The 67,307-nt window shown below is 41.6% G+C and overlaps 3 protein-coding genes across 5 annotated transcripts; 1 reads left to right on the top strand and 2 right to left on the bottom strand.

The window, feature by feature from the left end:
- Positions 1–12,011: 12,011 nt before the first annotated feature.
- fech (ferrochelatase) lies at positions 12,012–24,114 on the bottom strand. 2 transcript variants are annotated; one of them, XM_048258663.1, is made up of 11 exons: positions 23,982–24,114; positions 22,727–22,835; positions 21,942–22,061; positions 21,346–21,494; positions 17,773–17,907; positions 17,447–17,553; positions 16,622–16,720; positions 16,344–16,451; positions 15,796–15,960; positions 14,078–14,137; positions 12,012–12,180 (listed from the first exon to the last, which is right to left on the bottom strand). In XM_048258663.1, exons 1-11 carry the CDS (start codon positions 24,022–24,024, stop codon positions 12,046–12,048), a joined length of 1,230 nt encoding a protein of 409 aa, XP_048114620.1. In that variant the 5' UTR covers positions 24,025–24,114; the 3' UTR covers positions 12,012–12,045. The 2 variants fall into 2 exon arrangements, with proteins under 2 accessions (XP_048114620.1, XP_048114621.1); XM_048258664.1 differs by having other exon boundaries at positions 23,988–24,114.
- A 456-nt stretch (positions 24,115–24,570) lies between these two features.
- Positions 24,571–35,519, bottom strand: nars1 (asparaginyl-tRNA synthetase 1). Its single transcript, XM_048258661.1, has 15 exons — positions 35,327–35,519; positions 33,977–34,059; positions 33,566–33,631; positions 33,373–33,465; positions 32,664–32,753; positions 32,405–32,483; positions 31,817–31,887; positions 31,428–31,514; positions 30,952–31,173; positions 30,461–30,660; positions 29,476–29,611; positions 28,964–29,077; positions 28,527–28,658; positions 28,016–28,147; positions 24,571–24,976 (listed from the first exon to the last, which is right to left on the bottom strand). Exons 1-15 carry the CDS (start codon positions 35,367–35,369, stop codon positions 24,845–24,847), a joined length of 1,680 nt encoding a protein of 559 aa, XP_048114618.1. The 5' UTR covers positions 35,370–35,519; the 3' UTR covers positions 24,571–24,844.
- Positions 35,520–39,043: 3,524 nt separating this feature from the next.
- txnl1 (thioredoxin-like 1) lies at positions 39,044–46,561 on the top strand. 2 transcript variants are annotated; one of them, XM_048259805.1, is made up of 8 exons: positions 39,044–39,291; positions 41,080–41,176; positions 41,584–41,757; positions 42,711–42,833; positions 43,190–43,259; positions 43,507–43,679; positions 45,041–45,145; positions 46,301–46,561. In XM_048259805.1, the coding sequence occupies exons 1-8, from the start codon at positions 39,194–39,196 to the stop codon at positions 46,328–46,330; spliced, it is 870 nt and encodes a 289-aa protein (XP_048115762.1). In that variant the 5' UTR covers positions 39,044–39,193; the 3' UTR covers positions 46,331–46,561. The 2 variants fall into 2 exon arrangements, with proteins under 2 accessions (XP_048115762.1, XP_048115763.1); XM_048259806.1 differs by lacking the exon at positions 39,044–39,291 and adding an exon at positions 39,465–39,574.
- The last annotated feature ends 20,746 nt before the right edge of the window (positions 46,562–67,307 follow it).

Raw genomic sequence — 67,307 nt, 5'->3', positions numbered from 1 at the left:
AAACTGTAATGCTGGTATGCATATACCTACTGACACAACTCGCAGACACAGACAGACTTGCGCACACAAAATTAGAACAGAATCTAGCGACTGCTATGACTGTTCTGTCCCACCAGACTTTAGTGGACGGCTTAGTTACATGAGCACAATCTTGAAGCACATTTCATTTGCAATAGACCTGGGGCTGCTCCATGCAGATCGTTCTTCACTCCTTAGATTACTCAGGACGCCAATTTTAAGAAGCAGTTGAAGAACACCCATCATAGCATCCTCCCCGCACATGCAGGAACATAGACACACACACACACACTTGCAGACAGGACAAACAACAACAAACAATTGAACTTATACTCCCACACACAAATGCAGCCACACAAACAAAACAACTCGAAACAATCACAAACCAAATCATGTCATGTTTTACACTTGAACATCACACATTAGTTTTCGTTTGACACCCCATGACCACCGCAAAACCAAATGAGAGCCTGCTGAGATCGAACTGGTATGGCGAATCAGGGCCTTTATCATTGAAAAAGAGGACAATCTCAAAGACGATGCCTGCCAGCTTCATCTCCAGCAGGCTCACAGGATGATGGGGGCGCTGGGCGCCCAGTGGGCCTCGTTAGCGCAGACCTTCCTGGAGCCTATGAAACTAAAACAGGGCTGCGCCGGACCAGGGCTCTGGGCGTCCAGTCACTCCCACAAGCAAACCCCCGGTCTCATCGCTTTCAGTGTTGTTCAACGCTGGATGAGTTCACTACCGACCAAACTAAACTAGACCCCTCTCACTAATCAAATGTAAATATAGGAACTCCTGCCTGTCTATGCCGTTTGGATTTTAACGAAATGCCATTCTTTCCTTCATCTTTCCACCACCACCACACATACACACACAGACCACAGAGTGAAATCTGCGAGCCAGTGGGTCGTCCCTTCCCCAGAAACACAGGTTTTCATGATGTAGAAGCAAGCCAAAGGCTGGACGGATGATTGAAATGGACACTTGAGACTTTTTCTATTTATTGACAAATCGAAACCAAAGAAACTTTTTCTGCACCTAACTGTTCTACAACTTAAAAGAAACTGTTATAAAGAGGAAGAAACCTTATAACAGCAAGGATACCAAGGAAGAGGAGGGAGGTGAGGTCGCTGGGGGAGCCGAGGGGTAGCTTCGTCTCTGCCCGACGCGACAGGGACTTTGAAAGGCGGAAGCAGATTTGGGACTAAAAGGGTTAAACACGTGTGGAAGCGCTGTCCTCAGCGGCAGCTGCTTCCTAAGGCAGAAATAATGTGTCTCTCAAAAGTTGAAGATTGTCTTTAACGTGTGCCTATGCAGTTTTTTCACGAAAAAATGGAAAAGAACAACGAAAACCTCATCAGCTACAATACCAAAGATCCACAACTTATTCCTACAGCAGTTTTTCCCCTCTCCTGTTACCCTTACCCTGTACTAAAGCCTGGAATACATTCAGAGAAGCATGCCACACACACACATGCGTATGCTGACCCTGGAAACGCACGTGTGTGGGTGGATGTGATGTATGTGATTAATTGCGGAGTGTGCCTGCTCACAGACATGGGGTCCAGGGATTTGGTTCATCTCGTACACGCCACACAGACTACCTCGGTTCTCCACGCGCTCAGCACCGCAAATCTGGGCCTGACAAACTTGTCAGATCAGCTTTTCATGCCGCGGGACACAGAGAGTGTGCTTCAGCAAAACCGCGTACCAAAGATAACTAAAGCACACTCCTGTGGAACCGGCAAACCCTCCCTGACTAGGAAACTGTACGTTAGCCCCCCACACGGTCATTCCTATAACAATGGTATGTGCTAAGAGATAGACTTATATCACATGTGTTCAGTATTTTTATACAGCATAGCTAGTTCAACATCACATTTACACACAGATAAGCAGACTCCCTGCTAATTCTGCACAGCAGTAGCAAACTACACTATTCAGGTTTCACATCAGAGGTAGAGGGCTTCTGAGTGTATTGAATGTTGAAACGAGGGTGATGAACAATACATTTTTGCCATTTATACTCTTAAAGTCTCTTAAACCAAAAAAAAACCTAATGTACCCTGAAGTACCCTCAAGTTACTATGAAACCAAAGACGCAAACAGGTGAAAAGCAAACCAAAGAAACCCCTCCCCTGTTTTATGGAAGAGCAATATGGAATGCCATCCAGCCCTCTCTCCCTCTGTCCCCCATTAAGTTCACCCTGTGCAGAGGACTGAATCCCCTCCCTCATGTCTGTGTGTGGTCACTCCAGTGGGTCGCAAGGGTCAGGTGTTCAAAGGCACATCCATGACGTGTTCAATTTCTCTCAAGAACAAAAAAAAGACAAAGTAGTCCCCCACTCCCCCCAGTCACAGTACTGAAACAAAGCCAAAAATGGACAAAAACCCACAAGTTCTTCAGTTGAAGAGAAAGAAAACTGCTCAACTATCGGTCGAATAGCTTTATCCTATAGTTTTCACTCTTGATAGCTTTTAGTCCAAAGATCCTCCTTCACTTCAGACCCCTGAGGCTCCTGGAGCCCTGAGGCTGAAGCAGGAGTCCCTCCCCCATTTGCTCACTGCAGTCTGGTCTTGAGGAACATGTGCCCACCATGGATATGAAATCAAACCAAAAAAAGAGGTTTTCATTGCTTGTCTTAGTACTTACTTTTTATTTTGCCAATGCCTTTGTACAATTGTCTTTCCTAGGTTTTGAATGCTATAATTTTATTTATGTAATTTATATTTGCTATGATTGAACATTAATTTAAATGACCAAAACTCCCCTGAAACCCTTTATCCCAATTAGCTTGCCAAAGTTTACATTTTTTGTCTTTCTTTAAGTGTTTGACACTGTCAGACTTATTTATTTATGACAAAATGTGCTAGTACACAAGCATAGCTTTTTTTAAACGTAATTATTTAATATTATTTAATTAGATGTAATTGTGAATGAATATTTATGGGTATTTAAGAATGTTAGTGCATCAAAGATGCAGTGCTTATGTCCCCTGCTGTTAATTTATTATTAGTTAGCTTTACTTTAAAAAGCAACAGAATGAGTATTTAATTTCCTTTAGACTTAATAAAAAGAGTGAATGTTCAAAATTTAGACGTGTCAGTAGAAAGCTGTAATTTACATGTCACCAAATTACTGAGAATTTAGTTATGATCTTCCTTTGATTTTGTTTCTGTTAATTTGCTTCCGAATGAAAACAATCTCTTGTTGAAACTCTCTAAGAACACACTGCATCTGTGCTCTAGAGGTAATTTAGCTGTTATATTGAGAGACCTTTTTTTTGCATACTGTTTGTTGGCAATTGACGGACAAGCAATGAATTTCAGACTGATGTTTGTGACACGGATCAGACAGGGCCACGCGTTGACTGAGATGGGTGCAAACACACCAAAGATAACTGCGATTGCTGAGAGGATGTTCATCGCTTCACTCGTAGAAGGATAACAGAGGGAATCCCTTAAACACTAGCTGCTTCCAAGACTGACTTGTGTGTGTGTAAAAAAAAAACCTTTCTACTTCTATAGTGAGAACCAAAGAGGCTACCTCACTGACTTTTCCATTTGTAATTTTAATCGTGTTGATGAAACCAAAGATACCAAAGATTTTTTTTTTCTCTAGTACGGTCTGCGCTTGACCCATGCTTTCATTTATGATAAATGTCACCCTCTCCTTTTCTCTTCTGCTCCATCTTTTTCTGTCTCTGTCCAGTTCTGTAACACATCATCCCTCTCTCTTCCCACAAAGATACATGTGGCCAGGGAAGTGACCGGGGATGTTGTGATGTAAGCTCAAAGCCATGTCGTCCAGAACGTCCCTCACCACCCAAATGGAGCTGAGCAAGCAAGAATCAAACTCCTGACCCATAAAACAAACACTTCTGCACTGATGTACAGTAGAAGACTGCATGTCTCTCTCCCCCTGCTTTCACACATTCATGGAGCTATTTTAGTTGGATCAGAGTGAGTGGCACGCTTACAATCAGTTGTCACTCGCTACTGTGCTTAGAATTCAATTGATTGTCAAAAATTTTTTTTTTATGTTGAAGTAAACAAATTGTAAACAACAAAAAAAAAGTGTTGATTTCAGGGTCCACACTAAAGAAGCCTTTGGAGGCATGATTCCCCTCTAGCTTAACTCAACAGATGAAAACTCATTTGTCTCTGCTTCAGTGCAAACCTGTGCAAACCAAACCAAAGAACCCCCCTCCCCTGTTTCACACCAAAGGCTGTGGTGAGGACCTCTCAGTTCTGGAGGACATGAGCTCCTGTTTGTGGTGATTTAGAACAACACAGCTCCTGTAATTCCACTAGCATTCCTCTAACGGCTACTTCTGCTCCAGAATAGTAATCATTCCCTCCTGTTGAAACAAGTAGTACGTACTTTGACTAGGGGCTCTCACTAGCTGCTGAAGTAGTATGTCATGTGTAACATACACCATCATGTGCTGCCATAAGTGTTTCATGTACAATTTGGCATATATTAATGTAAAGCATCAGTATGCACTCTGAGGCTTCTTATGGAACATACATAACTGGGAACTTGACACGTGGTGCATGAGCTGAGATGACCTATTAAACCAAATTCTGTGCATTTCCCTCCTCTGACCGCATTACTTTCTTTGACAAAAAAAGGAGCCCGCCTCACAAAAGATGTAGAGAGCGTTTTTCATAGCAAAGGATGAGATAACCACAGGACGAGTGCCTTGCTTGAACCAAAGTGAAGTCTAGACCTCTCTGTCATTTCTATTCCTGTGAATACCTCAGTGTTTGACAGGCCGGTGCACGCCTTTGCTAACGTGCTCTCGGTTTTGTGGTGCTTTGCAATGCAATCATGCAAAGAACAAAGAAACAAAAACAAAAGACTATACCAAAGGTTGTGACGTTAGTCTTGTTCCCCTTCTCTGTCTTTCTCCATCTCTCTCCTCTCAACGGTTGCAAAGCTTTAAATAAGTGGGAAAAAAAGATACATTTGTGGCATGACATTAGCGCAGACCGTGCTTTACCTTACCAGATGTTCTCAGATATACCTCATAGATAATAGTGTTTAGGGTAATGTTAATATAGCGTATGTAATAAATTATTCACTTGCTCTTCTTTTGGTAACTGTGACTTTATGAGACAAACAATGGAAACTGCTTTATACATTTTAAGTTGTGATTTTTTGTAATAGTTGAAGAGGTGCGCTTACAAAAAAAAAAAAAAAAAAAAGAAAAAAAATGCTTGTCTCCCCTTGCTAATGTGTCAAGTTTCTCATCTTTTGTGGTTTGAGGATTATGCTGTTTCCTCTTTTTCTTTTGTTTTCTGTCCTTACTTCATTTTATGGTTCTTTTTGTTTCAGTGGGACGGCTGACTATATGAAAACGCTTTGCTTGGTTGTTTTTTCTTCTGGTTTTGGTTTTTGGAATGGTTGCAGAGTAGGCCTCAAGTTCACTGCTTTCATATTGTGATGGAGGAAATCACAGTACTTATGTTACCACTTAGGCTTCATTCATTTTCCACACTTCCCCTCTTTCCTGTCTGTTTGGGGGGGAGGGGTGGGTGGGGGGCTCTCCTGTTCTGTATTTAAGGTGTAGCATTACACTTAGCAGATGCCCATCAGTGCTGTAGCCCCAGCTTTATGCATGACTATATTTACAGTTAGCAAACAGTTGAAATGCATTGTGACTATTATGTTTCATCACCTCAGAGGACTCCATTCCTGCATGTTAGCCTGGACTTTCTGTTTTTATACAAGTGCAGCTCAGTTGTGTATATATTGACCCAAGCTACCTTCTAAAATCAGACACAGCGAGAAAAAACACAATGAAGGATGAGGTGGTTCCGTGGACAGGCCACAATAAAGGGTCTTCGTTAGATTGTGTCAAATTATGCATCTGATGGATATGGAGAAGTCTGTAAAATATATGTTTTATGTTGCGCAAAAAACATTCATCCCAAGCCACAACATTCATTGAGTTCTTTTTTTATTAATTGGTTTGTTTCTTTTTTTATGAGAGTAGCTCATGTGTCCCCCCCCCCCCCCCCCCCCCCCCCCCCCCCCCCCAAATTATTCCATTAAGCCTCAAACCCCCTGATGTCACAGGCTGTGCTGTGTCTGACAATCTCTTCGCGCACCATCACCACCGCCTCACTTTGTGTCAGTGCTAAGCTCACATCCTGTAGCTCATCATCAAGTGCCGAGAAATACCAAAGTTGAAGTCTCTCTGAAGTACACCATGAGAGATCCGCAAATAAGAGGGGCCACAAAATACACTGCGTCTGCCCAAGGGGGATACACCTCACAGCAACTGTGCTGTAGTCCAAACCTTGGAGCACCTTACAGTAAAACCATAGATCCAGTGTCAGTGTCACTGGCTGAATAGATATGGATCACTCATTCACATCTAAAGAGCAAGCTAGCCATTGAGAACCATATGTTATGAAGCAGCTCAACAAGCTAACCAACTGACACAGAGGGAGTCATACCCATTCTAAAGATGTAATTATTGGTGGGGCAACTTCAAATGTTATGAAGTGAAAAGTGATTTCAGTTGATTTTTTGGTTGTTTGTGCAAAAGCAAAAAAAATTGTACCAATGGTTTTTTTTTAAATTAATTTTCTCATAAGAACCCATGATTTTATTTCTTATAGTGCTAAAGTTTCTTTTTTTTAAAAAACAGATGGTATTTTTGTTGCATTGACTGAAGTGTTGATGGGAATATTGGTGTTAAATTATAACATTATTCACTACCAATCCACCTATGCTCAAAGAGAGACAACTATTCAGAGTAAATGTTCTTCCACTTAATGTGTACCAAAATAAAGAAATCACCATGGTTGTATCCTTAACATTTTGTCCTCATGAATATAAAACTACTGTTTGGCTGAATTCCATACAAATTACAGAAAGTAATCAATACTGAATCAACAGGGCTACTCTGGTTTATCAATCTGAGGTTGATATTTACTAAAACATCCAGTGCAGACAAGATGGTAGTACCAGATTTATGAACTTTCATAAATCTGCTATAATCACGTCATATAAACGATATGTATTTTATCCAAGGTTAGTTTCCATCTGTGAATTTACTTTTTACTTACTTAACCCCGATGACAAGTATGATTATCCACTCTGTCCTGGGAACATTTAATTAATTAGATGAACTCAAAAGGCTGGTGCCTTGAAAAACAAATTGAAATGTTAAAATTTACAAAACTGCAACTTCTAAAAAATTTGGACAGATGGGGTTTGAAGGCACATTCAGTAAACGCAGTGCTTCATATTATGGACCATGTTGGTGTAAACCATTGGTATTCCGAGTTTTCCAAGAGAAAGAACATGACATGTCTAGTCATCTACTTACATGGTGGGATTTAAATCAAATAAAGGGTACACACATTGTTTATGCCCATACTATCTTTTAATGTACTCTGTGAACCATACTGGCATGTCCTAATGTACATGATTTACTCCTCTGGAGCCGTTTGAAGTTGGGTGATACAACTACTGGATTGTGTAACTGACATTCCCACAACCGGCTGTGTGACTGACCCCATCCGAATGCAAACATTTCCTGCCTGAGTATGTACACAACCAAGACAAATCTGACAGACAACATTTGATCTGTTTGCATGTCCTTAAGAGTGTTTCTACTTTCAGTTTGCAGTGCATATTGGGTTAGAATTCTACAAAAAAAGCTCTGTGTATGAACCCCTACATTCAAGGTAGGACACCTCTCATCTGTGCAATATTATTAGCTGTGTTTTAGAATAAAAAGGAAAAAAACAAAAAAAAAATCTTTGAAACGTTAACGGTAATGAAAAATACAACTATCAGTGTCAGTGTTCCATGTTGAAATGACTGCATACATTGGAGCTTTCAATATTGTTCGCGTTGTTGATGTATTGGGCACTTTAAAACTGTGGCAGGACATCCCCCGGTCCTCTCCCCTGAGGATTCTGTTGTGTGTGTGTGTGTGTGTGTGTGTGTGTGTGTACTGTTTATATTTGCTGTTCCTTCATCAAGCTCTCCCATTGCACACATTAGTGTTTTCTGTCTTGGCCATGTTTTGATTTTGATTCGACCCTATCTGTACCTTTATTCTTTTGATTCCCACTATCATCAAATGGTAGTGCTGTATATTCTGCTATTAATATCAAATAAACAGCTTTGATTCATCACTTTGCATCAAGGTCTGATTAATGTCTTTCCTTTCATGAAATGGAATTAGAAGAATGGAAGAGTGATATGGCCAGACACCCTGAAACCTGAGGAATAGCATTTCTGTTGAATGATCCAAAGTCTGGACATATCTTGTTTCATAACATACCTTGTTTAATAATGTGCGGTCCAAATTTGTTTACTAAAAGGAAAATTGCAATCGTGACGAGCAGAATTATGAAAGGCAAAAGCCAGAGGCCAATTGAGGTGTTCCCATGAACAATCAACACTGGTGACTTCAAATGCTCATGCCTAAGATGAGATGACTCCATGCTCATGCCTAAGAAACACAGCCTTGTAACAAAAAGGTTGACAACCCCAGATTGGGGGTTCCCTGACTGTGTGTGTGTGGCCTGGGGAGGAGTTCAGTGTCTTCTCACAACCCTCTTCCCAACACCCCCCCCTTCAGCAGGTCACTCCCCTCCCCCTCCGCCCCTCTCCAGCAGACAGGTGAAAGCAGCAACCTTTTCAGGCTCCTTAAGTGGCTTACTGTCGCCTGATTCCTGTCAAACTCCACTCCTGCTCTCCTCCCTCGGCAGAGCCATGAGCTCCTTCCCTGGGCCCCGTTGCCAAGGACACCGGCATGCATTAGTGGCCTTATCCGATGCCATTTGGCTTTCCATTACCTGATAGGAAGATGGCAGATCAGAGATAGGACGTGACATTCAGAAATATGTCTTTGTCACAAGTTGCACACTCACCTCAGTCAAACCCTGGCTGCCAATCAAAGCAGGGCTTTGGGGCTTCCTTTGACAGGACCAAACGCTTTAAGACTTTTTCCTGAAAGGGCACGCACACCTGAAAAAGCGCATCCAACCTCGAGTAGGTTAGGGTGTTAGGGTGAGCGAAGGCCATTTCTGAAAAAAAGTTTTCTGATAAAATGCAGCAAATTGAGGAAAAGCACAGGATTATACAGCATACTGGCTTAAGGACTGCAGCCACCTGCCCTTCTACTTTAATACAAACTCCAGTGCAGAAGACCCTGACTTCTGAATGTTTTAAAATTAAGTAGCCCTTGCAGTAGTGATTTGAAAGCTTCTCAAATAACATAACCCTTTCTTCATGCAATGTAATAAGTTGGAATGCCAACAGTAGAAAAGAACAATTTTTAAAATAAATTTATTTCTGTCAGCACTGACATGCATGTCAACTATGTACATCATTAACATTCAGTGTAAGCACACAAACCACAACCTTGCCTCATATTCAGTGTTGGATTCTTTTAATGCACTTCAAATCTACTGTAAACAAGACCAGTAGAGTCTTCATAAAGAAGCGTTAGCATTGGCAGACAAACAGTTGATATATTAAAAGGCATTGATTGAATGTTTCCGGCCCTAGAGCTGATAGCAAAAGTTGCCTTTGCATGGCTTAAACAGAAGCCCAGGTGGACTGCTGGACCCTGTTAAAACGCGTGTTACGGAAGCTTATGTATTCCCTTTTTGTCTTTATTTTGTTCCAGTGTTAGCACAGGTTGAACAGATTGCTATTCCAACAGTCAATATGAAAGTGAGGCGTGGGGTGGGGGGGGACACGTCACCGAATGAAGAGGAGTGCTACGGCTATGACTTGGCTGCCACTTCATTCTCCAATTCAGTCATTTCAAATGCATGCTCTTCCTGAATGTACCGTTCCGGGAGAGTTCATTTCAGTGTGTACACTACACTATAATACAACATCAATCAACCACACGAAGATGACAATCATCAGATTTACATAGTGCCCTGCTTACAAGCAGCTGCCGCAGGCTGAGAGGAAAACAAACAGATCGCCCCTCAATCATTTCAGCGCCACCAAAAATGCACAGCCTGGCTTTTCTGCTGCGGACTGCAGTGTTGCAGTTCCTGGTCTTCTTGCCCTTCATCTCTCACTCCCTCCCTCCCTCCATTTTCCTGTCTGCCCCAAACCTCTCTCTCTGGTCAAACCTAGCTTCCCCCCTCTGATGGAATGCTTTATCTTTCTTTCTCTGCTCTTTCTGTGGAGCTCTCTGTGGCCTCTGGTACCCCTCCCCCTTCCCCTATCCTTCCGTCTCCCCTCCCACTCGCCCAGCACGCCTTCTTTCTCTCTCACGGTGGAGAAATCAATCGCTCGGCTCTCAATTAGAGGTCACACTGCTCCGTGGAGCAAGCGTCCCCAGCTTTTCAATTACCAGGAGACCCTCACTAGACCCCAGAGCCAGATCCCTCTCTCCCTCTCTCTCTTTCCCTCACTCATTCATTCTTCCCAGCACAGCAAGCAACCAACGTACACCCACACACACGTCCATATACACACACACACACCAAGTACACATACGCACACGCACGCTCAGAGCTCAAAGGGGTTATTGGGTCCAGGACAACCAATTTCTCTCAGCTTAATCAACAGAGCCCTGGTGACCATGGGAAGCCGCCAAGGGGGTGGATGAGAAGAGAGGAGGAGAGGATGAGAAGAGAGGAGGGGTGGATGAGAAGAGAGGAGGGGGATGAGAAGAGAGGAGGGGAAGAAAAAAGAAAAGAAAGAGGGCGACGAAGGACGATGATGATGATGATGATGATGATGATGATGATGGACACTATGAGGAGGAGGAGGATGAAAATGTGATGGCCAAATTTGATGAGATGATGAGTGGGTTCGTTTTTTTCTCATTCCATTTTGGCGGAAGACTGGGTGATCTGAGTCCAGCAGAGGTATCTAGAGGCAAGAACTAATACAAAAGAAATCCCCTTTCCACACGATTTTACCCGGAACAAAATAAATAAAATCATAAAGACTAATACATTACATTTAAAAAATACATAATATGTTCTATTATGGCCACTATAAACAGCTTGTACATGAATAGAAGTAGACACTCAAGGAACCTATTATTACACAATGGATAAATAAAAGCATAGTCTCCTTCACCAGCCTGGCAGTACAGCAGGTGGTATGAATGAACACACCGAGCGCAGATATTGCTTTTGTCTGTTGTTTGTAGCTGCTAGCTTTGTGAGCTTTGTGGAAAGATCAGGCTGGATTCAGGGGGTCTGACTGGGGGAGCAGGAAGGCACGGTGTGCGGAGACGCAGGGCTCTTCTGGACCTCATGCTGCGCTGCATGAGGGGGACTACGAGGACACGGAGACATGGTGCGGTTCTGCAGCAGCTAGTTGAGCTGGTAACAAGAGAATGGGTCCAAGCAGAGTGTGTGTGTGTGTGTGTGTGTGTGTGTGTGTGTGTGTGTGTGTGTGTGTGTGTCTATAGGAAACGGATGCTTCACCAGAGCAGCAGAACAGCAGGTCAAGGTATTTTTAGCGGCTAACGAGACGAGAGGATCGAGAGGCGAGGCTCTCCTCCACTCGACCTCTCGTGTGAGGCTGAGAAGAGCTAGAAAGGAGAAGGAGGAGGAGGAGGAGGAGGTGTGGTGAGGGGTGGACGGCTGAGAGGCGATGGAAATTGAGGAGAGGAGGCGTCACATCCGGCCCATTCCAGCAGAGACAAGCAGCCAACAGGCGACTGTGCCCCGACTGCTCCTCAGCCAGAGCAAACGCTGGTGGCTCAGGTTGGGAGGGCATGTAGAGTCTCAGAGTTTTTACAGGGAATCCCTGTGGCTTCTCATCCTCCAGCAGCCTGGACACAAGGGGGAGTTTGGAGATTGTGTGGAATGTGAGCAAGGGGTGAAACACAGCAAAAAAAACAAAAAACAAAAAACGACATTTGTGTGCGATGCTGGGCTCTCTGTAGCCGAGATCTCCTCTGGCTTTTTGTTGCGTTTAGTAGTGGTACTGAGCTGCTCCTCTTCACGATTTGACAGCTCACGAGGAGGGAGGAGGGGGTTGGGTGTAGTGAGAAGGTCAGAGGTCAGTGCTTCTGATTGGCGAAGAAGGCCTTGGTTTTCCCACAGGTGGGGTTCACACACATAGGGCAGCGGAGAGTGAGTTGGCGGGAGCAGGGCTGGTCCGACTTCAGATGCGCCTGGACCAGGTCAGCGAGAGCCTGACAACAGGGATAGACAGAGAATGGGTCACCGGGAAACATGACACACTGAGACTTAACTGGCTGTAATGAACTACACTTCCATTCCACACTACTGTCCGTCTTCCTATCTCATAAAGAAGTCTTCAACCTCTGCGCTTCTTCCTCAGTGGCACTACAGCTCAGTGTACCATGATGCTGAACAGCAGAGTATCCTACTGCTGTGTGTTGTATGATGGTGTTGTTATTTGTGCAGCGGCTGCAGCAGTAATTGATCCAGTGAGCAGGGGGCACGCGCACAGAGTGTGTGTGTGTGTGTGTGTGTGTGTGTGAGTGAGTGAGGTACAGTGGGCAGGATTGGCTGACAGCTCGCGCTCAGACTGATTTGGCTGCTCTTTAATAAAGCCCCCGTGCCGCCCCTGGCCTCCTCTAATGGCTGCCACGTGTTCCAGCAGCAGCCCCGGCATCAGCAGAGGGGACTCACGCCTTATTGACCTGCCGGCTCCCCCAGGCTCTACACGGGCCTCAGTATGAACAACACTGCCTGCTGCACCTCAGCAAATTACACACACACACAGAGAGGTATTCATCCATGCTAAGACATGGCCACTAGGGGTCACTAACTGTTCTCTCATTGGGGGTTGGCTGACACACTGACCCCTGACTGAAGCTCCCCCTCTGCTGTCCACCATCATCAGGTTTATCAAAAAAATCAAATCAAATGGTGCTTTATTGGCATGAATGAATAAAGTCATTGTTGCCAAAGCTACAGGTATAACATGTTAATGATCCACTTTACATTAATTTTGTTATAAAGATAAATATTCGATAATAATGAACGGGGAAAACAGGTAAAATAAAAGGGTAAATGGTAATGTTACTAAGAGGACGGTAGTAGCTTCATCAGTGCTATACTGTAGAAAAGAAAACAGAAAAAAAGAAACTAAAACTTATGCCAACTTATATTATATGTCTACACTTACAGATACAGCTAAATTAATTTAAAGTTAAATATCTTAATTATCCAACAAAGTATTTACATGTACACAAGTTACATCTTTTCTCTTATTTTATGGCAGGTCAAAATATAATCTGCAGCTAGACATGTGTTTGTTTCCTCTCCCAATAGTATGTATGTTTTCATTTGTGGAGATGCATTTTTAAATTCTTTTCATATGTTTTTTGAATTTATCAAAAAATGTTTCCCTTATAGGTGCATATTTAATACAATTAAGAAGTAAATGTTACTCGTTTTCTACTTCATTTATGCAGAAACTACAGTTCCTCATATGTCTAGGCCCCCATGTTTGTTTATATCTGCCTGTTTCAATGTGTAGGCTATGGTCACTGATTCTGTATTTTGTCAGTGTTGTTCTTTTTTTTCTGTCTTTGATGTTATTTAAATATGGCGCTATGCTGTCATTTCTGTATACCTCTAGTTTGTCATTACTTTTTATTTCTTCCTTCCAGAATTTAGTGTAATGCATCTGATTTGTGTTGTTTATTTCTTTCAATATAGATTTTGTCATGTGACTAAGGTTGTTTATGTTATTTCAGTTTGCAATTTGGAATAAGGGGTCACACTTCTGGGTAAGGGACTTGTGCTTAAAAGCCTTATGGTGGTAATTGTCAGCATTGCTTTTTGCCAGGTGTAACCAAAATGTAGAGGCTCTTTTGTCTATGTCAATAAGTAAAGACCTCCCAACCCAGCTCGGCAGGCCATGTTGGATGATGTTCTATGTACACCCAAGATATCTTTGCAGATTTGTAGGTGAAGTAATTCAGTTGATCTCTAATCCCACTTTATCATTAGAACAGCTTCAATATTAGGGGATTGTGTGTGTGTGTATATATGTTCAGCAGTGGGATTGTGTGTGTGTGTGTGTGTGTGTGTTTAGCAGTGCTTATGGAGGCTCACCTTGAAGAAGAGAGGGTTTCCGTTCAGAGATTCTGCTCTCCGGATATTCTCCGCCCCACACTGACAGTCACAAACAAAAAAGGCCAATCAATAAGCACCAGTGCATCTCTCTCGCCCTCAATCTCCTATACATGAATATTCACACACACATACGGAAACAGTCGAAGCATGTGCTCAGTCTGAGAAAGTTTTCTATTGAGTAATTCAAGCCTTAAAGTTCATTTCATGGATTTGTATTAAAAACAAAGAAAATCAGTTAAAATTGACTGGTTTACTAATGTAACAGCAAGACTCCAAGCTATTCAGCTAATAGTAGTAGTGTTGGAGTCCATCTTCTACATATCAAATCAATACGGGTTCGATATGCATAACATGTGTGTACATGACATTCTACAGATGGGCCACTGAATCTCCATTTCATCGGTTTCGCTGAATTCATATAGCTATGAAATAAAGTAGAACTGGACAGTTCAAATGAAACTTATGCTGGATGTACAAAACATTTTAATCCTACATGATTTGAGGCACTGGTGACTTATACAAATATACATGGCTTCAGATCAACAAAAATGATGGTGTTTTCAACCACCAACTTTTTTTAACCAAAAAATATTTGGGTGGAAGTTAAAACAAAATGTACAAAATGTAGATCCAGGACAAGACCTGTGCGATGATTTGGTATGGAAAATAGGCTCAGAGACACACACCTTTTAGTCACTTTCATCAATATTAACCGCTGCCACTATAGGAATACATCTTAAGAGGACATGGCACCAACACTGCCACTATGAGAACACATCTTAAAGCAACACCAAAGAACTTTTCCTCTACCATTTGTTTATTCAGCACTGGCTTTGCAAATAACAATGTCCACAGGCATGGTAGAACATGTTGCATGATTTTATGAAAGTATGATGTATTGCGACATCAGATGCAAGTCAAATTTTAGTTTCTTATGTCTCATTCCATCGAACTACAGATCCGGCAAACTTACATAGTGCGGTTATAGTCGATAGAGACTCTTGGAATGCGAAACGTTCTAAGTTCTGATGAACAATTGAAGGTTCTAAAATTTATTTGAAAATTCAATGAACCCAGATATTCTTTAGAATGTTAATTTTTGAACATTCTAAGTTCACAACAATTGAAGGTTCTAAAAATTCTACTTGAATTAAGGGTTTAGAATGGGCATGGCACCAACACTGCCACTCCGGCCTTTGAACCTGATATCCCCCTCAGTGGGCCGCTGCTGCTTCCAGGCAGTGGGAGAACTGGGGGCGCTAGCGCTGGCTTCTCAGGTGTCCCAGCAGCAGGGATCGATGGGCACCGAGAGCCAGTGCGAGTTTGGCACCACTGGAATGGATCTGTGGTTTGTGGGGTGCTATGTATCTAGAGGTGGGCCCCAGTTAGGGCTAGTCTGACAGGAGCCTTCAGATAGCCCCCCTTTCCACACACACACACACCTGTATCACAACACACATAATTCCCCTCTGTACTGCACACTCTGTACTTCTTTGGCTTTCAAAGTAATACACTTTTTTTTTGTAAGGGTAAAGAGAGCTTTTAGTCACTTGCATGTGGAGCTCTCACTCTATTTAACACACATATGTTATTGGAACAATCTAATGCTGAGACTTGACCCAACAACAGTTATGTCTATTCAGTCAAATAACACACATCGCCAGCTCATTCCTCATATTGTCTGTGTCAATACTGACCTCCTCCCCAAGCACCTGGGAGTACTCTATGTCCAGCTCGTGGAGGGTCTCGATGTGGTCACTGGTGAAGGCGATGGGCACCAGCAGCAGGTTCTTCTTGCCGCGCTGGGACAGGCCCTTGATCACCTCATCTGTCTGAGGGCCCAGCCAGGGCATAGGGCCCACCTACAGTAGCACACGCGCACAAAGAAAGCCTGCCAGTGAGAGGGATGCCAACAGCTGAACACTCTAGAGCAGTGGGTTCATCCCAGAGGCTTAGAAGGCTCCAAATAGCTCAGCAATTCTGCTTGGCCAGATAGGCACCTAGCAACCTTTGTGCAACTGCAACTTCAACTGACTTCCACAAGAGGTCACTGTGGGTTCATTCATAGCCTGTCTGCAATAACTCACACAACTGTGAATTCCCACAGATCAGTGCAATCATCTTCATTATTGCTATTCTTAAAATGAAGCCGAGAGACTTAACAATAGTGCACCCAGACATGCTAGCTGGAGATGTAACAGTGGATCATGTCTGAAAAGCAGCCATCTTGCGCCTGTGCACTTACCTTTGATTGCCAGACAAGTCGGTAGGGATTGCAGTGTTCTAACCTCTCCATGACCCTCTGCACAGTGGCACCAACCTCCTGAGGGTATGGGTCACCTCGGTTCACCACCTGAAGCCAAGCACACGGTCAGCACAGTGCCTACAATGACCCTCCTGCACACACACACACACACAGGTCATTTATCACATTAATTTGGGCATTGTGTTGAGGGTGTTTGTTTCTAACACGGGAGTGGCTGGTGAGTGATGTGCGAGATATGAGAAGGGAGTCAAACTCACAGACATGGGCAGCGAGTGGGCTGAGAACAGGATGACCACATCATCCCTCTTCTCTGCGGGAAACTTCTCCAGCTCATTCAGTATGTGCTGGGCAAAGCACTGGACCCACACAGAAAAACAGAGAAGACAAAAAAATAATAATAATTGTTTTAAAAAAGACAAACATTTGTATTCATTAGTACATATTTATTCATTTATAACTGGCAGCAAACGCACTGGCAGCAAACGCAGACCCTGGTGCCAGCACACTGTGATATGCAGGCCAACAATGTCCCCCCCCCCCCCCCGCCCGGATCAGCCACAGAGGGCACCTTGTTCTTCAACAGCTCTACAGCTCAACAGTCACAATGAGCACCGGTGAGATTGTAGAACTGGCCAGGTCTTACAGAACATACAAAATAATTACTATTATGCACTGGCCACTTCTTACAGAACATACAAAATAATTACTATTACGCACTGGCCAGGTCTTACAGAACTACTATTACGCACTGGCCAGGTCTTACAGAACTACTATTACGCACTGGTCAGTTAACAAGGCACTGTATTATTCATCACAATCTAGTTTGGTATCTGACACTTGAAAAGTGAGGATTCCACAGTGAAGTTATCTTCTTCAGAGGAGCTGAAGAAAGAGGTCAAACATGGTCAAACAATTTACCGGTCAAAGTGGTCGTTTCCTATTAACTCCATAGGACAGTGCTTTGAGCACTCCATGTTCAGTAGAGTAGAACCAAATGGTCAAACAAACAAACGTCCTTCTCCATGTCACGACGGGCCAGCGTCATAACCGTTGGAGTGACAAACGCAGATGTGTGTGCCTACCTCAACCAACAGAGGATGTGTGGGCCACCGGTCAATAACACTCCAACGCATCTTGGGTCGGTCCTTCTTGTCGCTATAGTAACGATAGATAGCATTTAAACTGCTTCCTGTTGTGGAGAGGGGGAGATTGACAGAGTTAGGCCTCAAGATAAACACACTACCACCAGTACTGAACAACCATGTGAGACACAGGTAGGCATAGGTTTCTGTGATTCAGTGGTGCAGGCAGGAATGTGTGTGTGTGTGTGTGTGTGTTTGCATGTGCGTATGCACGTGTGTGTGTTTGCGTGTGTGTATACGCACGATGTGTGTGTGTGTGTGTGTACCTGTGGTAGAGCAGCTGTATTGGGGGTACTGGGTGAAGGCCACTGCTCTCTCCACCCCATCTCTCTCCATCTCTTCAATGGCCTCTTCTGTGAGTGGGTGCACGTAGCGAAAGCCAATGTAGAACTTGTGTGGTGCTGAAGATGGGACCACAGAGAGCAGACGGCAGATGAGGACTAGGACATCCACACACTATACACACAGTCACTTACAGACACATATATGCTAGAAATGCAGCCTGACAGGTCTGTAAAGTAACATACAGCGGGGAAAATAAGTATTGAACATGTCAACATCCTTTTCAGTAAGTATACTTCAACTGAGGCTATTTGCATGAAAATTTTACCAGACATTAGTATTACCTCAGATAATCCACCTATATAAAAAAAATCCAAACATTAATGTCCATAGGTAGAGTTATGTGTAATAAAGTGGAATGAAAGAGGAAAAAAGTATTGAACACGCCTACTGACATTTCTCAAATACTTTGTGAAAAAGCCTTTATTTGTAATTGCAGCTTCAAGGCATTTCCTGTATGACAAAACTAATCAGTCGCAGTAATCAGGTGTGATTTTGGCCCATTCTTTTAAACAGATAGTCTTTTAATATTGAAGATTCCAGGGGTCCCTCTTGTGAATCCTGATCTTTAGTTAACTTCCAAAACTGTTCAATTGGATCCAAGGTCAGGGCCTTGATTTCCTTTCTCTGAAACCAATTGAGAGTTTCCTTTGCTGAATTCTTTGAATCATTGTCCTGTTGGAAAGTCTAACCATGTCTCATCCTCATCATCCTGGTGGATGGCAAGATTCTCCCGGAATAAAATGACTCCATTCATCATTCCCTCAACTGTATGAAGTCTGCTAGTACCATGAGATGAAAAACAAACCCACACCATGATGCCTCCACTTCCAAACCTCACTGTTGTTTGGGTATTTTTATGGTGACGCACAGTGCCATTTCTCCTCCAAATATGGTGTGTAGTATGACATCCAAAAAGTTCAATTTTGCTCTCACCCGACCAGAATACATTCTCTCAGTATTTCATAGGCTTGTCCAAATGTTGTGTAGCAAACTTTCAATGAGCTTCAACAGTAAGAGTCTCATGTGGGGTGAGTGTGCATAGAGGCCATGGCGGTGGAGTGCATCACCTATAATTTTCTCTGTAACAATTGTCCCTGCTGCCTACATGTCTTTCTGTAGTTTTCTCCAAGGGGTCCCTGGCTCTTGGGCTACTCTTCTGACTAGAGCCTGTGCATGGCCGGTTGGTGATACAGTGGTGTTCTTCCACTTGCAGATAACGGCTCCAATGCTGCTTACTGGATGATTCTGAAGTGTTGAAATGTATCTGTAACCAGTTCCATTGATATGTTTTGCAACAATAAGGTTGCAAAGGTCTTGGGAGAGCTCTTTGCTTTCACCCATCATGAAATGTTTCTTGTGTGACACCTTGGTAACGAAAAACCTTTTTATAGCCCATCAATATGTACTAACCCTGCTTATATTAATTTGCACAGATAGGAGGGATAATGGAGGACACTCCATTAGATTATCCGAAAATAAACGCACGTTCGAGGTTGTAATGCGGCCATGACACGCAGTGGAGTGGTCGTTCAACCTCGTAGTGCGTTTATTTTTTATTTTAAGTTTTAAGATTTTTGGTGAATTAAGTTTGATCTGCCGGCTCTCCAGTCCAGCCTCGGACAGCAGCTGAACGGCGGTAGTGCACAAAGAGTGGTTGATAAAGCGCTTCTCAAGTCCAACAGCCTCACCGATGCGCGGCAGCAGGTGTTCATTGAAAGTAATTTCTGGTAGGCCGTAATCAGACATATTCAGGGCAGCGGTGTTTCTTTGCTGTTTTTCCTTGATACAATGCTTCAAATTAACAGTAATTTTCCCTGAACGTTCTAAAGAACTCGGGGGAATTGATACAAAATATGTAAGTAGGTCAAAAAAAAGGAACTACTTAATAGCCGTGCAAATAACCGATTTTTAATTGCACGTTCTAAAGAACCTTCACAATGGGAAACTGAATCAAGCAGTAGAATAACTACTTATAGATTCTAGCTTGTTCCTTGCCTTTGTGTACTGCTTTTTCTTAACATGTTCAATACTTTTTTCCTGTGCCATTCCACTTTTTTACTCATAACTCTACTTATGGACATTAATGTTTGGATTTTTTAATATGCGTGAATTACCCAAGTTAATACTAATGTCTGGTGAAAGTTTCATGCGAATAGCCTCGCTGGAAGTATACTTGAAAATGTTGACGTGTTCAATACTTATTTTCCCCGCTGTATGTATGTGAAAACACTGTTTAACCAACTTAATTGTAAACCCACACACACCTACACACACCCTACCCGTAACTCCCATTTACATAATTCAAGGATACAAGGATACAAGGAAGTTTATTGTCACATGCATATAGTTACTGGAAGTAAGAAATGCAGTGAAATTATGTCTGGTGTCAGCCTATTTGTGCATTAATGGGGGTAAAAGTGCAGTAGAAGAGGGGTTTAGTAGATTAAGTGGCAAGGGCTGCATAAAAAAGGTGGGGGAGGATTGGGATTGGGTGGGGGGCACCAACAAGGAGCACCCAAGAGCAACATCATTTCCATCATGGCTGATTTCCTATGCATTTCTGCTGTCCTGTAATGCTACACACATAAGCACAAGCTAATGTCAATGTATAAATTCTGGTTACATCAGGTCAGGGCACTTGTTATCATGGAGCCTGACTGCATTCTACCGCTCTCAGCACTTAATTAGGTCTCAAAACCCTTGTTATGAAGGGTCACCTCTACTCACTGGGGACTCTTGCCTGGGGTTTAACAAAGTGCTATTTGAGATGCAGTGAGATCTCCACACATCCGCAGGCCTCTGGTGGATTTATCTCTGAGGACTGGAGAGGAGAGGGTGTGAGGTGGCTCAGCAGCATCTTATCACCCACTCGCACGCCACACGCCCAACCGGCCAGCTGCATATCAGCTGCCCTCCCAGACCCAGGGGCAGCGAGGGAGCCTACGGTCTTTTTAATACAACACACCAGGAGCCCTCTCCCTCAACCATGCTGCCGACTATGAAGAACATCTGAACTGGACCAGCTCTGAGTCACCACATTGGTCAACCAGTTTCAGTTTGGGGCTCTTATTCGACCTTGCAGAAAAGTAATCATAGCTCCTGCTGTTTCTGCCTGTTGTTTTTCACCCAAACAGTAACCTGTACAAACCTAAATTACTAATAATGGCTGATATGTTTCTGGTGCTGTGGAAACATGGCCATAAGATCCATAGCACCACTTGGAAAGATCACAACCACATCAGTTCCTGATCTATTTGCTCTTGGTGGTTCAGATGTACAGTGCAACCGGAAAGTATTCAAACCCTTTTAAGTTTTCCACATTTTGTTATATTTCAGACTCATCTTGAAATGGATTCAATTCGGGTTTTGCAATTAACTGAATCCATTTTAAGATAAGCCTGAAACATAACAAAATGTGGAAAACTTGAAAAGGTCTGAAAACTTTCCGGTTGCACTGTACATCACCAGGCCCTGTGGACACTCTGTGGACTCACCTGTGTCTGGACACATCTCATCTAGCAGCTTGATCATGCCCTCGCCCTGCAAGGTGGTCCACCGCTTAATGGGGGAGCCACCCCCGATCCGACTGTACTGCTCCTGGATCTTTGGGGTGCGGCGCTTAGCGATAAAGGGCCCGAGTGTGCTGTGTGGGGAGGAGATAAGGTTAGAAGAGCCGTCGTCTTTACATGGGAACTAGAACAACACCTCACCCTCTCAAGTGCTTCAAAAAAAAATGAAGTTAACCATATATTTGTAATTTTTATGAATTCCTGTAGAAAATACATATTGTATGCTTGTAGAGGTAAGTACAAGTCGGCATATGTACCCACAAAGAGATTATTAGTATATGCTAGAACTGGGACACAATACAAATTGGGTCAACATTTAATCTGACTGCAACTTTGACTGTACAAGTGTTGTATAACATAAGCAACGACAGCCATTTTGTGACTGGTTATGCATGTGAAAATGACTAAAGCACAATGTATGAGGGAGTACTGTGCAAAGGCTTAGCTAACAATGTAATCTCGGTGAATCTTTTTCCTTTCATCACTATCTTAAGTGTCTGCACAGATGTTTGGAAAATTACTCTTGCACGGGAAGCTGCATGAGGTCCCGGTCTGAGAAGAGTCGTAAGAGGAAGTCATGGACATCATCAAGCTTTTCTGGCCCACCCATGTTCATCATGAGAATTCCAGTCTTCGGTTTCCTGGTACAAGCAGAACATGATTCATTAAATATGTAGAAAACCACAGGTATCTGTCTGGTTTGTGATATCAATAAGCATCCCGTTTCAATATTAGGGTGTACCGGTATATATAGACGTCATGCTAAAAGTGTACCTCCTCCTCAAGGACTACACAATTGGTCTTAGCATCTGTGTACAAAACAATTTGAATAGTTTGATATCTCACTGTTGTCTTTCTGTTGATGAGCACATATTAATTAATTAAGGCATGTATCCAGGACTACCAACCCATTCTGTAGAAAACTGCTTCTGGGTAGGTCACCCAAGGACAGAGCTTCCGATGCCGTGTCTTAACACTGTTAACCCTTACCACTGGTCTAAAACAGAACTTTGAAATGCACTTGGAGGCAAGCCACTATCTCATAATATTTTCAGAAACTACACACTAGCTGAGATACATTAGCTCGGTTCCTTAGAACACATATTAACTGACTGTTCCACAAGTTACAAAAAAACACCCAAAGGCACACCTTTGTATTGTGACACACAAAAGAAACTAATCCAAACTATGGGCATATGACTGAAAAGAATATTTTCAGTGACTTCCTTGTTTCTATCTGGTAGAATGACTAAAGGGAAGTTTGTGTTTGAGGAGGAGTGAGGCACAGCCTTAATGCTCATCCTACCTGTTCTCCTGTACGTCTGGGGAGTGCTGCCGAGCAAAGGCTGCTGCAGCTGCCGTCGACTGCCATCTACTTACACACAAGCTTACATTGCTGCTGCTGGACTTGGCAACTATGAGAGACAGGTAGACAGAGACAGACATATGAAACACACACACAAAGGACAGTCTTCAGGCAAACACATGAACGAATATTTCAGGATTTAATATTTAGGCATTCAACCAAGTAGTCATATAATTTAGGTTACACATAAATGTAACACTGTTATATTAGTTTCTACAAAGCTCATCAGGATGTTAATTCCTCAAAGTAGGATATATTTATGCATTGGCATGCCATGGCGTTTTATGTCCTTGTGTAACACTGCAATGGCAGAGTATGTACGCTAAGCGGCGCCACCACTGTTACACAAGTTTTGAAGCATGTGTTGTGTAACTTGACTTTTTACTTCAATTATTTACCAATAAAAACGTACACACTTTAAATAACTGAGGGATTATAATAACAGCCTGATAATTATACATTAGTGGCTGACGCTGTTGTTCAAGGACAAACCGCACACAGCTAACGTAAGCAACATGCCTCCCAACTAGTCATTTTCAGCATTAGCTAGTCATCAGCAGATTCCGAATGCTAACTTATGGCATCGTTGAGGTGCGTTACACATGCTCCGACAGGGTAATTTATCTTTTAGAATGTATTAAGTGAGCCTTCCTGCAGCATTAATATTGAACAAGCAAATGATTAGAAGTGCCAAATGACTGCACCAACATACAGCATATAATAGTATTTAATGTAACGTTGACGTTTGCTAAAATCTCTGCTAGCACTGTAACCTTCAGGTTAATTTACCCATAAACTGGGAATAACGTTAAAAAACGGGATGCGTTGTTATGTGGGGTTAACATCAATAACGGAAGGAAGATGTTGATTCAATTTAACGTGGGGTTACTGGGAGAAAAAAACCTAACTTACTACAGCTAGAATCAAGTGAGATTCTGGGTGAAGATGTCAATGTAAGATTACAGCCAGTTGGTTAGCTTCTCAGCCACTAGTTATGTGATCTTACTAATGTCAATAGGACTTCGCCAGGTGAATAACGTTACACAGAAGAAAGAGCGTACAACACTTCGTGCCTGTTCATACGAATATAAAATACAAAATATCGGTTGTCCAATAACTTAGGCTACTTGTCGTCAGAACTAGCTCTTAACTTAGCTAGCTACTACTGCGATAAAGCTTGTTGGCTGCCACTTACACTTACATAAGAAAAGTCGATTCACAGCTCCCAAAGCTGCCATCTCGAAGGCTGACAAAGTCGTCTCACTTCCAAATTGAAAATATTGTAATGCTCAATATCTCACAAGATCATGTGCGCTGATGCAAATTCCGTCGGACTCGAGATGTCTTAGTTTGCTATGAATGACAGAGGCTACCACCACCACGTTGATATAACGTAGGCTGCTGACGTATGTGCACAACATGGAAACCCTGCCTATGAAATGGTTTGGTTTGTTTCTTTTACTGTGATGGTTTGTCCTCATGATTCATGTAGTTAGAAAGCGAGACAAAATAATTATAATAAAAAAAAAAAACAAGTTTTGTATTTGCCAAGGGTCCCACTGTTATGTTCGAGACTAATTTAAATGTCAGCCAACTTGCTACCATTTTCACTTGTCCCGACCATTGTTTTGAGAATTCAAGGAAATGAAAAGCAGGTTAAAATACAAGGAAATGGCTTTTGAGACCATGCGGAAGAGAAGATTATCAGACTTTTTCCAAAGTCAAACTGAAACACTTATTGTGGCTATTTAAGTGTGTTTTAAAAAAATTGAGGCAAAGGAGCGTATTTGTACGCAGACAACTGCATGTTTATTTTGTGAGCGTGTACATCATGACTCAGAATGTCCATCTCACCATTCATCCACTAAAATGACCAGAACAAATATCACAAATGCTAGCAGAATGTGTGCTGTTAACAGATAGGTAAATGGGTGTTGGTATTCAGGGGTAAAACATTTTACATTTGTTTTCCTCTTAAATCAGGCAAGAACACTTATGTGCAGCAGGAGATTGTGGTTTGCTATGGTGGCCTTTATACCACACTTCCCAGATGTATTTTCAAGGCCGACATCTCTGGATGAAGCGGGGGTAGAGACAGACGTCCCGGATGTGGTGGCGATTCAGAAGCCACGTGAGGAAACGCTCCAGGCCCAAACCGTACCCACCATGGGGGCATGTTCCATATTTCCTCTGAAAAAGAAAATATTTCAGACACCATTACTACAGGAGATTATATCTATTTTCCTGTACCACCATGCATTAATAATTGATAGATACTGGTTTACCAGGAGTCAGGACCCAGCTGTTTAAAAAAGTTTGAATGATCCAGATTGGGAAATCCCATGATTTACTATCCAGGATCAGGTCATACAATTTGATCCAATCAAATAGCCGGGTATTTGGTTGTACCGACTGAATTATATAACTGACTTAACAGGTGTATTTAGCACTATGGCAATGTGTTGTGACGACTGTTGCCAACAACAGGTGAAATGGGCAAAACAACAATATGCATTACATTAGTTATTATGAAAACAAGCAATTTTAACAAATAACAGAGGTCCAACCAATCATTTTTATGTTTGTTTTGTAACTTGGTGTCCACTCTGATCTAAAAATCCCACCACAGAACAACTCTTGTTGGTACAGCCAATATAAGAGTAAGCAGTATTATCATTATGCAAGTAATCCACTCATCAACATTCACTGAACTTGGATAATCTTCCAGGGCGGTATTCCAGAAAGGAGGTTTAACAAACACTGAGATAAAACTTAACCTCAGGGTTGTCTGAACCTGTGGTGACTAATCCCGAGCTGTCGGTTCCAAAACACCGGTTACCAGTTAGTTCAATCAACCCCATGTTAGTTAACCTAGAGTTGTGCGCATTCACGGGTAACTTATAAAGACATCATCTATTGAGAGTCGAAACCCATGAGTGAAGGCGACGAAACCAAGAGCACCGTATTTTTCAGAGGCAGAGTAGTAAGTTCTCCTCGAGACTTACGAAGAGGAGAGAACTGTAATAACAAAAAGAGCAATACTTGAGCGTCTGCCAAGGAACGAGACCTTGCTTGGCAGAGAATAGCCTAACCGACTGTAAATGCGTAAGTTTAGGATAGCGTATTAATGTCAAAAGCACAATTTAGGCCTATTAAATAATTAAGTGGACATTACGTATTGAATTATGCTTTCTTAAACTAGCCTACCTTGTCACAAATTGAGTGGGTCATAGACTCCTTGAGAATCCTAAATGTAATTTTCTATTTTAACGCAGGTTCTGCTGTAGGCCAAGTTAAACCTTGTTTGCGCTCCAGCATCGGAATCAGGGTAGCCTAAGCTAGGTGTGATGAGTGTCGGAAGGCATGGGTATCCCCCAGAACCCATCAAGTTCTCCTGTAAATGCACATATAGAATTAAGTTACAGCCTACACATTAATTAGTCTGTAGTGGATCTGATAATATTCCAGTAAGGTATAGGGCTAACGCACCCTGTTGAAATATGTCGCTCAAATAAGATTCATTGTGGCATTGTGTACTGGCCCTTGCCATTTCACCTCCACGTTTGTGATAAGATGTGAAGCATCACATATCTGGCAATTTAAGGCTAAAATAAAAATGTATTTTTAACAGCATTAAGAGAGCATCCAAAAATAGAAGTAGCCTATAGCCTATCCATTAGCCTAGACCTTCTAATGTTAGAAAATCTTGAAATAGCCAAGGCCATTAATTGAAAGCTTACCAGCAAAGATAGACTAGCCTATTGTAGGTGCAAATTTGGAAAACTTAAAATAAGTGATGCTGACTTGCCAGTTGGTGAAACTACACATTCATGATCCTCGTGGGTTTGTGTCCAGGAGAACAAATGAAGTTGCACAGGAAGTGCTTTAGCGCAAGGCGAACTTTACCCACCGACCGACAATTGATTTGCCGATATGCTCGGCGTCTCCAACACTACAAAAACTCCCAGTCGGAGAGCGATCTTCAATGCACATCATTTGGAGAGAGGCAAAAAGTGTATCCTATTAAAAAGCTATTTTATACCAAATGCCATTAGCATTCCTAACCAAACCTAGTGACAACACGTACAGTAGGCTACCTGGCTGAGTTGCTTTTTTAGGTAGCCTATATTAAAGCCTATTTAGGCTATTCATTTTTTCCCCTTTTTGTACTGTACTTGTTTTAATGATATCTTCAATGTGTCTGAGATGTTGCCTGTATGTCCATCTGTCTTGTATGCCTGGTGAGCCAAAGACAAAATGTCCGCTATGGTTTAGGACAGCTACATTAAAGATTTATTTTATTCTATTCTATTCTAGGCTATTCCAATTGATCCACAATGCGTAACGTTAGAAATGTAGGGATTCCGCTGAAAAACAGTGGCGCTCTTGCAAAAACTCGTTTGGAAAAGAAAGGATATCATGTTGTGGTCTTATCACCCCCTCACGGTAAATAGATCATTTGTGCTTCTTTGTCAATCAGACCTTTGTCAAAAGGAAACGCCATTGTGTGACAAGTTTGAAAACAGTGGCCTGGCAGAACGTGCAAGCTGAAATAACCGAACAAAACCTACCACCTACCAGGTTAAGTTCAGAGCCTATGTTACCATAGTTACTTACATAGCCTGATCATTTTTGAACGTTTAGGAACTGAAATCCCAGGTTTACCCCTTACTCTGAGTTAACATACCCAGTTAAGTTCAAAGCTTATGTTACCATAGTGACTTGCATAGCCTGATAATTTTGGAACTGAAATCCCAGGTTTACCACTCACTCTGTGTTAACAGCCAGTAGACCTGCTTTCTGGAATACCCCCCTTCCAGGATGACTAATATCTGGGTTCCCACCCATTTTCACTGACAAAATGTCAAAACTTGTCATGGCCTATGAGTACAAAATTGCTTACTTTAAGCCGCAGGCTGAGGCTAAATATGAAATGTGACTTAAATATCGAGATTGGATAATTTATTAATTAATTAATTCATTCATTCATTCATTCGAGAGATGCAAGCCAGCGGATCAACTTAATGCCTACTATTATTTGTTGAATAGGCGCGATCATAAGCCCAACCGTACCGTGCCAAAGTCCACCTCCTCGGTATGGAACGATCATACTGGCCAAACAAACTGGACTTTGGGGGTCAAACATACTCGGGTATGATATGGATGGCATGGTGTCAGTACGCCCTAAGAACACAAGACATGGTGCTTATGGCTCTTAACAATCCGTACCTGGTCAGTGTACCAGTAGTAGGGGGTTGGGTCGATGCCCTCCCTCTTGTAGCCTTCCAGCAGCTCGTCAGAGTCCCAGATACGCATTGACCCTCCGACAATCTCCCCAACATTAGGCATCAGCACATCAACCTGCGAAGCACACAACCACACACACGGTCTTCAACCAAAACCATTCCCCAAAGATTTAAACACAAATGATTCTTCTGATCAGATTCTTCTCCATAAACTAGATCCTCCATACTCTTTCAGAAGCACTTTGCTGTTGCTGAAGGAACTACAGTATAATTACATAATGACAAAGCATTAGGGAACTTTGTTGCAGTACACTCTAAAACTGGCATTAAAACTGCTGTCAGATCTGAATGTATCCATACCATTTGGCTCATGTAGAAATATAACAACTAGAAAGCATGAAGCACAAGCTTACATCAAGCAACATAGCTCTAAAAATAGCTCATCTGGCCCTGAGGTAATGGAGGTGGCTCAGCTAATTGTCCTGTGGACTGACCGACTCAGTGAGGCGCTGGTCCTCTGGGCACCGCTGCATGTAGAAAGACTTGATCTCTGCAGGGAAGCGGCACAGCAGAATGGGCTCATTGATGGCGTCAGTCATCAGCCTCTCTGGAGCTTCTGGGATGTCCTAAGACAGGGCACAGAAGAGACCCACTGATCAGCTGGGTTAGGGTTAGGACATACACAGAGCACACATAGACACATACACACAGTACACACATGGAGCACATACACACAGTACACACAAAGGGAAAAAGGTATCTGAGGAACAATTTGAAAATGTTGTTTACAATTTACATCCAAATGTTATGGACCGTGGTTTTATCTAAACTAAAAGACATGGACATCAAATCATAGGCCTGAGAACATTGGCCTCCATAATAAAAACACACATACATATTTTAGTATGCTTTATCACAGTAACTTATCTACCTCTCCAAATTCATAGTAAGTTCCATCATCTTTCTTGACATCGTGCTCCTTCAGCCACTCAATGGCCTCTGTATAGTTCATCCTCCTGAAGGGCCGCTTGGGTGGCTTAAAATCCTGTCAAAAAAGTTTCAACTTATTATACCATTGTACATAACCTGGCCAGTAAGGGGTTATATCATATAGACTTGCTGATGTGGTTGTGATACAATTTATCTATGTATACATACCAAACTACACCACAAAGCTGCAAGCCTCTAGTTCACATTGGCTCTATATTAGTCCTTAGCTGCTTTTAACTGATAATAGTAGGTGATGTATATGCACATATGGAAATAGACCTCTCTTCCAAAAGTTGTCAATAATTCTAACCACGTACACCTTCAGAAGTAAAAAGGACCAATTGATGTTTTTAGCTTATTGGTCAAAATCTTGAAGTCTCAAAGCTATGATTGCTCTTACAACCCAGCCCCATCTCTTAATAACTAGTTGAGTATTTCAGGTTAGAGACTTACTGGGTTGATGTCGTAGAGCAGCTGAGCAGCTTCAGACTTGAGCACACGGTCCACCACATCACACACCAGGTCCTCCAGGCGGGTCAGCAGGTCCTCAAAGGTGATGAAGGGACACTCAGCCTCAATGTGGGTATACCTGAGACATGACCACAACAAAGAACACTGAGGCACTTTGACATTAAAATGTAACCACAGACATCAGTTGTGCTCCCACTGTCTTGTTCACAGTGAGACAATTTCTAAATAATTAAGGTAGTTAAAGGATTTAACGATTTCCATGGAACTGAAAGTAACTGAGGGTGTTTTCCGACCAACAGAGAATGCTTTCTTGAACCAATTCGGTTCAGACTTTTTTTTTTTAACCTAGGTGCCATCTAGTGAACCAGCCTGCATTTCCAGCAGTTTTGAACAGAATCAAGGATGCATCATATGCTGCATGCATAAACAAACAGCAGTTTTGAACAGAATCAAGGATGCATCATATGCTGCATGCATAAACAAACAGCTGTTTTTGCGTTATCCGTGTGGATGGAATGATTTTGCAATATGAAGGAAAAAAAAACATTGGATCAGTAAACTAACTTACTCCCGAATCCCGAAAATAAAGACGATTAGGTGAATTAATGTTGTAGGGCACGCCTATTGTGTTCTGGCAAGTAAACAACACGTATGAACGAATGTGAGCGCTTGTCCCAATTTCCCCAGGAGGATGATATGACAGATGTCCAGTAAAAACGGCAGAAATTAGCTGTGTAAAATGCTAGTTAATGTCTGCAGTGTGGTGTTGGTTGTTTTGTTGGCTCATGGCAACAGTTGATACAGAGGGGAAACTCATGCTTTTAGCCTTCTCCCCTCTGAATGGCAGAATGACACACCCACTCCGGTTCTTTTTGCTGCGAGAATGTTGGTTCCGCGAATAGAACGGAACCGGTTCTCCGTCGGTGGAAAAGTGCTGTGAGGATCATGAGGGGCAGTTCTCACTCACTCAGCAAGGTGTCTGCGCGTGCGGGACTGCTCGGCACGGTAAGACTCAGCGATGCAGAAGGTGTCCCCCAGTGCAGGGATGCAGGTCTCCAGGTAGAGCTGAGAGGACTGGGTCAAATAGGCATCCTCCCCAAAGTAGTTGAGGCCAAAGAGTGTGGAGCCACCCTCTACCTGGGTCTGTACCAGAGTGGGGGGAGTGATCTGGAGAAGAAAAGCAGGGCTTAGATTTGCTGCTATGGGCAAAACTGCCATTGATAAAAGTTTAGAAAAACAGTTTATATAACAGTTGATAATGATGTTGCTTATCTAGAACTACTAGCATATAAAAAGCTGCTTCTGGTTATCAGGAAGTGTGCATGCATCAATCTTGGCTCACCACGGATTCAAAGCTGAAGAGCTTGACTTGTTTTTGAACCGGATATCATTTAAGGCATTATACCGGTTTCCCAGTTCCGAATTTAAACTGAAATAAGTATTAAGGGTTGGACTTGCCTCATAGTATCCACAGTTGAATAAGTGGTCCCGGAAGCACTGTGTGACAGTGGAGCGAACCCGCAGGATCTTGGACACATTCTCACCACGGATCATCATATGCCGGTTGTTGAGCTGCACGTCCACGTCTGACTCCTCGTTCAGCAAGTTATCAGCGCCCCCTGCTGGGGCTAGGCCGATCAACTCCCAGAAGTCACAGTGCAGCTCATGGCCTCCAGGAGCCTGGGATTGTTTCAGTGTTCAGAGAAATGATGAATACACAGACTACGTAAGAATTAACCCACCACAGCCTTGTATGCAGTCACATTATAGCAGGGAATAACAATTACCTTCATTTTCCACACTAAAGCATTACTTTCATGTACAAATTCAAGTCAACAAATAGTGTAATTCAAGTCAACAAATAGTGTAATGATATATTCTCAATCTCTATGGTCTTGTTAGAAGCAACTCCACATTATCAACAAATGACTGACCTGCTTCCCCTCAGGGACCGGCTGCACAGTCCCATACAGAGCAACCGTACTCTCAGTGGACAGAACCAGACCGTTGTAACACTGACACTGCAGGAAGAGGAGGAATTAGTGTGTAGCAAATAGAAACTGGCTTGAAATTGTCTTGTAATGTGTTATTAAACTATATTTGTCTGTATATTAGATGGCTAAAAAGTTCTCTGCCAACTCTGGTAACCACAACTGGACACAGTATTATTTTTTATTTGAAGGAGAAGCAGCAGCTGAGGCAGGAAAATGAGCAGAAGAGGCAGCAAAAGATGACGAAAAGGTTGGAATTACATGCAAGCAGAGACCAGACTAGGTTTAATTCTTGATCATTGTTTAGTTTAGAAGTAGAGTTGCATTCCTACCAGTTTGTCTGTGAGCACACACTGCAGGAAGCCAGTTCCATCTCTTAACACGATGAACAGCAAATTCTTTCCTAAAGTAGCAATTAAAGAGTTGTGTTGTAAAAGTTTGCATTACATTTGTGTACATGCAGAAATGCACATAAGTCGATTCTGTAAAACTTACAGAGTAAACTAGACTAAAGTTTTTTTTCCCCCTGTAAATTATTTCAAGAAGTGAAACTTAAATATATTAATATAATCTAGATTTGTTACATATAAAGTGAACGGAAGTTTTCTTTTTGCTTTAATATTGATTATTCTAATCTTGATGATTACTGTTTAACAGCTCATGGAAATCAAAAATCCAGAATCTCAATATATTAAAATGAATTTATGATACAGAAATGCCGACCTGAGATGAGCTCTAATCAGCTAATTAAGTCAAAACACCAATAATGGCTATGCAGGGCAAAAAAAAAAAAAATTTTTTAGATGCACCTGTATACTAAATGCAGTAACACTGGTTTATTGTGATGGTTATATTTTAATGTAAATGCAAAGAGAGTGAAATCACCCATGACAAAAGACACTGCGATATCCAGTTCTCACCTTGCCTACGCAGTCGGTGCACCCAGCCGAAGACCTTCACACGTTGGCCTCGGAGCGGTTCCAAATTGCGGATTTTAACCTATGGACACGATAAAAAAGAAGACCTATCAGTCACATGTCACTTTGACACTGCTTTACCTAAAGGGTAAAGTAATTTCAATAGGAAAGGCTGAAAAGACCCATTAGCTATATCCTTATAGCAACCAATATGGCTTTAAACTAACAGGGCTTGCAGGGACCTGAAGGTTTTCTGACTTACCGCTTTAGGCTCCGGCAAACTGGGGTCTTTCTCAATGATGACCTTCTTTGCCTCTTCAAGGTTCTTCTCTCGTCTGTCTGCATCTTCTGCCTGGCAATGACAAAACTTTAATGGTATACTGCAACAAACCAGTGACTTGTTTTTCCATTTGTCAGCTTCAATATATGCACTCTGTCTGTCAAACACTTAAAATTGCTTAGCCATCATTTAACATACTTGAGACTGAACTGAAACAGTCACATTTCTACCAGGTTACAAAGAGTCCAACTGATTTGACTGTTGATGTCAATGGAACATCATCTGAATCCAGGACATTGGTTAAAGGTGCTCTAAGCGATGTTGGGTAACGTCACTTCTGTTGACGTTTAAACAAAACAGAGAGCTAGCTCGCTACTCCCTCCTGTGCATTTGAAACTTATAAACATGCATCTCGTCGGTGGTTGGCTGGAACAATTTGTTATGTTTTTATGGTCCAGGCTGGAACGAGTTGTTTTTGTTGCTGTTTTTGGAGCCTAAATATATATTTAAGACATCCTTGTAGTTTCTTTGCAGAATGGCATGGCTGCATGGATTGGTTTCTTTCTGGGTCTAGTGTTCAGTGGAAAGTTTCCTCCTAGAGCACAGCATTTTCCCGACGCCTTTCTTGTCTTTTCACTCTTAGTGTTCAGTGGAAAGTTTCCTCCTAGAGCACTGAGCAGTAGCACCACACCTCTTTCTTGTCTTTGGCATCACTCTTCGTCTGCTCCCTCTGCCAGACCTTCTTTGTGTTCTTCATTTGGGTTTTGGAAATCACTGCCCACCTCTGGAGGAGCACAAACAGAGAAACTGACCAAATGTTACACACTAAACCACAGCCTCAAATGAATATATTACCATCATCACTCTATTCAGCCACTACTGACCTCTCCCTCCTTTTGTGAATCCACATAGATGGTTGGGAATGGCTCTTTTCCAGCGAACAATAAAGCCTGAAACATCCATAATGTTAAATGTGGCTACTGACATGGCAACAGAGTAGCTCAGAATCATGGACTACATGGAATATGTATTTATTGAGCAGCGACAAAACCTGCCAGTACTGATGCTCAGTAACCAGGAAGAATAGGAGCCCAAATTTAAGTTATTCAGACACATATTCAAAAACCGACAGGCATTTTTTTTTTTAAGTAGTAGATTTTAGTGTCAGGTTTTAGAGAGGAAACCTATCCTTGTTAGTCTTCATTAGCCCTCTCCACCACTCTCCAAAATATCAATTAGCCATCACTCATGATGTTTACTTGCATTGCGTCACAGGAATAGCTCACAGAACCTACCTTCAGTGGCGTTTTGAATGGCTTCTGCTCTGTTCCATTCCCACAGTCATCACTACCTTCCTTAGCAGACACATAGAGCTCCCCTAGAAGAAAAAATGTGACCTTCAATTTCAAAATTTGATCAAGTAATTTACGACCGACTAGTTGTCCACTCAAGGCACTGACAGAGATCAATCTCATTGATGTGGCACATACATGCTGTAGCCTTATCATGATGCAATGATAGCCCCATACTAAGAGAACAGTTGTCCTATTTTACCGCCTAACATGACTCATGTTACCCCTAGACAGTTGCGTGAGCAAAGCAACTCAAAGGAACCACAATTCACTTCGGCAACGGATGATGTAAGCCCATGTAAACTGAACGAGATGCGTCTCCAGCACTGACTGCATTTACAACAGGGTCAGTGGTGCGTTACACGTTCACCTCTGAAAGCTCATAAGCCATACCTTACCATACCTCACTCTGGACTTCTGTAGTAGGCTATATTAGTCTACAATGTGAGGGCAACACATTAAATCTACATCCAATTTTGATCACATGACCCTACAGCTTTGGCTTTCACATAGTTTCACTGACATTCATTAGAAGTGTCACACCCACTGGAGCTTAGGTGTTATCGAATACCCTTTTAAACAATAAGCGTGCACATTATACCAAAACATTTGCGATCAGCCATACCTCCTGGTCAGAATCCAACGCTTTCAACACAAACTGAAAAGGGTAATAACATGGATCCATCCTGATCACAAATATGTTTGCTATGATGGCAGGCGCATTGCAGCACATCCCCCACTGTAATGCGGAAATTAAAACATAAATCCCTGCTGAACCTGCGCTCTTAGTCAATCTTAAAGTTTGCCGGTTTGACAATTCTGTTGTTGTCATCTAAGGAAACAACTTACATCTGTGTGAAGTTCACACGAATGCAATCTGGGTGCCATTCCAGACCATTCAAACGTGAAAGCAGAGTACTGATTACATACGTAAATAAACGATATGATTTGAGAACTCGGCACGAGTAACACTTGACTAATGATTACCGACTACTTTAAAACCTCTATGGGAGGAAGTTAGCCATAGCTAGCTACGGCTAAATTCTGAACGACTTCACGAATCACGGCGGCTTCAACGATTGGGTTGTAAATTTAAAGTATGTTGAGTAAAAAGGACAAACGGCTGTGAGGTTATTCATTTTTCAGTCAATGTTGACGAAAATATTTGAGCGCACATGCCGCTGTTTTTAGTTGCCTGATCCATCTGCGAGGAATCAATGATCTGATGCAACACGATGCATTGATTGCCCCTTCCTCGAAATCGTTGTTTTAACATTAAACACTTATACTTACCTACAGAGAGTTTGTCGGTGTCTTTTGTAATTTCATCCGCCATCGTTGGTGTTACAGATAATATGCCTGAGGTGGAATTAAGTGATAAACCAAATTTTGGTTTTCACCAGCTGTCTGTCCTTTCTACTACACGCCACCACCACCGTCTGAAAAATTGGACATTACAAGCAGGATGTACACACATGCCGCCCCCTGCTGCAGCGGAGAGCATAAAAGAGATATATGTGAAATAATGGATTTCTATGCAACGTCACGAAAACATGCGTGCGCAACCAAGAGGCAGAAAGCACCATAGAACAGCATAGAGCAATGCAAAAGAGCAAAAGAATAAAATGAGTTTTTGTGCTGAAAACTGCACCAATTCGAAATCACGATGGTTACAGAATGTTAAATATGTTCAATATCCCTAACAGAATGCATGTCTTCGCCAAAAATGACAAAATACGATTTTATATTAATAATCCAAATGAACGTCAAACTTTGAAATATAGTCTGAAATGAGATGTTATTATCATTGAGACAACAGGGGTATACAAAAAAATCCGATTGTAGCTTACAGCAGCCGACTATTTAGGTTAAGTTTATAACAGTTGTGGATGGCCACCAAGCATCTTCTGCCTCATGGCTGCGCGCGCATCTAGTTTTGTTGGTAAACGGGAAACCCGTGTATATGATAGGCCTACACCACAATTTGCTGCAGTGCAGAAAGTGAGCTCTCAAACAAATGTCTTGTATTTTGCAAACATGAAACATGGCTATCATCAAAGACAGTCCTTTTTGAAAATGCAAGTGCATTTAGCCTACAAAACAAAATATGTTTGGCTCTTTAAATCATCAAACTCCGGTTCTGAGAATACAAGTGAGGAAGGTATCTCACACAGAATGGGCCCCGTTTTGCTTCTTTTCTGTGATTGGGCACGTATGGGGGCACATTCCTATGTGTGACAAAAAATCTATATATTCACTGGTATCTATGAATGAAAAATCAGTTATTTCAGGCTACAGTAAACATGGGAGAACAGTAAATCTTTCTTGTGAGTGTGCATACCCTTGTGAAAAAAAACTCTTCTTATAGTCTATTTTAGGACAAAATATAAGTGATCTTATTAAACTTGATGGGATAGTGTTTTGGGACTTATTGTAGGAACACTATAGGCTAGAAGATAGGTAAATCTAGAGTTCTCGCAGGAGCACAATTTGAATTTGCTCAGCGACTCTGGCAATGATTTATGATGCTCATTACGTATGTCCCTTGTATTGTGGGGCACCAATCACATCGGTGTATCTGATATAGGCGGGCCAGAGGCGAGCTTAACAGATGACAGTCGTAGTGTTATCCAATTGCATCGAAGTCCGAAATCAGTCAGTAAACATTGGTTGTATAGTGTTATCAAAGTCAAAGTCTGCTTTATTGTCAATTTCTTTACATGTCAAGACATACAAAGAGATCGAAATTACGTTTCCCACTATCCCACGGTGGAGACAAGACATCATTTACCAATTAGGTCCACAGACTAACATAACATTCAAGTAAATGTAACCTGCGTTGTGTTGAACCTGCGCGATTCAACCCAGCACACACCCGGACTCGAACCTGCGAAACAGCAGCTACTCGGATCGGGAGGTGAGCGCGCTAACAATTGAGCCAATAGCCCAGGTTACTGGCTCGCATGTCAGCAGCACTCTTGAGGCGTCGAAGAGTGAGGTTTACCAACGTTCCACAAGCACAGCTAGCTGGCATCCGTTACATAAACAATATAAAAGTAAATAAGAAGGCAAATACAATGAAGAAATAAGAGCAGCAAAATTTGGGTTGAAATTGTGCAATTGTGCATACAGTAGACAGTCAATATAATAGTGCAAAAGTCCAATTGCATGCAGTAAGATTTTCAAATGCATGCTTGGTGCCGCCCCTCGAGTTGGGCCAATACATTCATGACCAGACCCTTAATCTTTCAGATTTGGGTCTGGAATCTCCAGACAACAAGACAGGGATATAGTAGAGATATTACAGACCATAGGTATAATAGTAGTTGTTAAAGTAATTGTCCTTAGTTGTCAAAGCACTAATGGTGCAACAGGTTCGTGCAACCTTGCCTTTTGAAGGGGCTGCGCAAGAGTGTGAGCACTGGTATTACAGTAAATTGAAATATGACGATGAGTCATTATCAGATCTGTAAAAAGGGCTTGGCCTTAGTTTGGCTCCCTATTGGAAATTCTGTGTAAAAACTCTGACTCAAACAAGCAAGTTTGGCTATCCCGTAGTTAGTAGGACGCTTTATTCCTTCTTTATTTTTTTTAATGCATCATTTAGTTTGACTGGAACAGCTAGCTTTCCTGAATAATTCAACTTTAATGCTGACATAGGTAGATATATAGATAGATAGATAGATAGATAGATAGATAGATAGATAGATAGATAGATTACTTAATTCAGCCCCAAAGGGAAATTATGTTGTTAGAGCAGCAATTAATAGCCTAATACAAACATATAGCACACATATACATACATATACAAGTTAAAAAATAAATACAATTGGATATAGTCTTATACTGTAGGTATTGCATGATTGTAACTCAAAGGCAAGTTGTATAATGCTAATCAAAGGTTGTTGATATTTGAGCCCAACTGCCAATAATTGCCTATGAAGCAACATGTTGATTGACTGGAATAGTGTGTGCTCAGTCTGAGCCACTTTATTCCTATTTACGGAGCCAGAACTGCATGGACAACATTGGTAGTGAACTTGAATATGTTCACTAAAATGTTAAACCTTAAACGGTACAATTGACACTGGATGATGAACCCCTCAAACTGGATGATGAACCCCTCAAACAAGCCACTATACTGCCAATAGTTACACCAACACATGCTACTGTATGAGAAGGTTGACCTTTGCCCTTTCCCTCCCATATTTACAGCACCACAAACTTCTCCTTTTTCAAACATCAACTCTTCACTGAAATGAGTCACTGTGGATGTATCCCCTATTCATGACTAACGTGTGTCAGTGGAGAAAGGAATGGTGCGGTTTGGCAGGAGAATCAGACACTGCTGGAAGGGCACTGTTTACTTATCCTTATGGCCTAGCACTGCTTTACCCTCATATCTATCCACTAGATGCACTAGGGGCCCCTCTCTGCCTAACTGGGGGCAGAAGACCCTCTGTATAAGCAAACAAAATATTTATCTTTGCCTTTTTTGTACACAATTCTACACACATTTTGTGGGTAAGAGGCATTCATCTTTGGGGTAATATAAAGCCAAATTTTCCGACAGTGTCTGAAGTGTCTGAACTTTTAATATTTGCCTTGTTTGCAATAACCATTATCAAGTGGTATCGACCCTATCCATGGATGTTCAAATGTTCCCATGTGGAACCTTTTCCTATTTCCAGTCTTGATTTTGTACTGTAATGTCAATTGAGAAAATATTCAATATCATCAACAACAAAAAAAGCAGGTCAAAAGCATATGTAATCGACTAGGCTATTCATTTGAGAAAAGAATGCTGTCATTTTCTGTAGTTGTATGAAACATACTGTAACTATATACAGTCTTGGCATGAAATGCATCACGACAATTTACGACACTTCGACTTATCCACCGGCATATGTGCGACTTCTTGCAATGACGTCAAGTTGCTAAACCCCGCCCATTTTATTTTTGGGTTTTTGATTGGCCAATAAGTGAGATTTCGTCAGATCTGCACGAGAGCGTGTGATTCGAGAAAGGGAATTATCCGTGTGTTGTATGTAGCTAGCAACTAGCTACATTAGTTACTGGAAAAGGCGATAGTAAATTGGAAGGAATAATTACATTATTTTAAATATCACAGTAACAGAACTTAGCACATTCAGTTTTAAAATGGTTGGTGTGAAAGTAATCGGCAATGATTCAGAATTTCAACCTGAATTGACAGGCGCCGGTTCCAGACTCGCTGTGGTCAAGTTCACTATGGCAGGGTAAGGCTGAAAATCTATTAGGCTACCAGGCCCTGAACGATGGCTAAAGTTAGCTTGCATGCTTCGGCTCAGATTTGATTGTTGGCAGCGTTATATATGCGCATTAAATGTGGGGTGAGCTAACTTTCAGACAGGAAGTGTATGTTGACAATTTAACAGCGGGGATAAAAAAAGTCAGTTATGTTAAGAATATCAGGATGTTTCCTATGCTAGCACTACCCACCGACAAAGAGATGTTTTGGTTTATCGCAAAGCTAACCGGCTAGCTTAAGTAGCTCACCTGGTAAGTTAGCTGGGATTGGTAACATTAGGGTTGGTTACCTTTTTGTGGCTATGACATAGCAAAATGGCAAGCTAGTCTGCTAACTAGCTGGTAGCAAGCTAGAAGGATCGAAACGTTTTATGTTTGTTAACTGATTTAAGTCACCCGTCATGTTAATATATCCCTTTTTGGTTGTGCTGTCAACTTTAAGAAAGTTGTACCATTTTTGGTGTCTTACGAACTGGCCAGCTAGTATGTTAACTACCCCTTAGAGCTAACGTTACATAGCTTTAGCCAACTGGTCATTCATAAAGTTTGCAATCACTGAAGTTTTGTTCACTGGTGGTGTACAAATGATCATAAGTAGTCACTACCGGTTGCCAACATGTTATCACTGTTATGATATTTGCTAAAGTAAATAATCACACATGATTACAAAACTAAATGAGTATAGTGTGCATCATCTCAACTTAGTCATGCTAGGCTTGTTTGTTTTGTTCCTGAGTAGTCATTTGTTACTTGAGAACTGGTGTAGTCTCCTTGTCGAAGTTAAGAGTAAAGTTGTTTGAGACGAATGAATTGTAATACATACATACATACATTGTTAAAAAATAAAAGCGCACCTGACACAAGATAAAAACCAAAACACCACCTCTTGACTGATGACAGTCCAGGTTTGACCGTTCTAATCACTGTTCTGCAGCCTATGAGGGAACAGTGAGGATTCCTGATTAAACAAGTTATTTGAAATACTAGTATATTGAGAAGTTTCTTGACTAACTTGAATTAGACTATACTGTAGGCCTTCTAGTTTTATGATCTTACTGTACCTACTTAATGCACTGGTGAGCAAGCTACGTTTTTTTTATAAACTCTGTTTTAAGTAGCATTCTAAGTAATCACTTCGGTCTTTTATCATTAGAATTTCAGACCGAAAACTTGTATTCAAGTATAATGTGTTATGCACCTATCTCTTAACTCTGTCATTCAATGCAAAGAAACACTTTATAGAGAATATTAGCCAGGCCTGTTTATGTGGGCTGTATCACAGGCAATTGGGATTAGCTGCTGTAAAAGAAACCCACCTCTAATTTTAGACCTTCCTTCATGAGGTGTTGGGTTGGTTAAGAATGTTTCAGATGGCCACTGCTTACTATGCTGATTCTTGCAAAATTCCCCCATATGCAAATATGTTTGCCGGTGCTTGAACACATCACAGTACAGCTGCCGACAGGTTATGCTGTCAAGTACCATCTCTACTCAAAAAGCTTTTGGCTGGAAGCCCCTTTTGGACTCCTCAGAGATATGGACATGGATAGATGTGAAATTTGTTGTAAAACGGTGTTAAAAATGTAGAGACAAATGATCATGGCAAAAAAGTCACAGTTGCAATAGTATTGCATTGAATCATGATGATGCACTTATGAATGTTGTCTTGTCATCTGGACATCATGCCAATTGAGCATTCCTAAATTAATTCAGATCTTCATGCCCTCTCACTATATGTTATGCTTATTTCATTTCAGGTGCCGACCTTGTGTCAGAATAGCGCCTGCTTTCAACATGTTAAGCAACAAGTACCCTCAAGTTGTTTTTCTTGAAGTAGATGTACATGTCTGTCAGGTATGTTAGAAGGAGGAGAATTCATTTTTTATTAACTTTTATATTAGGACAGCAATATAATATTTGTATTGGCATAACATGGGTACAGGCCATATTAAAAACGGAACAGGTTGGGCCTAATTATTTGCCGATGGGCTTGTCTGAGTGGATCTTAGGGAACGGTCATTGAAATCCATTCAAGGGTTAGACAGAAAAATATTTTGGGCATATTTTACATTTAGGCTTGTGGTAATTCTAGGACAGGAGAAACTTGGTTCTCAGTGAAATAAAAAAAATATATGTATCAGCATTGGAAATTGGGCCAAATGAGCCAAGTCTAGAATTGTGCATCCTGACTTTATGCCAGATTTCAATAATGTGAACTGCTTTGTCATGCTCTGTGCAATGAATGAACTCAAATGTTACAGGCCACTGCTGCTGCTAACAACATCTCTGCAACGCCCACGTTTCTGTTCTTCCGAAACAAAGTACGTGTTGATCAGTATCAAGGAGCAGACGCAGCAGGACTGGAGGAGAAAATAAAACAGCATGTGGAAAATGATCCAGGGAGTAACGAGGACTCAGACATTCCAAAGGGATATGTGAGTATTTTGATGGTTTATTTAGGAATCCATATGCTCTCCTTGAAGCAGTTAGTGGTCGTCGATAGTTGGTTGTTTTGGTTTTGTACAGTTCAGCTGCATATCGGACAGGAACCCATCATATGAATAAGTACTGATTCAACACATCAGCAGAAGTGGCAGCTTAGTGCACAGTGCTGGTATTTCACAGATGCTCTACATTTTAATATCAGTGATGAGCTGGGCCAGACAACCCTGGGTTATTGGTGTATTTATACTACATGAACTTTCCAGAATAATGGTCAACACAATGACGAGCAGAAGTAGTGGTGAAAGTGTGCCATTTTTATATTGTTTGCTGAGGTTCAGCGGGAAGTTCCAGTAGCACACTTATGGCTCAAGTAAACAAGTTCCAGTAGCACACTTATGGCTCAAGTTGAGCTGGGTTCAACATTTAACTGAAATTCAACTCCTATTGTGTCACTTATCAGCATGGTCTCTGACATTTCAGTCTGAAATTACACTAGGGTGTTGGCAGCTGCACTTGAGTAATTGGTTGTTATTTAGTAACCAGATAGAATTCCATCAAATCATTCCTGTACATCACTGCTTTAGATACTGTTTTAGATTCCATCAAATCATTCCTGTACAGCACTGCTTTAGATACTGTTTTAGATTCCATCAAATCATTCCTGTACAGCACTGCTCTAGATACTGTTTTAGATTCATGCTATCCTAGATAATTACAGATGACAAACCTGCAAGTGTATTTGTTTTTTCTTTCCAAAATTTTCCACTGTAGTTCACCTGGATTATTTTAGATAAACCAAATATGTACCTGTTAGGTTTCAAAATTTTCCACTGTAGTTCACCTGGATTATTTTCTAACCAATATGTACCTGTTAGGTCTCAAGTGCTCATTTAGCTGTGCATGTCATACAAGTGCACGAGTTAAAATTAATTGCTTGTTTCAGATGGACCTCATGCCATTTGTAAGCAAAACTGGATGCGAGTGCCTAAATGAGAGTGATGACTACGGCTTTGACAATTGCTTAATCAAGGACGCGTCCTTCTTGGAGTCTGACTGTGACGAGCAGGTCTGTATAATTTGTCCTTCTCCGCTTTTGAATAAAGGTACGGCAGTCATTGTCTTTACTGTTTTCCATGTTTTTATTTCCATTTATTAAATATTATATTATACATGCTTGTCATGTTAAACCGCACACCTCAGATCAGGTCTGGTAGTCCTGTCTAGATTTGTTCAAGGTACTAAAGCAAGGCATGGGTAGGGTGTACACACATTGATAAAAAGCTATATATTTCCTATTCTGTATATGAGATCTGGTAAATTAGAAAAATGACAGTCTGAATGTAGAAGAGGTATGGGCATTATCACAGAGTTTATTACATTGCCTCAGAGTAACAAATTCTTTTTGTGTTCTGTTATTTGCAGCTCCTCATCACAATGGCCTTCAGTCAGCCCGTGAAGCTGTTCTCCATGAAGCTCCAGTGCAGTGATGACGGTGAAGTACCTTTCTGTCTTTTCTTTGGTCTTCCTTTGTCAGCACTCAGATAGAATGAAGCGATGGAGATTCTGAACAGTTCTGTTAACATATTGTTGCTATTGACTGACATTTTGCAAAGCAGTGTCACATTGAACTATGGATGTATTTTGGATGTAGGGAGGCCATGTTGAAGTTACTACCATAATCATTATAGTTCTGAACTAATTCGATTTTTTTTTCTCCACAAATGTTCTCTTCTCTATAGCAAATGCCCCAAAGTGTGTAAAGATCTTCATCAATCTGCCGCGCTCGATGGACTTTGATGACGCTGAACGGAGTGAAGCTACACAGAAACTGGAGCTCAGTGAGGACGACTACAAGGAAGACGGACTCATCCCACTGCGATACGTCAAGTTCCAGAACGTCAACAGTGTCACTGTACGTACCTACACCGAAATGTTGTGTCAACATAACCTCAGCAGAGATCTACATGCCACTCTACACGTCAAGCAAACAGAACAAATAATAACATAATAGTAGTCTATTATATTTTTCCATCAGGAAATAGCTACTGAACTCTCTGAATTCTTTGGCAAGATGATATGTACTGTAATTTGTAATGAGCCTGGTTGAATTTCAGTACAACTTTTGTCATTTTCGAAAGACAAGGCTGAAGATTGTTGGCACAAGGATAACCTTCCCTTGCAATTCCTCTTTAAACTTTAAACACACTATTTCCGGCCTGCAGGCATGATTGAATGGTTTACTACATTTTAAAAGTGCCTTAGAACCATTGTCATGTTATTTCTTACATTTTAAAAACTAGAATAAAGAATTAAGATCTATAGCCTGTATAAGGGTTTCTCTTAGATAGATAGATAGATACTTTATTGATCCCCAGGGGAAATTCAAGGTCTCTCATACAACACAAACACATTCTTTAACAGCAATTAAAGTATATAATATAAAAAAACACAACTAAGCAGTAAGGACAGTAGAAGATAAAGAATATGCTAAATATACTAAAATACAAATTATACTAACACTTAATACAATATATAAAAAAACTAAAATACAAATTACAAAAATACAAATTATACTAACACTTAATCTAAATCAATTCTAAAAACAGTATCCACATAGTGGTGATTTAATAAATCAGAGGCGCTTGCAATGACTGAGGCATCTTGACCATCTCTTCACCGCCACTGATATTATTCTCACACTGGTTTCAGTTTGACAACATCTCTTGAAATATGAAATGTTTATATTGCCTAACTGATTATTATTGTGATATACCATACTTGCTTTGTAGAGCCTACTGACATTTACATGTCATTTACCAAGAACGTTAGACAAATGAGGCAGCAGACACCTCAGTTGTGGAGTCACTAATGAATCCGCTGGCTTCATATTTTGAGTTTGAACATTAATTATTGTCCAAACTTTAATCATTACATAGATGTTGCCATTTCTGCTTCAGGATGGTGGAAGGTGTTCTGTCTCAGATGGATTTTCATAAAATGAGGTACCAGATTAGATAAATGCCAGGCATATGGATTTGTCTGTCTGGTGCCTGAAGTAAGGCTTATTCTAGTTTGAACAGCCAGGCTTATAGCCAGGTAGGACAATCTGCAGTTCTACTTCTTGGTTATAAAATAACCAGGAACAACATTTTAAGCAACAGGTGTACAAAATACATTACATAGAGATGGAAAGTGTGCAGTGAGAAGATACTATATTAGACAAATGTTTCTGATAACAGTTTGTCTCTCCCTGTGTCCTTTATGTAATTGCAGCTATTCATAAAGTCAAACCAAGGGGATGAGGAGACGACGAAAATTAACTACCTGACTTTTATTGGAACCCCTGTACAAGCAACAAACATGAACGACTTCAAACGGGTATGGAATATTTTTTGTGTACCTTTTTTTTTGTGTACCTTTCGTGTCAACCAATAGAACTTATGTTATCACAAGGCCAAATGTGTGAAATTCATGGGATTATTGAGAACATCAACAGGGTTCCCACAGGTCATGGAATTTCTGGAATGTCATGGAATTTTGATAGTCTCCAGACATGGAAAGTCAAGGAATGTTATCATATTCGGGGCAAAGTCATGGAATATCAGGGAATTTTGTTGTAGCCGTTTAAAATGTACTTGCCAAAATACATTAAGCCTAATACAAATATATTTCCACACAGAATTGGTGGATATCTGGTTATTAGCTTTACTTGCTTTAGTGGTTGTGGTTAGCCCAAATATTTTTATTCAATGCCCATTTATTCATCTTCCGCTCTAAATAAGTCAAAGATTCTTGAACATTATTCTTGATTATCTGCTCTGAAATCTTTGGTCAGGATATTGCACCATTCATTATAGGTCATGGAAATTCAGTTTTTTTTTTTTTCAGGGAAGGTCATGGAATTTTATATTACATTATTGTTTAATCAATCAATTTTTATTTACAGCAAAATCCCCATGCAGTATGGTCTCAATACACTTTAAAAAATAAAAAAATAATAAAATTATCCAATAATCGAAACAAAGTCTCTAATTGGCTAATATCTGTGGTTGGAAGTGAGGAGCCAGCAGGCCCCTGGGTAGGCTATGGTGTAACTCCCAATGGTCCACCAATAGGTGTTCATGAAAAAAACAACCTGGCAACCCTCTGGCACCCCTTAGAGCCATGCCAGCAGAGGTCTGGCAACACAGATCAGTCCCAGTCCTAGTCCTAGCGATCTCTTCGACCCTCCCTTAATATAGTAGCCTGGCTCCGCCTATCTACGTACTTCCACTTAATTTCTTTTCCCTACAATTCTCTGCGAAGTCAGAGAGTCTGGTATTCAGGCTATTAATGTAGTAGGGTGGGCCACCTCATATTGGCATTTAGTATAGTATGAGAGGCAGCCATTTCCCTTTGGAGAGTCATAGAATAGAATCGATGATCACTATGTTTTTCACATATTATGAACATGTAAGCAAACAGTCACTAGAATGATTTGTAGATGGTCCTTCCTGACGTTTCTCACACATCTGCAACCTTTCTCGTCTGCAGGTTGTGGGGAAGAAGGGAGAGAGCCACTGAAGAGACGACGCGGACATGCTGCTGTAATCCCATCTGCCAAAGCTGCTGGTTATCTCGGCTGTAATACAAATAGACCGGCGCCTCTCTTTATTTCTCTCCGTCTCCGTCTCCGTCTCTCTCTAGCTCTCAAAGAGAGTGGAATCACTGCTGGGGCTGAGGCAGCTCCCTTCAGATATTTTTATTGTAATCCAAAACTAACATGTAAATAAAAGGAATCCTTTTTCAAAGGCAGTCACCTTGCTGTTTTAGCTCTTTCTCTGTAATGGTCTAGTATGGAAAGTATTTGTGGTGTTTTCATACCATTTTATTATATTTGTTGACACTTGCGCTGGCAAAATGCAACACAATGCTATTTGCAGTGGCCCTGTTAATAATTTCTGGCATGGACTTAAGTAAAACAAAATAATAGTCTTTGAGAAGACACATATTTAGTCAGACTTTTGTCTGTATTGACATATTTTGATATTTTCGTGCTATGCTTTGTTGACTTCGTTGGCATTTTTCGACAATGTCGTGTGTGACCACTTGATGTCAGCAAAAGCTCATTGATAGAACCATGCCGCCAGATTCATTCCCTCTCCGCTCGTGCGACACACAATCTCCTGAATCATATTTCGGAGTACTAGAGTAGCCTAATGCCCTTGACCTTGGCTCTGTGACCTTGGGGTGGGTAACACTGATTTTTGGAATCGTCAAACTTAATGTTGACTTTATAGATCATATTCTACTTCAATATTGCAAAAGAAGGTAATGTGGGCTAAATATTTTCGCCCTGATTTATTTACACATACTTTGTGTTTTATACTTTGGTCTTTTTTCATCATATGATAACTTTCCTAATGCGTGTAGAAGTACGTGTCTAAATTTGTAGTGCACTTTCTGCGCAGTGCAGCCTAACACTTTTGTAGCTACGTCAGACATGAAGCCTGAAATACGATCAATCGGAAGACCATCATAAAATACTAATTCAAGATTTACAGGTTAGTAATCTAGTCTACGTGCAACATCTATGCTATTTGATTGGAAAAAACTCAGCTATTTTGCATAGATCAACGTCGGCTCTTCATTCTGACCATAAAACGCATGGCGGTGTTGCTGCACCGGCTACACAAACCCATACATAAAATAGTTCTAGTCTTATTTAAATTTAGGCCTGCCTTTGTTTTTGGCTGAAGTGTCCTGTGTAGGGTATGCTGATTAGGTGTCAGACAAAATAATTATTGATAGCTTAACTGGATTTATTCGGAGCCATTTTTACTAACCAGACATATGGCACTTAAAATGCTATCGGGATGATGACCATAAGTAGGCTACCCTTCGTTATTTGAACTTTGGCTGTGTCAGGCCACAGTCACGCACAGGCTACGGTAAAACACAACCGCGCAGTGCATTGTCCTTTCCGCTTGGTCATGAAGGGGTCCCGCGGATCTAGAGAGTGGGCCAACTGGAAATGATAAAATGTGATTCTGCAAATCCTTCCCTGTTTTTGGTTTGGCTGTAACAAATGTGGGCACATATTCAACCTTAGGCTACTGTAAGAAGTTTGGCCTGCCTTTCATCGTCATATTTTTTGGCCTAGTTAGCCAACACTACTGGGGCCACACCAAGGCGCTTACACACACTGGGAAGATCATTGATAGATAGATCATGTTAGATCATTTGATTCAGTTAAAATCACCACCTCAATGATCCTATGAGCATTTAATGATATTTGAGCACCTGTGTCTAATTGAATGATTTGTGTATTTAACACAACCTTAGCAATGCACATACAGTGACAACCACTCCAACTGCTATAGCCTACTTTTACAGATATAATTTTGCAGATAGAAGTAGAATTTGATAATTATATTTGAAGCATAAAAAAGACCTATAGGCCTAAAATAGATGGATGAATGTAAAGTGTTGATTTTAATAATTCAATAATAATTCAATCATTTAATTGAACTGTATTCTCATTTTTTGGAGGGTGGGGGTATAGAAATACCATTGATAGAGATCTAAATAAATCTACTAAAATTAAAATAGTCACACACCCTATATGCAAATTCGTATTTTCTCTTCTGAAAATACTGTCCAATAATGTTTCTGTGGAACCATTTAAATTAGGACAGCTGAATTGTCCTCAGAGGCCACTGTGTATCTCAAGGCCAATAAATGTAGCCTATTTGTAAATGTATCCTGGGTTGTTTGTATTTGAACAGTAGTCTATAAGTTTAAAAAAATATATACTGTAGTTTGGTTAATGTGTTCTTACAGAAGTTAAAACTGAACGTTTTTTGTTGCATGATATTTTTTTCACAGCACAACTTTATCTTATTCGCTGAATACTTATTAGAATTACTGTCAACATGTAAAGCTATGACCTAACGTGATCGCACACCAGATTATTTTCACATGATGCCCAATCTTTCTCTCAAGCTTCCAGAGACGGAACAGATCATCCCTCCGATCCCAGAGCATTTTCTCATGTAACTTTCACATCAGGGACCAGCATTTTCCTTCACTGGATTCAGGATGAAATATGCATGACTGACATGTCGGCTGCAGCCAGAGTCACATGTTTAACAATCCCTGTATCCTCTGGTGCTTTTTGTCCCTGGCTGCTCCCGTTACACAGTGTCTCGGTCCTGCTGCATCTGCCTCGGCCCGAGCAGTAGCTCCTTGGCTGCGTCGCCCCGCTCCCTGGCTCGCTCCGCACCACCCCGCTCCTCCTGCCATTCTTCTCTCCCGACGCAGGACTGTGGTTGCCCAGGGAACACAGGCGATCTGGCAGCCACGGCCTCCTCTTTCACATCAGCGCGTCTCCTGCTGCCGCGGCAACCAACTGGACGCCGTCCACGAGATATCAGACCTCAAACAACCGTCTTCCTTGGTGGAGACAGTTGGAATGTGCCAGTGTGCCTCGGTCAGACAGCCTTTTAAAAGACACCCCCTTCGTCCACCCCCATACAGCGTCCCCCTACCACTTCCTTCTGCTTTATAAACCCTTTATCACATTAAACTCCACTAAACATGTGACACACTGTGTCACTCTGGCACCCGGGGCCTGCGAGAGCCTTGAATGGGGCCTGTTTACACAGAGCAGAGCTTCTTGGCAACATCCTCTCGATCAGTAGAAATGGATGTGTGATGTGGGATCTGACTCATGCTTGTCGCTCTTTTTTTCCGACCAACTTCTGCAGTTTGTGTGGCCGTCACGGGTAATTCTCTGGAGTGCACTGTAGTAACCTCCCTCTGCAATGACTTGCATAGCAGAGCAGCTTTTGGTTTGCTAAACAGGAGCTAACGGAGGCAGCACACTGAGCTGTGGGAGAGGGTTAGAGGTGGCCCATGTGCTGGGATTGTGTGTATACGTGTCCAGGCTACCTGCCTAGAGCTTCCTGTCGCCTGTGCATTCCTCTCCAACGTTGGAGCAGATGATGTTTATGGCAGGGCTCAGACCCTGATTGCTCATATGGTGCTAAGTGTTGGGTGCAGACAGTTGGTGGACTGTGGGCATATGGGCATGTCAGTGATTGACTCATGCCGTGGTTACGCCATCACTCTGCTGGAGGATTTGTTGGCAATGCCAAATTTCTCGGTGGCCACAAATGTTCAGTTTTATTCTTGTTTTTCGATAAAACATTTAATTAGTTGTGGTGTTTTTTTTTTTTTTTTGGCTTGTTTTTATTTAGTGCTTTTATTTTAAGATTACTGCATTTCATGGAAAGCTTCAGTGAATATTTGCATGTTTCAGTAAAGATTCCCCACTACTGGAGCCATATATCAGTAGTCTTTGTAGTGTTCACAGCGTAAAAAAGTAACATTTAAAACCAAATATATCAGGATAATCATCAAAGAGAAAGCATAGAGTTTCTTGTTTTGTGATGTGCATTTAGTTCAGCTGATGATATCTTCACGTTTGAATGATTTGTCTCAAAAGATGCTTTAGTGTAGTTGATTACAATTTGCATTGCAAGGGCTGAATCTGCCATTGATGCTTAAAAGGCAAAACGATCTTAAAATGTGACCTTCTCTGTTAAAAAATGATTGGCTTAGAATCTTTTTTTCCAGATAGCAGAGCTGTGTCACAATTGGACTGGTGTGCTATCTGTTGCTCGTGAGCTGAATATGGGCCCAGGAGGAAGAGGCATTGTCTCGTTTATGTACGCTTTGTTCCAAGCATGAAGACAGGGAACAACAATTAGATATGGGAGGCGAGGCGCATTGTGTGTCGAATCTAGGGACCAGATCAGTGCTTTAGTTACAGCATGCTATTAAAATCTACATAGCTGAACAAAACTATCAAGTTATGGGGTGAGGAGGGATTACCAATCCACAGAGAATACAACTTAATTCATTTTTAAGGGCTAGGTAATGCATCCTCTGACTACACATGTAAATGCTGCACACTGAGTGAAAGGCTTTGTCTGTATTCCTGGTGCTGAAGAAAGAAATTACAGATGATCATACAAGAGTGATAAGTCACCGAGGCTCCTGACGAGGGTTGAAATAACACCTGGGTGATTTCCTTATCGCGGGCTGAGCTTGTGTTGTCAGAGGCGGCTCCGCTGGGGGCTTGGGGGGGAGGGTCAGCGAGACGATGGCAGGGGGATGGATGGGGCCTGAACAGCGGCAGATACGCCAGGCTGGGTCACATCTTTTATCGGAGTCTGCTAGACCCAGTGGTCTTTCAATCGGTCAGGACCTGAATGTAGGTCGCATCGCTGCAGTTCCTATCAGGAGAGAGGGAGAGAGCGAGAGAGAGAAAGCGTGAGATGGAGAGAGAGAGAGAGAGCACTGGGGTGAGAGAGAGAGAGAGAGAGACCTTCTCTGATAATTAGTCTCTGTGTGATGCTCACTCCGGCTGGCAGGGTGGAGGTGGGACATGTTCCACTGGATACCTACAGAGGAGAGTTTGTGCTGCAGCTCGCAAGCCAAACATCATTAATTAGAGACATGGGGGAGTGAAAGATAGGGAGTGAGGAGAAGGAGAGAGAGAGAGAGAGAGAGAGATAATGAAAGTGTGCACAAGTTTGCTATGTGTTTGTGGGGGGGGGTGTTTGTGAAGTAAAGTGTGTGAGTGAGACAGTGCTATGGGATAGGAATATGAACTAGTCTGTGCAAATAACCATATCTCTCTTGTTTTTAGGAATCCCAACTCTGAGATGCTATCGGGGGACAACTAGGGCAGCACCTCTGAGAGGATTATCCAGCCTCCGGTGGCTGATGAAAAAAAACCTCCAAGAAGGAATATTTCCTCCCCCTTCCTCAGTGCAGAGAGAGAAGAAAACTCACTCAGCCTCGATCAGGGTGTTTTGGGCAGCTCAGCTTATGAACCCGTGTTTACTGTCAGTACATGTGCATAATGATGCCCATATTTACAGTTAAGTCTCAGTCCAGATCCTGTTTTGCTGAACCTGTTATGAGAAAGACTTAATAGCCCTCAGAGCCCACAGTGATATGGCCACAGATTAACCAGTGGCATTACAGTAAGAGGATAGTCCGGCAGTGAGGTGAGTAAAGCAGGAGGGACCCCCCCCCCCAACACACACACACACACACACACCTCCCTGCATTTCAGGCCCTGACCATATTAGCAGAGACAGTCCAGTGTCCAGTTCTCACAATCCGACGCGCCAAAACACGGCTTAGTCCTGGCACCAGCTGCTTCCCCTCCCCACAGCAATATCAATCAGAACACTTTCTTTTATTAGGCCAGTGTTTTGGAAAATAAAAAAATAATTTCAGCGGGCACTTGCATTTAGCAATCAGCTGTAAAAGACTGGATGGTTTTCAAACAAAAGGGCTTTTGGGGGTAGGGGAGTAGGGGTTGGACTCACTGATATTGCGCAGAGACAGCTGGCTCTGAGCAGTCTCTTTTGTAACACAGCCTTGACGACGATGCGCATTTGAGAAGGCCATGTCAACCAATATTTACCACAGATTGGCAGTTGGAAATGTGAGAGGGTGGATGCCGGGAGCATCAGTGTGCCTTTTTTTGAAAATGACCATTAACGGCATCATGTTGCATATTATTCATCCACTCTCTCCTCCGTAGGCTGATATGCATGAGGAAGATGGCTTGAGTATTTCTGCTTGGTAGAAAAAACGACAAAATGTCTATATTCAAGGTACAGTTGGGCGAGGAGAAACGGATCTGTTACAGCAAACAGACGCCAAAGAAGCCCCAGTGAGTTGCCTGCAACATATGGTATTTAATTTGTCGCTTAAATGTGAGATAAACACTCTTTGCTTGTCTCTCATATAGGCACAGTGCACATGTGTTGTCAAGGCAATTTTGTGGAAAGCATTTCAAAAGACAGGGAATAGTAACACTTTCACCTGGCAAATGGAGTGACAACAGAAGCCTTGGACATCCTTCAGTAATCAACTGAAAATTGGGGATTCTAAAAATGGCTTCATGATCCTTCTCTTGCTTGTTTCCGATATGAAGGAGAGAGAGATGCAGACAACTTTATTTTCAGCGCATAAATTCCAAGGACAATGCCATCGAGACCGCAGTATGGCTGCGTAGCGTTTCATGGGATTTTTCATGGATTGTGATAAGCCAATCTCTAATGTAAATTCGGAGGCCAATCCTCTGTCACAGCTTTGTGGCCAACATTATGCTCAGGCATGTATTTTTGCACGGCTTGACCTTACAAATAATCATTCCCCCCCCCCAAAAGATATTCATGGCAGATTAGGAGGTAGCATATTCAGAGAGCAGACAAGCTAGCAAAACAGCTGCAAGAGAACAGAGAAGTCCTGCTGCACCTCCAACAAATCTCTGCAGCTGAAGAAGAAGATGCCAGTCTTGAGTAGATAGCCCCCTGGGCAGAAAGAGTGCCATGTCATAATTTATGACTTAAGAACCATTAATTTTTCAATACACAATGTGGGACTCTGCTTCATGTTTACGGCAATCATTTCCTTAGTGAATGATTTATGGATCTTCACTGAATCTTTCATGGAACAAACAGTAACATTAATGTTGTGCTTGGAACCTGGTTTTTCTTCCTTCACACCCATGCCTGGATGGTTTATTTTCACAGTGAAATCTAAACAGCCCCACACACACTACCTAGGTGTGTCTGTGTGTTAAGCGCACGTTTTATGTGACATGTTAACAGTGAATGGAGGACTGATAAAGTTTTTACTCATAAGGCTGAACTCTGCATGCAGATGGAGGTGGGTGGGGGCGGATAAAAGCAGAGGAGAAGTTCACAGTAGCTCACGTTATACGGCCAACTATAAAACAATTAAAGCAAAATTACATTTATGTTAATGGAACCTTTTTATTTGTTATTTGATGACACGCTGGTTGCGCTTTCCTGTGACACCCTCTCTCCATTCACAGGTGATTGGGGCTCCGGCTCTAATGCAAACTTATAATAATCATATTGGTTACTGCGGTTATTTATCCATTTATTTATTAATATGTATTCATGTATTTTTGGTCTAAAGCACTATCGCCCTTGGAGGCCTATTGTGTTAAGCCTGGCAGCAGGGGGTCTGCTGGTGCCATCACTTCTAAAGCCTCTGCAGCACAGTGTCGGGCGAAAAAAACATTATTTATGACTCTCTTCAAACCATAAATCCGTGCCTTTTAAGAGCATCTCTGCACGTTCATTTGGTACCTTTTCTGAGCCAAATGGAAAATCAAATGAAAGCGGGAGTCCTAATAATTGGCCAGAGCTCCCTCACTGAGAACCCTGTGTTGTATCTTGTTGGAGGGCACAAATCTAATTGATTTTTAAGACATTCCCCCGCTGCTTTTAAGGTTCTGTTTTTCCTGCAAATGAAATATAATTTGGGATGAATAATGAATCTTCCCCAAAGGCTTCCAAATAGCGTTCAAGAAGAGAGAGAGAGAGAGTGTGTGTGTGTGTGTGTTTGAGAAAGAGAGAGAGAGAGAGTGAGATAGAGGGCATGAGAAAAAAGGACAAAGTGTTTTCTTTCACAACACCGGAAATTGGCACGACATTCAACAGAACACACAGACGCCACAGTGAGCAGTGCTATCATACACTGACAGTGTTAAAAGGGGGGCCAACCGAGAATATTCCACGGGGGGCGCAGTACAAAGAGGGCACAGAAGCCAAGGAAACAGACGGAATGGCTTCCTCACCCTCCACACCTGTTTAAAGGAACACACATTGCTAATTTAGATTGACAGAGCCACCTAGCCTCCTAGTGCCCTGCATGTGAATTCAAGTTTGTTTGGCTAACCTTTGAAAGATTCGGAAGTAGCATGGATGGTAAATCATATTTATATTTGAGCAAGCAAATAGGCTAAATGCATCCATAGGCAAGCAGGAGCCACACAAAACAAGTGTTAGAGTGAGGATCTACAAAGGAACCACAAGATCACTTATATGAACAAGAGGTTTTTGTTCATTTCTTTTTTCCAACTGATGTGTCTTCAAAGCCTGGAGCCACTTTCTAACCTCACGCTCTGTGTTGACAGAGTGACATTGGGTGCAATCGACCCTGTGCATCGTGTTCTGTTTCAGCTGTGGGCGGAGAGCGTGCCGCACACCGACCAAGCCGAGCAGCGCACGTTACCATGGCTGCACTGGTCCAGGTTAGGAGCTTATCTTTTTTCCTGAAGGAGATTACGCGCCTCTCGACAAAACGGAACATTTGTGAGCTATCTCCTGCATTCCTCACTCACTTCACTCCGAATGGCACCGCCGTGTCCCTGGACATTTGTGCATATCGCCTCAATATGCATAACAAGTCTGGCCCAATAATGGACATGATGGAATATTAAGTGGTGTTCTGGTCTCAAGGAGCACCATGTGTTCAAGTGCATGCAGCCTCTGTATGAGACAGGGGATATGAGGGAAGAGGGGAGAGACAGAGGTGGAGAATGAGAGAAGGAGAGAGAGAGAGAGTTCAAGTGGAACTCAAGGGTGCTAATGATGAGTATGTAGATGTCGAAGAGGGATGCTAAAAAAACGAAGGGATTAAAGACCGATATTGAGAAGTATAAAGCCCAAGTCAATATTATGGAGGGTAGGTATTAGACATGCAGAGAAAGGGGCCAGGTGGTAGGTCAGTGCGCATGTGATAAATGGAGGGATCGGACCAGAACTCTGCAAACTTTCCCACTCGACAGTCTGTTTCCATTTGTGTGGCTTCATTTATCAGTAAACAGACCTGTACTCTCTCTTCTCCTCACCTCACTTCTCCTCGCCTTCTCCATAGAAGTTAGGGAAAAGACATGTCTTCAAGTAGTCTCAGAGATTCCTGTAGAAACTGGTGGAAACTCTGATGGTGACCTCACGTCATTTGGCTACTTCTCACAGTGAACCAGCTCATGCTGCTGTCTAATAGTGTTTATACTGAGACTGGCTCTGACTCTTCAGAATGACTTCATGACTTCATGACCTCTTAAGTTTAATTGGACGTCTTCTCAGATGTCAGTAAACCCTTTAAAGCTACAGAAGAGTACAAAGTCATGTATCACCTACAACTTAATCATATGTTCAAGGTGTTTTTTGGAGAAATATCTTCAGAAAAGGCCCCTAAGATGCCAAACTTTGAGCTTGGAGAGCAATGGTGAGAAGTGAATTGGTGATTACATGGGTCGAAGGCTACTGCAGTAATCTAAAGCACATGTATGATTAGGTTTCTGGGATACTTTATCTGAGAAAAATGCATCATCAGTTGTGGCATTAAAGGCAATCATGTGATTGTGAACTATTCATTTCCCAACACTCAAAGATTCATTCAGTCCTTGCCAGCAGCAGGCTGTCGATAAGAAACTGTGATTGCATGCAAGACTCAGGAGTCTGTGCTTCAAAAAGCACAAATGATGATATTCTGCATTTTTCTTTCACGCCATGTTAATACCCCTGGAATTTGTAAATTTAGTCCAATTTGTTTATTTATTTAGCAGTTTAAGGTTGTTTTCCTGTTAAACTGAGTGTGGAATTTAAGCACATTTTTTGATGAATTATAGATTCATCAGTTTTTTCATTCATATTTTTTCTAAAGCAAAACTAATTTTGAATTCAAGGCAGGAAATATGAATGTAAAGGTCCTCTTCCTCCGTCTGACCACCCTCACACCGATCCCAATAGAACTGTGTTGTTTCTCTTTGTTTTTTTTCCGTGTTTCTAATTAATCTGCAAAGACACACACACACACACACACACACACACACTGAGTTAACTAGATTTTTACAGCCCTCTGTGAGCGTCTTGTGTTTTTATTAAGTTCCACCGTGTGTCACCCATACAGGTGCTGAAACTTTTTCACACCTCTGCCGTATTTGATAAATCCCTCCCTGGATGATACTTTGTTTCAAAATGGCGGCGCGTTTGATTGGCTGTCGCGGTGGGTGTGAGGGCAGCCCAGGGCCGCCGTGAGTTCCATCTGTGGCCGGTCAGCTCCGCTAGGCTCACCTGCATGGAAATGAGTTGTGCTATTGTCTCCTTTCACGTCACACACACACACACACACACACACATACACACACGCCAAAACCGGTCCTGCAACAGGCCAAGAGGGAGAAAAAGGAATGCCAGCTACTGGTTTTAAAGTATGAACATCATTAACATAATTAATGCTGCTCACAATTTAAGCTGGTATTATTGTATGTTGTGGGATTTTATCAGGGCCATTTAATTCTATTTTCTGTTAGCATTAAGTAGATATTTGGATTAGGGATTTTTTCCCCACTCTGAATTAATTCTCAACGGTCATAATATTTGAGATGAGGTTATTTGTGACGATGACACTAAATGATTTTGCAAGCTCTTTGTGTTTGAGAAAAAAAAGCAGAGATGCGATGATGTGTTTAAAATGGGTTCTCCTACTCCCTGAGCCTCCTTCCTATTCTCTGGGCCCGTCACAAGAGATGGAGACTGTGGGTTCCGTCTGCTTTTGGAGATCTTCGTTAAATGGCTGCAGTGTAGCGAGTTCATATGGTTCATTTCTTGTTGTCCAAACAGCTGTTCTTGATAGTCCTCCCCGCAGGTATGGGTTTAGGGATTAGTAATGCTTCACATGGTTGTACATCACAAGGAGTGGATGTGTAATTACATTAAACACGCCTCATCTCGTCATCTGCAGTTATTTTTTGAGGCCGGTCACGTCGCACAGCCAGCCGATGCTCGCTTGGTTCTGTGGGCCCAGGATAAGCCGGAGAGGGCCCCTGTCTCTCCGGAGAAGCTTCCGGAAATTGGATCACGCATCACGCGTCAAATCCGTGAGGGACGGTGGTGGAGGACACCCCTGGGGCCGATCCCTGGCTCTGACACCTACGGAATCCCCCCGCCACACGGGGGCTCTGGGGGGGAGGGGATCCATTGGTGTGTGTGTGTGTGTCGGAGAGAGAGAGAGAGACTATTTGTATGTGTTGCAATGTCTATAGTGTATGTAAGCATGTCCTTATTCATATGGTATTATTCATGACTGAGTAGGGAATCATTTAAGATGCTATTTGCACTCAGATGTCAATACCTATACATGCTGCTTGTTCCCAGTGGGAGTAGTCTATGTGACTATTTATTCCCGGGTGTACAGTGTATAGCTTGGTACAGCAGAGACCTCAGGCCAGGAATGCTATTTACACCAGGACACACAGATATACAAACAGTACATATCTGTGCATACAATGCATGCACAAATCTGTTATCTCTTATACTTATGACTTTTTGTTGTTAAAGAATTTTTGAAAATGTCTGCCTTTGATGTTACTGTAACTACATTCTTTTGGGCTGCTTAAAATTAAATTTCTTCTGGACAACAAAGGTACATATCATACAATAATTCCCTCTTAGACTATTGGGTGGCTATGTGTAAGCTATCTGCCACAAGGATTATCTGAGTTGTAGCATGCTGTGCTTCACAGCTAAAAAACCTGCTTTCACAAGTTGTTGGTCTATAGGCTTATCCTATACATATTGCACGTGCCTATCTTATGTCTGCAATATTAACTTTGTGTCACTGCATCAAACAGAATTTTTCCTTTACTGAAGATAAACAAAACACATTTAGCTGGCTAGCTACTTGTAAAGGTAATAAGTTATTTAGCAAAAGGAATTATTCTAAGTGAATTCAGTGGGGCAGCCGTGGCCTATGGGGCAGCTGTGGCCTTAGGGCTTCGGACTTGTAACCGAAGGGTTGCCAGTTTGATCCCCGACCATTAATTAATTACATACGCTGTGATTAATTAATCTAAATTAATCGCATATATAATTTTTGCTGTGAAAATATTTAAATTTAAATGAATCATTGAATAATCAGCATTAGTGACATTAAAGTTCAAAAACTCTTTTATTATTATTTTCACTGTTCAAATAATGGCCATAATAATCTATGATATGACCTAATATGCTGAGGAAATAAATTAAAAAGTGCTTCGGGAAGAAGCACAAAGCATTTCAGGCCACAGATATAACAGGGGACACAATGAAAATAAATTAACACTCCCCTCAATGTCAACACTTATTTCTTTGCATTGATGTGCGACTATAGAGTTGATGAACTCCAGTGATATGCAAATTCCTTGCTGCAGACATTTCAAAGGACTTTATTTTCAACACTTTATTTTTATCAACACCATCAGGCCATTTTTTAAAAGTAAATGTTCCAATCAATGATCCAGGCAGCACGTTTTCTTCTCTCTCCTTCTTTTTACAGTCTAATTTTTACTGACTAGAACGGCTCGGGGTCAAAGGTCATACGGAATCGATTAATCTGCACTAATTTTTTCAATCAGTTATTTTTTCTCAAATTAATTCATCGAAATTAATCAGTTATTTTGACAACCCTAGTTTTTTTGTCCTTCAATTTATGAGTATGGTGTGTGGTGCTGGTTTCCCTAATGTATTTGTGCTAATTTAACATCTTGAGCCTGTTTCTGTTTATCTGGATGTTTTGCCTCATGCCACCCTTGAATTAATCAGTGCCTCACTAGTGCCACCCTTGTCTAGATTCAAAATGTCTAGATTCGCCACTGATCACCTGGCCATTGATCCGTTGTCTCTTGCATGATGTGTACTTCCTCTGTCCATTAGACCAACATGTCCTTTCTGATAATGTGTGCTATGTTTTGGCACTTTGCCTAACCACCTAACCAATATAATATATTATATATATTATGGAGTGTTACCTATATATATATATATATATATATATATATATATATATATATATATATATATATATATATATATATATATAGGTAACACTCCATAATATATATAATGTATTATATTGGTTAGGTGGTTAGTGTTACCTATATATATATATATATATATATATATATATATATATATATATACATCATATATATCGTGTTTTATGTAGGCTACCCTGCCTTTTTACATTTGTATCCTTAACCATATACAGTATCAATGATCATTGTAGAATTTCTGAAATTGAAAGTTTTGTGTTGCTTTGTGGTTGTTGGTGGACCTACCCGTGCACACTTGTGTTTGTTGTCATTTTCCCTTTAATGGGTGCAGATAGGCTCACACACCCCAATTATTTCAACAGTGTGCTCTTTTCTTTTGCACAGTCCTCATAGACAGATCAAATGATACAATCAGGAAGAGATCTAGAGTCACTGACAGTTTTTTATTAATGGCACCCATGTCAGATCTGATGTGTAATATGTCATGTTACTCTCTTGTTGAATGGGTTATGAGCTGTATGGAATATCCAAGGCTGTTTTGATTAAGAGTGTTTACTCAGTTTTTGTTGTTTGACAGCTGCTGATATTTGAAGGTCTAAGGCCATTAAGACTGTTGTGATTAAAATAAAACAGTTTAATTTACATAATTGCACAGATTTGCTTTATGTGCTGTCATATTTTGCCAGTAGGCCTACTGTTGCAATTTTGCAATTGTTTGTAGCAGTTGACTCTAACTGTGCAGTCGACTCTAACTTTTCACAATTGTAGTTCACCAACTTCTTGCATTGATTATAGTTGTAATGAAGATTGTCTGAGGTCATTCCCCACTCCTCTTGGAAACACAACTCAGAGATTCCCAAACAGCACCTGCTCCAGTGCTTAGTAATGCTTATTACGTGCCTACAGTATTAGTCATGTTGGGGAGAATGGCTTCTCTAGGCCTTGGGGCTCTCTCCTCCATCTAAAAGGCTGGATCATACAGTTGGGAAATCCTCGGATTTCCTCTATCACTGAATGATGGATGTTACTGTTTATGTAAAGCTGTAAGGTCTTTCAGTCATGGCTTTGGCCACAATACATACATTAATATGGCATTACAGTACATTGTTATTCCACAAGTATTGAAATGACTCCCATCTTAACACAGTCCACAATAATATAATAAAGTTGTATATGTGCCATCAGTACAATCACATCAGTGCTTTCATTTCAGAGCTAACTTATAGGAATGCATTGTGACTAATATTGTAGTTTATGTTATGGAAGAAGATACAGTTCTTCTAGCCCAGTATGTATGTACAGTAAGGTCTAAAATTCATGGCACATTGACTCCAAAAAGAAGAAAAAAGAAACTGTAAAATCCTACTTTCTATTTCTGTCCCCGAAATGAAACATCAAGACATAATTATGAAGATATTTTCTGCCATAAGGACTCATAAAGTTGGTCTTGCAAACTTTTGGGCCATATGCGCATGAGCAGAACATTTAGCAGCGCGGCCGGCAACGTGATGGGAACGTGCCGGAGACATTATGCGCATGAGCAGAACATTTAGCAGCGCGGCCGGGAACGTGCCGGAGACATTATGCAGAAAGTCATTGTGCTGCTCCGCCAGCTGAGCCCCACACCAACCCCAACCCTCCCCCACCCTGCCGTCCTCACGGATGGCCTCAGGCCCCCCGCTGCCGCCCCCACCCCACCCCCACCCTCTCATCTCTCTCTCACACTCGCATTCCCTCTCTCTGTCTTTATTTGCTCATTGTTCACACAATCACTTCATGACTTTTTCATGCTATGTTTTGTCCTAGTTTTTATTGCATCCTATAGACCCTTTCAAGAGAGTTCCATTATCAGTATCATAGTTGGCCCCACAAGACTTACTTTTTAACATTCCATATGTTATCTTAATGCAGAGGAAGTAGATTGGGGCCCAAATAGAACGTTCAAGCATTGTTTTTGTTTTTCTTGTTGAAAGGGTCTATGCTTGCATGGAGGTTTAACCATGTGGAGAAAAGAGAGAGAAAAGAAGCTCTAAACCATTAGGCGTTATAGGCCTATTGTTGTTTGCGTTGTTAGTGTATACAGATTTGTTCAATGCTATTATCCGTTAGATTGTTTTTAGACTTCCTGTAGGGTTCATTCTGATATTTAACATGTTCTTGACCTTTTTCATTAAACAGGTGGCTAGTGTTGACACTGTGGCACAACGACTAATGCGCACACATGTGCAGCCACTTCTCCAGTGAGAGTTGTGTGAGGTCCTTGATTCTTCTCGCCTTGCAACTTACTATCTGTGAGCAATGGAGTTCAGCTGATGTGAAAATGATCCAGACCACACCAACAGGAGTGCCATTACTAATCCATTACCTTGGAATGAGCTGTGTGCTCGGGGAAGCCCTATACACTACTGTGCAGCAGCTCATATAGTTATTAATGCTCAGCTGACCCTAAAATGTATCCTCAGTAACCTTGTAAACAACAAGTCGGTTGTTGTTATCAGTGTTGATAATTATAGTCGTCATTTCTAGCCTTGAACTGAGCCATCATAAATGCTGGTCATACTCTGTCATTACTCCCAGCCTGAGTCTGAGCATGGCGGCACATTAAAAGCCGCGGAATGAAAAAACGATGTGACAGCCATACATGCACATCACCCTATAATTCTGAAGGGAGAAAACACCATTACCAGCGCTGCCTACTGATCACCCCTTTCTCTGGGCAGTCTAACTTTCTCACTATCTTTCTCTTCTCTCTCTCTCTCTCTCTCTCTCTCTCTCTCTCTCTCTCCTCCACAGTGCCCCGCTGACAGGGCTACAGACAGCTGCAGCTCATTAGGGTGGCAGTTATGGATGGCATCGCCACTCACCAGGCACAGGGGCACTGGAGGAGAGAGAGAGAGACCCACCCCTGGGAGAGAGGGGCTCACACACCTGGACTGAGCTTGGCTCCCACTCCAACTAGCCATATTTGGTTTGTGTGTGTCTGTGTGTGTGTGTGGGTGTGTGTGTGTGCGTGCATGTGAGTGCTTGTATTTGTGAGTGTCTGAATGTGAGAATTTGTCACACATAAAAAATTCAAATGAATTCACTCACAAAAGCAAAATGTAAGCAGCCCATTAATAAGAATCCCAGTTCTTATAAAGGACGTGAAAGTAAATGAAATCTCTACCCAACTCATTCACTGACTTGGGTATCCACTCTGTTGAAACAAAAGCATTCTAATAATAGGTTTGGGATATATAGCATGATATGATATGCACCTGTGCTGAATAGATGAAAGAAGGTGTAATTTGTATTGTTAAAGAGTGTGTTATGGATGGTGATATAGTGGCTTTGCTTGAAAGGGATATCATCATTTAGATGTTAAAATATTGACTGTAAAGTTTGTAAATGGGATATATCCTAAAATATTTTAATATATATTTCCTACCTGCAAGAGCATGTGCTCTTTCTGTTGTGATTTCTCTCTCTCTCTCTCTCTCTCTCTCTCTCTCTCGCTCTCTCTCTCCTCCACCTCCTCCTGACAGGACATCATACCCACAACACCTGTGATTCTGATAATAAGCCACCCGTCGAGATAGCTGTAGATGAACTTGGGGACAAGGATAAATACTGGCAAAGGATATGTCGCCACTGAACCGATTTTTCCTTGTTTGAGACTAATGTGAAACTATGTTGATTGCTGTTGTATTTTATTTTTTATTTTTAATATTAACCTGTTGTGTTCTGATTAATTTCATTGTTTCTATACACTAAATTATATATATATATATCTATATATATATATATAAATGCATTATTTGTAAATAATGAGCATACATTTTTCTGTATAGTCTGAGAAGAGTGTGCATACCTGTTTTTGTTTTTAAATGTCCCTTGAACCAAAACCAAATCTTTAATGTGATTTCGTTTTTATTAAGCCTGTTTTCTTTCCTCTCTTTCTTATATGGTCTTGTGGGATTTCTTTCACAGATATCAGGTCTCAGGTCTTAGAAACTGAAGTGAAGCAGAATGGTGAGATGGCTAAGCAGCCATGGAGTCTCCTTTGAGGACTTTGGGGTGAGATTGACACCACTCACATCATTTCAAAATAAATGGATAGAACCCATTAAGGCAGACATACAGAAATTGACTTCCATCTTGTTTAATATGGGCTTGTATTATGCAATTAATAAATAGATCTTAGATAGATCTAGAACATGAAGTTTTAGTTAATGTGTTACATGTCTGTTTAATCACAATTTACCTCTTCAACTGGAAAAGAATGTTGCCATATTACAGAAAAAGCAGCTCCCTTTAGGCCAAATGAATGCCTAGGTTTATGCATCAAACACAAAACTTTTTGAAGCCTGTGGCTTTCGGAATGGCATAGAATGATTATGTTTTATGAGTGTGGATGCATTTCATTCCCTCAGTAATGTGTTTGTCTGTACACTCACTATGTGACTCCTCCACTTATGTGAGTAGGTTAAGCTGCACTTTTGTAAGTCTGATGAATGACATGCTGATTTCAGAAGATTACAAACTCGTGCTGGTGACATATTGCATCTCATGCACTGATGCTGTCACACTGAGCTCCTTCCACATCCAAATGAGCACCAGTGGGGTCCTGCTCTCCTCCATCCCCTCCCTCTCTCTCTCTCTCTCTCCCTTTCTCTCTCTCTCTCTCTCTCTCTCTCCTCCAGCATGGGTCCCCTGTACCCGTGTTGTCCTGACCCCTGACCCCTGGCACCGGCTGAGATGAGTGCCGCCAGACGTGTGGCCCGGGCGCCTGCCTCCCCTCTGCTGGTGCCACGCTCCCACCAGACAGCGTGCCATACCGCTCCGTGTGGCACACACACACGCCCATGATTTGCTGACTCCTCCACTTCCATTGTGAGATTTGTGCTAAATGCGCACATCTTAATTGCATTATTCAAAATAATTAGCTAATATATTTTTGCATAACGACAAGGTAAGCAAATAGTGCCGTGGTACCATGGGCCTTGCCTGAGTAAGTTTGGGGAAATTAATGGACTCCCCCGTTTCCTAATTATCTGGTTTCAACATTCCAACCTGAACCAGAAATGACTATCACCTCCTTATGGGTCCTGCACAGTCTCCGAGAGCTCCTCAGGTAGAGGAAAATATTCTGAAGAAAGGCAAGAAAGATTAGTTCAGCCGCAAAATGTTTGGAAGCTCCCAATTACTCTTCCTTGAGTGATACTCTAAAAAAAATACTCCCCCCCAAGTTCAGCCATTTGACTTTGGTTAATGATGCATGTAATATAATCTGTTTGTGGGGAGCAAATTATCAACAGAGAAACAGTGGCACCCAAAGCTCTACTTAATTTAACAATCCTGTTTTCAGATGTACTCACTATTGTGGCACTTTATTTAAACCACATTGCGGAATACTTTACAATTAATCATTGTTTCACTGCACTAATTGCACGAGATGTTTTTGAGTTATACCATCAGTGTGGGTGCAATGTATTGTCCCAATCAGCCATGGTTAAAAGTCTGTGATACAAAGTAAAATATCTTATGCAACGCATCGATAAGTTCATTATTACACCACTATTACACCAATTATAATATGCCTGTGTTATACATGTAATACTAGGAGAGTAAGGTCTTATAGAGCATTTGCACAGCACTATAAGCTGGCTACTGTGTGTGTGCAATAACAGGCTTATGAGTCCTCTGGGCCTCCTGCACACCTGTGGATGATGTGGAGGCCAGATAAAAGCTTAAGTCACGGGCCCCTATGCCAGCGGCACACAGCTACATACTAAGAGTGCTAAATATATGGAGCACAATTACACCAATTAATCTTGGTGTGGATAATGAATATTTTCTTTATTTGTTGAAAGTACCAGACACTTATCTTGCTCGCCAAGATGAAATGCCCTTTCCATTGTGATGCACTGCTGCTTTCCATTGTGATGCATTGCTGCTTTCCATTGTGATGCACTGCTGCTTTCCATTGTGATGCATTGCTGCTTAAGCTGGTTTCTGTTATACGTTTCTTTTTCTTCTGTCTTCTCCTTTTTTCTTTCTCTTTTTTACCCAGAATCCCTCTTTCTCATGGTAAACTGTGCTATCACTGTAATTAATAGACTGGTTCTCGCTATCTCCCCCAAATCAGGCAATGGTCGTTCATCAGCGCTGCTCTAATGAGTACTTAGAGCTTGGCGTTCTAAGGGAAATGTATGTGGGCTATGTGTGCTGCTGCTCTAACCTTCTCCCCGCTGCAGTAATTATGGCTTTGCTCAGTCTAAAACGTATGATCCTTCTCCTCAGTAAGGTCACTACTGGAAAAAATCTCTTTCTCATGCTGCCAAGATCTTGAATCCTGGGTGCTCGTTTACCCTAAATTCCCAGGACTGCGTCGATATAGTTACAGGCCACTGTGGTCACACGGACCCCATGACACGTGCTCGTTTTAATTGCTGGAGATTTTTGGGGATACAAATTTTCCCCTTTCATGAGAAGGAAGTGTAGTTTGACAGATTTTCGTGGATGTTAGGAGTAACAAATCCACCAGAGTCTGATTTCAATTACGCTGGACAACCACATTATTCATCCCTTTGAACTTAGAGGGTTAACCTCAAACCGATTTTATTGAACACTATATCAAATTATGTTCACTCTCTCCTCTCAATTATGAATTAATACAGTACCTTATTTTTTCAATTGGTTGCTTTCAGCCAACAATTGCATTCAAATCCATGAGGGCTAAATTAAGTTTGTCTTGGTCTTACATGAAAGGACCCATTGGCAGAGAGTGTGGCTGCTATGACGACCCAGTGGTCCAATGAAGGAAGACATGGAACAATGAAGTGAATTAGGAATTCAGACCAACGAATGCACAATGGATCAGAAGTTAATGGATCTTCCAATTGGTCGAAGATCCCTTGTTTAAGGAGGACTGTGCCATTTTATTTCTTAGGATGCAAATTTTGCCGATGGGACTACCTTAATATTCTCTCCCTACAGCCAAACAAGCTTTGTTCAAACTGACAGGATTTGGCAGGCAGCCATTTTGTTTTCGAATTTACATAAACACCAAATGGTGCTTGTTTCCTGTAGGTCTCCTCTAATTCTTTTTAACCAAAGATGTAAATCTGAGGCAGTCTGAAATTCATTACATTTGGCTGTTCGCATTACTCCTGTTGGGAAGTCGATGAACTCGACGCAATTGCTCACTTCTACGAAAGCATTTTAGCCATACCTTAATTCCGTTGATTGCTGAATTATGCAGTGACCCTGAAGAAGGAGTGAGCAAGAACATGATTTCATTTCCAATATTTCAGAGAACTGTCCTTCTTTTAATTCCCGTCCCCAGGCTAAACATGTGCAAGGGTGAGAGGAATATTTATTTCATCTCAAAATCCCAAGCTTTTACAGATAGAGACTTCCTGCTTCTGGGAAAGTGAAGCAGAAGCTCTGTCAAAGTTTCTCATTATTTTTATACAACATCAGGTGCACAAATATTTAAACAAGCAGCTGGGGGAGCAGAAAAGATCATGCAAATATGAAAGGTGATGGGAATTAAGCATTCTGACTGAGACTGGTTGACATACTGCCGCAGCAGAGTGATCAATTAGTCTAATCATCCTGTTGACAGCGACTCACCGTATTAATATTCAATTAATGGTCTGAATCCCTCCTAAAGCTTCCAAAGTCTGGCTACTGGCACTAATGCAACACACACATACATACAGTCACACACACACACACACACACAGGCACACATACACACTCACACACACACACACACACACACACACACACACACACACACACACACACACACACACACACACACACACACATACAGAGGCACACACAGAGAGA

The sequence above is a fragment of the Alosa alosa genome, chromosome 12, assembly GCF_017589495.1.
Source record: "Alosa alosa isolate M-15738 ecotype Scorff River chromosome 12, AALO_Geno_1.1, whole genome shotgun sequence".
NCBI classification, from domain to species: Eukaryota; Metazoa; Chordata; class Actinopteri; order Clupeiformes; family Clupeidae; genus Alosa; species Alosa alosa.
This window is presented reverse-complemented; position numbering and strand designations above follow the sequence as displayed.

Coding starts and splice junctions, on each gene's coding strand:
- txnl1 (XM_048259805.1), top strand. CDS start 39,194: ATGGTTGGTGTGAAAGTAATCGGCAATGATTCAGAATTTCAACCTGAA. Junction 42,834..43,189: donor AGTCTGACTGTGACGAGCAG/GTCTGTATAATT, acceptor TGTTATTTGCAG/CTCCTCATCACAATGGCCTT. Junction 43,260..43,506: donor GCTCCAGTGCAGTGATGACG/GTGAAGTACCTT, acceptor TCTTCTCTATAG/CAAATGCCCCAAAGTGTGTA.
- fech (XM_048258663.1), bottom strand. CDS start 24,024: ATGGCAGCTTTGGGAGCTGTGAATCGACTTTTCTTATGTAAGT. Junction 16,452..16,621: donor CCCACTCGCTGCCCATGTCT/GTGAGTTTGACT, acceptor GCTTGGCTTCAG/GTGGTGAACCGAGGTGACCC. Junction 15,961..16,343: donor GACTTGTCTGGCAATCAAAG/GTAAGTGCACAG, acceptor GTGCTACTGTAG/GTGGGCCCTATGCCCTGGCT.
- nars1 (XM_048258661.1), bottom strand. CDS start 35,369: ATGGCGGATGAAATTACAAAAGACACCGACAAACTCTCTGTAG. Junction 31,888..32,404: donor GCACCGACTGCGTAGGCAAG/GTGAGAACTGGA, acceptor TTGCTACTTTAG/GAAAGAATTTGCTGTTCATC. Junction 31,174..31,427: donor CGGTCCCTGAGGGGAAGCAG/GTCAGTCATTTG, acceptor AAACAATCCCAG/GCTCCTGGAGGCCATGAGCT.